Below are 72,089 nucleotides of genomic sequence, written 5' to 3'. Positions count from 1 at the left end.
TTTGAAATGGGAGGGGTACCCAGGTCAGTTGGCCACCAATTAGGGGTCCATAATAATTGGGCCTCCCCGAAAAGTATGACCTCCGTCTTTCCCACGTTGCACTGAAGGAGATTACTCCTCATCCATTGAGAGATAGTTCTCATTCCTGAAGAGAAGGTTTCCTGCACTGATGGAGTGAAATTTGCACGGAAAAAGCAGCTGAGTATCGTCAGCATAGGAGATGAGAATAAACCCACAACTCCTTAACAGGTTGGCCAAGGGAGTCACGTAGAAATTAAACAGAGTCGGGCTCAAACAAGAGCCCTGGCGTACTCCCTTGGTCAATTCTGTGGGGGCTGAGAGATATAGGCCAAGGTTGACAGCCTGCCAACGAGAGGATAGAAAACTCGCCTGCCACTTAAGAGCCGAGTCTCTAAGTCCAATCTCCTCCAATCTCCTGAGCAGTATCTGATGGGAAACCGTGTCGAACGCGGCTGATAGGTCCAACAGCATCAGAATCGTAGAATGGCCTCTATCTAGTGTCATCCTGATGTTGTCGGTGACCGCTAGTAGGGCTGATTCTGTGCTGTAATTAGGCCGAAAACCTGACTGGGAAGAGTTAAGGCTACATGTCCGTTTGACATAATTGGAGAGATGTGTGTTTATGTACTTCTCCAATAGCTTGCTCAGGAATGGGAGGAGAGAAATAGGATGGAGATTGGAAAACTCGGTCAGCGGAGCCTTGGTGTTCTTGTGGATAGGCATGACCTGTGCTGCTTTCCATTCCAAAGGAACAAGGCCCTCTTTCAGGGAGATATTAAGAAGATGCACAATGGAAGGGGACAGATGACAAGCAAGGGAGGTGGTGATCTTAGCCGGGATGGTGTCCAGAGGGGAGCCTGATTTTACAATACGAATCAGTGACTCTACCTCTACCTGTGTAACTACCTGTGTAACTGAGGGGAAACTCCCCAGTAGTTGAGTAGCTATCTGCGCGGGCACCTCAGGCAGTAAGATGATTGTGGAATGCCTCCCTGACAAAACTATTTTATCATAAATAAGCTCTATTTTCTGTGTAAAAAAGTTTCTGATGTCATCGCACAATTTTTGTGTAGGAGCTTCTGGGTTCTCACAGGCTATAGGGTTAGTAAAGGTCTGGAGAACACGGTAAAGCACTTTGGGGACATTATGAGCCTGATCCAATTGTAGTGCTATATGGGCTTTGGGTGCTGCCCTAATTTTCCCCTGGTAATTGGCCAGGGAGTCATAAAACCTACCTCGGTCTCTCTCATCATGGGTAAGACGCCACCGTTTTTCATGCTTCCTACAAAGTCGTTTCTGTGCTCGCAGTTGGGAAGAATACCAAGCATTCTGGGGGCGCTTGGGAATGATGGGAAGGGATTTCAGTGGTGCCAACTGGTCAATAGCACTAGAAACAGCCACATTGTATTTAGCGAGGGCGTCGTCTATGTTGTCTAATTCTGAGATCCGTGGTTCTACGAAAGAGGCTGGGAAGCCCTCCACGGTGACTCTCTTCCATTGTCTACAAAGATGGTGGGTAGCATGGCTAAGACTACTTGTCTTCCTTGGGGCCTGAATAAAGAATTCAATTGACGCATGATCTGACCATGGCAATGGCTGCGGTCATTCGCAGGAAACATTGGAAGAATTGGAAAAAATAATATCCAATGTGTGGCCAGCTATATGCGTAGGGCCCTCGTTAAGCTTGGCTAACCCTAATATGGCTAAATCTGATAGGAGTGTCCCTGCATCCACATTAGAGGCACACTCACTGTGTATGTTATAATCGCCCAGCAGTAAAAAATTGCTGCTCGCAATCACATGAGGAGCGATTAATTCAGTGAGTTGTAAAGAAAATTCCATTAAAGGGCCAGGGGGTCGCTAGACATGGCCCCCCTTCCCGCTCATTTGAGACGAGAGGTCTATACGAAAGACCATGACTTCCATGGTCAGGTCACTTCGTTGTTCTAGTATGGTGACCTTGATGCTGTCTATGTACTATGGCAATTCCACCCCCCATCTTTAGTTGTCTATCCATTCGAGCAAGCCTATATCCCTCGGGCAAAGAGATGCCGATGGAGGGGACAGAATGGGGCTTCAGCCAAGTTTCGGTCAGGAACCCAAGGTCAGGCTGCACAGAGGAAAAGAGATCCCAAACCTCGGCAGAGTGCTTGGGAAGAAATCTTAGATTACATAGTAAACTTTTCCAGCCTTGCTGAAAATTGGTTGGGCGTTTACCTGTGTTAGTTATGGCGAATCCTGCATTAGAGCATTCAAAGATAGCAGGTTGAGGGCCAGAGGGTTGTATATTGGCAGTAGCATGACGGATTGGTGCCTTCTCACCCAGAGAGCCCTGAAACCGGCAAGTTAGGCATGCGAAAGGGCCCTTCGGAGATGGCCAGGTGTCAGACCGGTCGGCAGGGCAGGGATTAGATCTTATCTCCAGCAACTCTCTAGTAGAGTACACTAATATCAATGGGGGGCCATTTTCTGGCAGCAATTGTCCAGAGTCCCTGGCTCCGGGCGACTCCCGGGCGCAGACGGGTGCAGACGGGCGCAGACGGGCGCAGACGGGCACAGACGGGCGGAGACGGGCTTGCCTTTGGCACGCCTTCGGTATGCCGCTGGCACGTCCGCTGTGCGTCGAGGATACCATCCGGTTTTGTAGAGGGGGTTGTGCCACTAGAGCGCTAACCTCCCTCTTTCCCGGAAGTGAGACCTGCCTCCCTCCACTCAAATGAGCTAGCCTCGCGGTGGACCGGGGAGGGGTGTTGTGATGCAAGAGTGCGAGTAAGTGAACAATTTTACAATTTAAACAATAAGCTTAAAATTTGTGCAGTCACTAAATTAAAAGGACAAACTTGTCAGCATGACATTCACTCCACGCTGTCAGCGCGCGTCCTCTTGCGTCGAGGATACCATCCAGTTTTGTAGAGGGGGTTGTGCCACCAGAGCGCTAACCTCCCTCTTTCCCGGAAGTGAGACCTGCCTCCCTCCACTCAAACGAGCTAGCCTCGCGGTGGACCGGGGAGGGGTGTTGTGATGCAAGAGTGCGAGTAAGTGAACAATTTTACAATTTAAATAATAAGCTTAAAATTTGTGCAGTCACTAAATTAAAAGGACAAACTTGTCAGCATGACATTCACTCCACACTGCCAGCCCGTTTCCTTTATAACCCTATTAAATCTCTCAATCATGCCTTTGGCCTTTGGGATGATACAGGGAACAGGTCTTATGTACAACACCCTTAGAGGAAAGAAAATCTTCCATTTCCTTCTAAATTAATTGCACCCCATTGTTGCTCAACAAGGTTTCAGGAAAACCTTCTTCAGCAAATACATTTTCCAAACATTGAATCACCTTAACCCCTTCAGTGCCCGCCCCTTTCCCCGCCCTGTGCCGGCCGTTGTATTAGCGGGCGGGGTCTATGACGAGCCGGACTCGTCATGGGCACAGCGCCACCGCGGCCCATGACGAGTCCAGCTCGTCATGGGCACTGAAGGGGTTAATTGTGTCAATTGCAGATAAAAAGAAAATTATTGGCCACCTTGAATACATGTCAAGTATAGATGATATATATGATTGTGACCCCTTACTGTGAATAGGACCAACAATATCCAATGCAATTTCCTGCAAAGGTTTATTAGTACGCTTTCTTTACATCATTGGTTGCTCGTGTGTACATTTAGACTTGTCACTCAACATGCACAGAATGCAATCTCTTATGATATGCTGAACCATTTTGTCCATACCAGGCCACCAATACGACATGAGTAATCGCTCTTTACACTTAGAAATTCCAGAATGAGATGTGTGAACCAAATCAATAAGTTCCTTCCTAAGACTGCAGGACGGAATTAGTTTAGTGCCACGAAATAACAATCCCTTGTCCACTGACAACTCATTACGCATTAACCAAAATGGTTTAGTAAGTTCAGAACCATTGTTGCTACTGTTCCACCTCCTTTGAACCAGGGACATTACTTCACATAAAATTGGATCACAGGTTATTTCCTCACTCCACCTTTCCTCAGAGATAACATCATGATCCACCACACAGACCCATTCTTCATCATCATCCTATGTATCCTCATTTGAAGTATCAGAGGAAACAAGACAGGATAACACATCAGCAACACCATTGTCAATAACCGGTATATACTTAAGAACAAAGCTATACTCTTGTAAACCTATAATCCACTTAGAAATCCTACTCGAAATAGAGTCTAAACCCTTTTTACTGAATATCTCCACTAGTGGCTTATGATCATAATGCACCTCAAAGTCAACTCCCCAAAGAAACTTTTTTAATTTTGTAATAGCCCAATTCACTGCAAGCGATTCTCTTTCAACCATTGAGTAATGACTTTCAGGATCTCTCAAACTCCTTGATAGAAACATAACAGTTTGAATACCTAAGGGACCACGTCCCTTAGGACTGCACCCAACCCCTTTTCACTTGCATCAGTTCTTAGAATAGGTTTGATGGAGGGATCAAAACTTCTAAGAGATGGTGCTTCATTGAGTTTTCCTTTAATGTTAACAAATTCCTCTTCACACAGAGCTGACCATACAAAATCTACACCTTTACGCAGCAAACATCTCATATTAACAGTAGGGACAGCAAAATATTTCACAAATTTTGCATAATATTCAATCATGCCCATGAATTTCATCAGCTCAGTCTTATTTGATGGAGGACACATGTTATTTATGGTATTGATTAAATCAGCCTTAGGTTTGACTCCATCACCAGTTATATTGTGTCCCAGATAATTAATGGAATTTGATCTAAATCTACACTTCTCAGCTTTGATAGTAAGGTTACCGAAAAGGTAATTAGAGCCGCCTATCCATATATTATTAGATGCTGTTCTGCTTGGGTTTTGGGATCAGATAGAACCCGCTCAACAGAGCCTCTCTAACCCAGCCAGAACGTTACCCCCTCCCTAGGGCCTATTCACAATAAGTAACCACATATATATATACCACCTAAGGACAGGGAATTCCTACTATATATACCAAGACCTCTTATAATACAAGTGGCGGCCTCGCGATCCCAGACAGACCCAGGACTTCCTACCCAGACGGCAGCCTCAGCCTCGCGGTCCTAGATGGACCCAGGACTTCCTACCCAGACGGCAGCCTCAGCCTCGCGGTCCTAGATGGACCCAGGACTTCCTACCCAGACGGCAGCCTCAGCCTCGCGGTCCTAGATGGACCCAGGACTTCCTACCCAGACGGCAGCCTCAGCCTCGCGGTCCTAGATGGACCCAGGACTTCCTACCCAGACGGCAGCCTCAGCCTCGCGGTCCTAGATGGACCCAGGACTTCCTACCCAGACGGCAGCCTCAGCCTCGCGGTCCTAGATGGACCCAGGACTTCCTACCCAGACGGCAGCCTCAGCCTCGCGGTCCTAAATGGACCCAGGACTTCCTACCCAGACGGCAGCCTCAGCCTCGCGGTCCTAGATGGACCCAGGACTTCCTACCCAGACGGCAGCCTCAGCCTCGCGGTCCTAGATGGACCCAGGACTTCCTACCCAGACGGCAGCCTTAGCACGAGTTCATCCTATGATCACCATAACATACAACAAGGGAATCAGTGTTACCATTTATCAGATCACACAAGAACTGCCAGTTTGAGCACAACCTGTTCTCTGGTTCGAGGGGCTCCTCTCTCCCTTATTCAGTTACCACTTACCTGATCAGGGTTAACATCTGTTCATGTCAAGTCACAGCTGACTAGAAGAATAGGCTACCCTCTTATACAAGAACACGCAGCACATGTTGATTCACTACAAACTGACTTTATTATATATCATATACGCAAGCACATAACATTACTGTGTAACACATAACCTGTAAAGAAAAGTGAAAGATTAGGTTGTACACTCTAATAAGAAAGGGGTCGACATCACCTTAGTCGTGTGTAGCCTGCACTCAATGGTCATCTAGGTTCCCTTCTCGTCTGTGCCTCGGCTCGCCTGGAGATCACACCTCCGTAGCTCCCTTCTCCGAGTCACTGGGACCTCTTCCTCATCGGCTACTCTCTCCTCTCTGGCAATTCTGCTAGAAGAGTATCTGTCTCTTGGTCTTTCTCCGCCCTCAAGTTTGTCATCTGTCTTCCCTGGAATAAGTAATAGCTTTTCTGCTAACGGCTAGGTGCCGCCTATGGATTGAAAGAATAAGTGCCAGTATCTGCCTCAGACTTTCACTAATATAGAGGTGCATTTTCTCATGGAAAATTCCAGCCCGTAACCTGCCGCCCACCAAATTCTTGTACCTCCCCGTGCCAAGGACACTTTCCCAGCCGGCCGGCCTGATGTAGCGTCTTCGGCATGAAGAAAAATACAATCCTTCGATAAGGGCCGGTCTGAACCGGTTCTCTCCAAGCGAATAACACCTCATAACTAAAACATCCCCTTTAACCTAGAAGCATCTCAAGCTGCTGGAGCAGAAAGAAAGATGGAGTCTCCCCCGTTTGAGGCCTACCAGGCCTGAATTCAGCACGGCTCCATGAAATACCCTCACTACAGGGCAGGCTATCCCTAAGACTAACGAATCTATCCCCTAGGATATGTGTGCAAGCCCTAATCTATGGGGAAGGACACAGGATCATGTCGAAGTGCCTAGAAAATAGACTTCATTCACTACTCTAACCCTTAGGCTTGAATGGTAGAGAGACTGAAGTCACCCTAATCACCCATCAACACAATAGGGCCGGGAAAGTCGAGCAGTACATTTCACCCTTGACTTCAGTCTATTACACATTCATTAAACAGAACTAACATCTGTGGAGGAATAATATGAAACAAAGCTAACTGATCTATGTCTAGTACCAAATGTGCAAAATTGAAGTAATGAAGGAATACACTGAATAAAGCAACAAATAGAAATCAAAACAGCGATCGTAATTAGAATACCTCCTAATATTCGACGTAACAGATACAGGTCAGGTAACCAATTAAAGAGCCAGTCAAACCAGCCCTGGTCAATGTGTTTTCTAACTTCCTTCGTCAAATCATGTAACCTGTCAATGTGGGCGCGAATAGATTGTGTATGATCAGACAAGTTAAAACAACAAAGACCCTCAAAATCAGAGCAGTCATGTCCATGTTTAAGCAAAAGATAATCAATGGCCGCTCGATTTTGCAAGATGGCTCTTCGTTCACCCTGGGCGTCTAACAGCATGTCAGATAGGACTGTAGAAGTATGATTAATGGATTTTACCATCCAGCAGGCCATTTTCTCAATAGATTTAGCATTATAAACCGCCAAAGCAGGAACACCAATAATTGAAATAGCCAGGCTAAGGTATTCAGACTTGGAATATAAATGCAAAGATGAGTCACAATCCTCCTGTAACATCACTGCATCTCGAATCACACGAGAATTGGCATTCGGATGTGACGAGAACATCAGTAAGCTGAGTCTCGTAATGGCACAGGGGCCACCAGAAATATTTGCGGGGACATATGGCCAAGAAGTATTACCACATGAGAAAAGCCATCCGGCAGGTAGCAACATCGTGCGATAATGACTAGGGGTAACTACCAAACTCTTGCAAGTCATATTGTTCATGACCGAAGCACATGTTTTCGGTGTCCTTTGAAAGCACAAAGTTCGCTCATGAAAGGTGAAGGAAGTAGCACCTTTCAATTTCAGATGTAGACATTCAGAAATTGCAATAGGATTACATGTAAGAAAAAAGCATATATCACCTTGTGTGATATTATAGGTAACTATTTGGGACTGGACGGGGGGTATCCTGTCCGGTAGTTCAGTACATAAGGGGCAATATGTATGGGTGGCAAAATCGCCCAGGAGAACATTGGGGCGAGCCTTTGAAATGTTGAAAATATTAGTTAGCGTTTCCAGTGAAGCAGGGACAGCAACCAGACAGGTCGCTAAAATGTCGTGTACAGATCTCATCGGCGTCAAACAAAAGTGAGGGGCATCGGTCACCCTCTTCGCCAGTAGGGTTCAAAAGTTCGATGACGAATCCCACGCAGCGAAGGAACGCGACACTCGGGCGCGTAGCTCATCCGGGGTTGACGGGAGTCCTCCTCTCTCGTCGAACCAACCCGAAAATAGTCCTGCGACGACACATCCTGCAGCGACAGTCCAAAGAATGATCTGAAAGAGAATCAAATACAGGCATTAATCATTCTCGTAAGTAACATTTGTCAGCCGGGACCGCTTCCCAGCTATCTTTCCCTGGTCTCATAACTAAAATGGTATTATTATGACCGGTGGCGATGACCTCTGCCTGTTCAGGGGGAGTCTTAGGCGACTGCACCCAAACCCTGGCCCCAGGGTTATCTGTGGAGCCAAAACCTTTCTGGCCTCGTACAGTTAGCAAAGTTGGGGCAGTGCCTTTTACCATCCCACCACTGAAGACAGGCATTATCAGTAATTGAGCCACTCGGTCAGTTCGATGGATCAGCAAATCAGCCTCACTGCTATTTAGCAGGAGCACCTTAATCTCTCCCTGATAATCGCTGTCGATGACCCCTCCAAGTACCTGAATGCCTTTTACAGCCAGCCCCGATCTAGGGGCGATTAATCCAAAATTCCCGGGTGGTATATGAACACCAACACCGGTCGCGATGATGACCCGATCTCTACCTTTTAGAACGGTGTCATCCATGGCATGCAAGTCTAAACCTGCCGACCCTGGGGTCGCTCTACATGGAGCCAAAGCTCCGGGAGTAATCTCCCAGTACGTCACAGTCTCACTGATTTCATTTGGCTGAGCATTAACATTCGGAGGGAACAAACGCATAAGTGGAGATTCAGCATTCAGAAAAGGACGATTATTCAAAATTAATAGTGCTTGGGACAAAAAGTCTCGCCAATTCTTATATTTGTCATCAGTTAATTTACGCAGCTGCCCCTTCAGCAGACCATTCAATCTCTCCACAAGACCTGAGGCTTGTGGATAGTACGGGACATGAAACACCCAGTCAATATTGTTTTCCACACAGAATTCCTGTACCAATCTTCCACGAAAATGGGATGCATTATCAGATTGAATTTGGAATGGCACACCATAATACATGATAATCAATTCCAATGTTTTAATGGTATTCAATTGGGTAGCTTGCTTACAGGGAAGGGCTACCAACAAGCCACTGTATGTATCAACAATAGTGCAAACATATTGACAATTCCTACTCATGGGAAGTGGACCAATGTAATCAATTTGCCAAATTTGAGCGGGCAATTTCCCGCGATGTAAATGACCTTTAACAATTTGGGGCACTTTGCGCTGTCTGATATGCTGACAAATGGGACAATGTAAAATAACATTCTTGATCAAATCTAAGGGAATATAAATTCCTCGATCAGCAGCCCACCTGCTAGTGGCTTTCTCTCCAAAATGTCCTGCCTTCTGGTGGGCCCATTTCGCCAATCCCGCCATATCAGAATCTTGCCTGTCCACCACTGCCTCAGCAATTTTAGATTTCTCATCTGCAATGTTATGAAAACATTTGTCAAGAGAATCTATAGGGGTGTGAGCATCCACATGGAAGATTGTAACAGTACTCTGTGGGAGCATCTCCCAAATCTCTTGCCATAACTCTTTTCCCCACAACTGTTTTGAATGCAATTCCCAATTATGGGAATGCCAAGTCGGTAACCAAACTGCCAGTCCATTGGCAGTAGACCAAGAGTCGGTGAAAATATGACATGTGCCGGGTAATTCTTGTTTCAGGACTTGATAAACAGCATACAATTCAGCAAATTGGCTGCTCTTACCTTCACCAGTTGTGCTCAGCAGTTTCTGCGTGATCGGATTATAGGACACCGCTTTCCAGTGCCGTTTCGGCCCTATGAACCTTGCTGAACCATCCGTAAACCAGACATGGTTCCTGTCCTCTGCGGACAAATCATCAAAGGGTCTACCCCACTTGACAGGAGACTCCTGTACTAAAGGTACGGAACATACACTCTCAGTCTCAGTCGATGGCGCTCGCGCCACCTGCTCATGTAAAGATGCAACTCCTTTCTGTCCCACACGTGCCCTGTCTTGTATATACCATTTCCATTTAATCACACTCGCCTCTTGAGTGTGTCCAATGCGGTGAGTTTTTGGCGAACTCATAACCCACTGCATAATAGGAATCTCAGGTCGCAAAACTATATCATGTCCCAAAGTCAATTGCTCGGTATCCACCAGAGCCCAATAACATGCAAGTAACTGTTTCTCAAAGGGTGTATAACGCTCACTAGCATCAGGTAACCTTTTGGTCCAGAAACCCAACGGCACTCTACTCCTGCCTTGCTTCTGCCACAAACTCCAATTCGCATAAAGGCCCTGTATAGACACATTTAAATCTACCTCCCCATCACGTACGGGCCATAAATCCAAAGCATGTTGAATTGCCTCTTTTGCTAGGTCGAACGCATCTTGCTGTGGTGTAGCCCAATCAAATGCATTCTTTTTACGGGTGACACGGTACAAGGGGGCCAATATTTGACTCAAATGAGGAATATGCTGACGCCAAAAACCAAATAAACCAATGAAGCTTTGGGCTTCTTTCCTATTCCTTGGAACTGCAAAATCAAGAATTTTCTGTTTAACATGAGGGATCACTTCACGGTGCCCTTCATGCCAATTAATACCCAAAAATTTCACAGCCTGGGACGGGCCTTGTAGTTTATCCGGATTGATTTCCCAACCTTTCTCACGCAGACACCCAATGACTCTGTCCAATTGGGTCTGAACTTCCTCTTGTGTTTCGCCTTGGATCAAAACATCATCAATATAATGACACATCTGAACCTGCGGATGAACCGGTACCTCAGCCAAATGCTCTGCCACCAGCCGGTGACATATAGTAGGGCTATGCACATAGCCCTGAGGAAGACTCCTAAACGTCATTTGACGCCCATTCCACGTAAAACTGAACTGTTCCTGACACTCAGGGGCAATCGGAATCGAAAAGAAAGCATTAGCAATATCAATTGACGCATACCATGTACCCGGATGTTTTTGGATTCTTTCAATTAGGGTAATAACATCCGGTACTGCAACGGTCAAAGAGGGTGTGTGTTTGTTCAATTCTCGATAATCAACAGTCATACGCCAAGAATTATCACTTTTACGTACAGGCCAAACAGGATTATTCCAGGCAGAAGTAACTGGGGCTATAACACCTGCATCCACCAACTCCTGAATAGTGGTACTAATCTCCTCATGACCACCCGGAATACGATACTGCTTCTGACAAACCACTTTTGTCGCTTGAGGAACTGTTATGGGAGGCATTCGTAAATGACCAACCCGTATAGGCCTGGACGATATATAATGCGTAGTTCCAAATTGGTAACATCCATCATCTAAATGCAAAGTCATTCCTTTCAAAATATCTATTCCAATTATGAATTCCAAGAGAGGCACCACTAGTACAGAGTATTCTTTTCTAGGAATTCTACCTATTCTCATTTCAAGTAATGTTTGAATTGCGGGAGTTTCCTTTCCACCTAATCCGGTAATTGTAAAAGGCTGACCTTTAAACTTCTTTGATTTACCATGAATAAGAGTGGCCTCCGCTCCTGTATCTACCAATGCTCGGGCCCTTTGGATATTACGATGTCTCCAATAAATTTCAATATCTACATAGGGTCTATTATCTCTGTGAGCCCATCTGTGTACTGGAGCTTGACCTATTTCCTAGTCATGTTTACTGCATTCTGTGTACCAGGATAAATCAGGATAAAGACTCTCACGCTTCTTAGGTATCGGTACCTCCTGTTCATATCCATTCCCAGTACGAAATGGATTCGTGTCTTCTGCAGTACAGTGCTGGTTTCGATCGGCCAGATTATGACGATCCTCTCTCCTCCTCAACTCAGGGGATTGATCCCTATCATCTCTACATCTGCTGTAAATATAATCATTTTTTCCCCTCTCTCTTTCCTCTTCTCTCTCTCTGTCTCTCTCTCGACGGGGGGACATATCACGCACATAACGTCGGTCATCACGACGAACAGAGTGCCCACGGCGGTCGTCATCACCGCTACCGTCAGAACCACCGCGATCACACTCAGACATCCGAACACGCCGGGCACCCTCCTTCCGATCCAAGCCACGTTTGCGAAACAACTCCCACAACCGAGCAGTTGTCTCACCGTCAATGTCCTCCCTCCGCACACCATCGGCCAGAAGACCAGAAAAAATATCACGTCTAGTAAGTTTATTGTCACCAGGAGTACGAGTGTCAGGCCGGGACTGACGTTCAGGTTTAAACCACTCGCCTAACTCACCGAGTTGGCGTACCGATTCCAGTACTGTAGATAACACGTTACCAGTTTGATTAATCAATAAAGTCATCATGACCTGCTTATAAGCAACAGGGGAAGAACGAATAATACGATTCCGCACAGAAGATGTCAACGAACCATCAAGCAACCTGTCAGCAGTACCTAGAAAAATCGCCGTTTTCATCACCTCTTCTTTGAGACGTTGTGCAGCGTCGCGCAAAGTATACCACTGTTTGTCATTCACAGGCCAATCAGACTCAGTAGGGTACTTTATATTACAACCCTCAGTCGCCAATTGAAGTAAAGAAATTTGACCACCACCATTATAGTTACGAAAATGATCCTGTACAGTAGAATCCGAGCTCAAGGAACAAAACTTCAAACAATCACCATTATCCAACATAATACCAGCAGCGCCCAGTTCATAAAGGCGCACCATCCATGTGAGTAATGTCTCACCAGCTCGCTGCCGAAATCGCTGCAAAATATCACTAATTTCCTGTTGAGTAAAGTCCTCTAAAGAGTCTAAAGAAACACCCTGCGGAGCAGCAGGAGACTGCTGCAATTTCCGACGAAAAACTGGATGCACCGAGACCGCGGGGTGAGCATCACAAGGAGCTCGACCAGTACACGTAGAGGAATAACCAGTGGAAGAAGCATCAACCCCACTCGAAGGACGAGCGCAATCACGGGGTGCACCATCAGGGGTGCGAGAAGCAGGCTTACAATCATGGCGGGAGCGGGAGGACTCGCACTTAACAGATTCCTCACCCGAGGAACAAGAATCACTCGAATTCCAGATATTACCATCCCATTCATCAGGATTCCAATCCAGTCCGGCTTTCGCCACGACCAGACGCACCTTTCGCGTCGAAACCCGGCCGCGCCGATTTTTGTATTTATAACGGGCAATTCGCACAGCCGCCCTCTCGGCAATAGTCTGGTAAGTCTCAAGTTTGTCAGCAAGCAACTTATTTTGACACCGCAACAAAGTATGAGAATTCTGAATCTCAACAAAGTGCGCTTCAACATCCTTAAGAGAGATCTGTAGCTTCAACAACCTCTCATGCAGAATCCTGTACGCAGACAGAACAATCCAACCTCTGCGCCCCAAAATGGGAATCTCCTCACCCTTCGAGATGGGTGCCTTCTGTAAACAAGTAATCACATTAGCCGGCTCCGCCAGCTCCAAAGAAGAATTCCAATTCTCACTCAAACCAGTAGAATCAGCCCACTCACGGGCTAAGGCTTCATAAGGCGTTGAATCCCATCCGGGAATATCAACGGGCAACTTAAAAGTAGATTTTGACTTTCTAGAAAACATTGTGAAAAAGAAAGAAGAAAAGAAAGAAAAAGAAAAGAAAGAAGAAGAAAAACTATACACACAATTATACCACAAATAATATACAAACAAAACCACGCACACGCCGAAAGCGAACACGAGACAACACGACGCACACAGGTTTCGAAAACGGTTCGTGACGCCAAATGTTCTGCTTGGGTTTTGGGATCAGATAGAACCCGCTCAACAGAGCCTCTCTAACCCAGCCAGAACGTTACCCCCTCCCTAGGGCCTATTCACAATTAGTAACCACATATATATATACCACCTAAGGACAGGGAATTCCTACTATATGTACCAAGACCTCTTATAATACAAGTGGCGGCCTCGCGATCCCAGACGGACCCAGGACTTCCTACCCAGACAGCAGCCTCAGCCTCGCGGTCCTAGATGGACCCAGGACTTCCTACCCAGACGGCAGCCTCAGCCTCGCGGTCCTAGATGGACCCAGGACTTCCTACCCAGACGGCAGCCTCAGCCTCGCGGTCCTAGATGGACCCAGGACTTCCTACCCAGACGGCAGCCTCAGCCTCGCGGTCCTAGATGGACCCAGGACTTCCTACCCAGACGGCAGCCTCAGCCTCGCGGTCCTAGATGGACCCAGGACTTCCTACCCAGACGGCAGCCTCAGCCTCGCGGTCCTAAATGGACCCAGGACTTCCTACCCAGACGGCAGCCTCAGCCTCGCGGTCCTAGATGGACCCAGGACTTCCTACCCAGACGGCAGCCTCAGCCTCGCGGTCCTAGATGGACCCAGGACTTCCTACCCAGACGGCAGCCTCAGCCTCGCGGTCCTAAATGGACCCAGGACTTCCTACCCAGACGGCAGCCTCAGCCTCGCGGTCCTAGATGGACCCAGGACTTCCTACCCAGACGGCAGCCTCAGCCTCGCGGTCCTAGATGGACCCAGGACTTCCTACCCAGACGGCAGCCTCAGCCTCGCGGTCCTAGATGGATCCAGGACTTCCTACCCAGACGGCAGCCTTAGCACGAGTTCATCCTATGATCACCATAACATACAACAAGGGAATCAGTGTTACCATTTATCAGATCACACAAGAACTGCCAGTTTGAGCACAACCTGTTCTCTGGTTCGAGGGGCTCCTCTCTCCCTTATTCAGTTACCACTTACCTGATCAGGGTTAACATCTGTTCATGTCAAGTCACAGCTGACTAGAAGAATAGGCTACCCTCTTATACAAGAACACGCAGCACATGTTGATTCACTACAAACTGACTTTATTATATATCATATACGCAAGCACATAACATTACTGTGTAACACATAACCTGTAAAGAAAAGTGAAAGATTAGGTTGTACACTCTAATAAGAAAGGGGTCGACATCACCTTAGTCGTGTGTAGCCTGCACTCAATGGTCATCTAGGTTCCCTTCTCGTCTGTGCCTCGGCTCGCCTGGAGATCACACCTCCGTAGCTCCCTTCTCCGAGTCACTGGGACCTCTTCCTCATCGGCTACTCTCTCCTCTCTGGCAATTCTGCTAGAAGAGTATCTGTCTCTTGGTCTTTCTCCGCCCTCAAGTTTGTCATCTGTCTTCTCTGGAATAAGTAATAGCTTTTCTGCTAACGGCTAGGTGCCGCCTATGGATTGAAAGAATAAGTGCCAGTATCTGCCTCAGACTTTCACTAATATAGAGGTGCATTTTCTCATGGAAAATTCCAGCCCGTAACCTGCCGCCCACCAAATTCTTGTACCTCCCCGTGCCAAGGACACTTTCCCAGCCGGCCGGCCTGATGTAGCGTCTTCGGCATGAAGAAAAATACAATCCTTCGATAAGGGCCGGTCTGAACCGGTTCTCTCCAAGCGAATAACACCTCATAACTAAAACATCCCCTTTAACCTAGAAGCATCTCAAGCTGCTGGAGCAGAAAGAAAGATGGAGTCTCCCCCGTTTGAGGCCTACCAGGCCTGAATTCAGCACGGCTCCATGAAATACCCTCACTACAGGGCAGGCTATCCCTAAGACTAACGAATTTATCCCCTAGGATATGTGTGCAAGCCCTAATCTATGGGGAAGGACACAGGATCATGTCGAAGTGCCTAGAAAAAAGACTTCATTCACTACTCTAACCCTTAGGCTTGAATGGTAGAGAGACTGAAGTCACCCTAATCACCCATCAACACAATAGGGCCGGGAAAGTCGAGCAGTACAGATGCCTAGACCTAGAAGCCACAGAGGAGGAAGTTCTAAGTAACTTTGCGGTAATTCTTGAAAAAACAAGTGAATTACTGATAGCAAAGTCTAAAAGAGATCAACTTAGGAAGGTAGGGTGGTTTAACCATGACTGTACGGCAGCAAATAACAAATGAAAAGCAGCACTGAATAAATCTAATAGAGATCGACAGGAAATCAGCATGCTCAGAAAGGAGTATACTATTGTACGGAAGAAGAGAAAGGGCGAACTAAAACAAGCCCTTTGGGACCAACTCCATAAAAGCTCCCTAGAGAAAAACAGCGAGGCCTTTTGGAGAGTGGTAAAATCCCCATTTCTAGTTGATGATACAAACCTCCCAAAAATAGAAGTAGCAATTGAGGAATCAGCTTGGGTGGCCCATTTCTCAAAATTATTTCAGAAAGGTCCAGCACAAATAGGGACTGAGGTATCTCATATTAGTAGTCCTTCTCCGGTCTCATATCCTATCCCGTTGGAATTTGACATTCCGGAAGTGCGTCGTGCATTAAAAGTGAGTAAGAACGGGAAGGCTCCGGGACCCGATGGGGTACCTGTGGACCTATTTAAGTATAATACAGATCTCTGGGCCCCAATATTGACCAGGGTGTTTATGGCTGTAACAGAGAAGGGCCTGCTGGATTCCTGGACCAGATCCATCATGGTGCCTATATTTAAACAAGCATTTGCAATGCAATAGGTCTCGCATTTATAAGAGTTTGAGCTATTGGCATTGTAAAATTACAATGCCTTTTATTTATGTTTTGGTTTTAAAACAAATAAAAGGCATTGTCATTTACAATGTCAGTAGCATAAACTCGCAGAAAAGCAGTGTGTGGAGTGCAGCAGTGTGCGGCGTGCAGCAGTGTGCGGCGTGCAGCAGTGTGCGGCGTGCAGCAGTGTTTCATGTAGCAGTGTGAGGCATGCAGCACTGTGACGTGCAGCGGCGTGCAGCAGTGTGCGGCATGCAGCAGTGTGCTGCGTGCAGCAGTGTGTGGCGTGCAGCAGTGTTTTGTGTAGCAGTGTGAGGCATGCAGCACTGTGGCGTGCAGCGGCATGCAGCAGTGTGCAGCGTGCAGCAGTGTGCTGCATGCAGCAGTGTCGTGCAGCATGCAGCTGAGGAAATATGAATTTTATGATCAGTTATGTCCCCTATCGTAGACCCCAACGGCTCCATGTGCATGCTACAAGTACATGTATGTTCCCTCCAGTTCCAGTTATGAAGACGCAAATACATGTGCGTCCACCGTCAACATGTCCTCTTTCAGATCCGCCATGAATGAGTCAGATATTCCATTCCTAAGTATGAAAGGCCACCGACTTTATGTGGTTCACTTTCCACATTTTACAGATTCAGGCGAGTAGGCCCTGAATTCTGCCATCAAGCCTTTTCCTGCCTTCTGCCTCTGAAAGCTCCAGTCCGAGCCCGCATCTGTATCCATGAACTTTGTCCTACTCCCTGCGCGGCTAACGGTGCCTGATCCAGCCTGTTGCCTGCCAAAAACTGTATTTCACCTTCAAGATTATCTGCTCCGCTCCTCATCCGATGCATTCCTGTCTAGTAGTTTAGGTAAACATTCTTCCAGCTACCGAGCAAAGGGCCAGGCCTCACTGTCCTCACTCAAGTAATTCATAGCCCCTGTTACCATGGAAGATTCCTGCCCCCTCGCATCTCATGTAGACACTTAGACGCTTGTACACGCACTAACAGTCAGTATAGAATAGATTCCATCCTAGAGACCTTTCCTTTTGGATAATACAGTTCTTTAAACATAAGATATTAGATATGATTTGGGATTAGGTTGACATGACCCCTCAGACTTCTGTCTCCACATGTAGAGCTAAATGTCAAGTCCCCTTCACCCTCTAGTTGCACGTCAACCACACGTCATGCGGCTGCGCGCGCATCTCTGCCAAATATTTCTGCTGACATTGCAGGATTCTCTTATGGATCCGCCCACTTGTGACATCATGTTTAATGACGTTTCTAGTTACGCCTATATGTACGCCTTTTTTCTATTACGTATGTGTATCATTATCTGTATTATCAGCTGTTACGCCTCTTGCATCTGTCTTAATGTAATACTTTTCATATAAATATCATTACTTGTCAATAATGTATTGCCTTCCCTTCCTGAACCTTCGTGGTGATGGAATTTGAAGCCTACAGTTCGAACTGTAATTCCTTTGTAGAGGAATAAAAGCCTTTCAGAACCTCTAATACCACGGATTCTGCCTCTTATTTTTACTGAGTTATTCTTACTAGACTTTACCGCATAAAAAATAGTACCGGTAATGAAATATTTACCACATAAATTGGCGCCCGAAAAGGGACACTTTCTCATCTCACGCGCCGGAGGTGCGTTGCAGGCCCGGTCTCCTGCCACAGCTGAACGGACAAAAACGCGTACCTGCAGGATTTCCTGTATCTCCCTCCGGCCGAGCGGGGGTGACTGAGGCTGCGATCAACACCCAGACGAGGCAGTGAGAAGTGCGAAGTATCCCGACCAGAGCCTAGCTGAGAGAGCAAGATCCGAGGTATACAGAGGCCCACCAGGTTCCGAAGTTCCGAGTCCAGTCGAGTCGAGTCCAGTCCGGTCCAGTCCAGTTCAGTTCCGAGGCCTTCCGTTCCGCGCTACCCGGTGAGTACCGTTGCCGGGGAGGCATTTAAACGTGCACATAGGTTGTGCCGGTCAAGACGGGTTTGGGTACACAAATCCGGTCTGCACTGTTTCAGCAGTGTATCTGTACTGTTTAGCAGTATATCTAGTATGTCTTGCATATAATTCAGTATTATCTAGTGTTAGTATTATGTCAGTAACTAGTTTTCTATTAGTTATCATCGTTCGTTAAACTGTTAAATGTTAAATGTTTTAATACGTTCTACATATTGTGGTGTGAATGATTGTTCATTATTGTGTTTATCGTATTAAGTGTGTTCAAGTAATAAGGTCTAAAAATGCCGCTCTTTTCAAAATTAAGACAGATCAAAACCAGAAAAGGGGTACTCGAAGAAGCTGTTCCCATTCCACCTAGGGACACTCCAGGGTACTTTATGTATCATAAGCATGGCCTAGATGCCGTATTATTTCTTGATTTATGGGTGGACTATACCAAAGATTTACCAGAAAGTCAGAGATGGCCCGCAGCTGGGACCTGGGATGCAGATTGCATCATGAGAGTAGAAGAAGAATTATGGAAAAAGAAAGCCAGACAGTCACAGAAAGATGCCATTGAATTATGGCGTAAAGAATCATATAGACGTACAGAAAAAGCGCTCAGACAGGAAGAGAAAGGTAGGGAGAATTCGAATAAAACCCGAGAAAATTTATTAATTGAGGAAGGTACCCGAGTAAAAACAAAAGCAAGATGAAGACACTAGTGATTTCTATTCCCGATTTGAAAAATGTTTTGGTATTAATAGTGGCATAAAAGCAAGTAGCGAGTCATACCCACATCTGTTTGTGACAAAATTAGTTGAAAATTCCCTGCCGCAAGTTAAGAATAGAGTATTGAAATTCGAGAGTACCTGGCAAGGTAACACCCCGTCACAGATGTTACAGATGTTACAATATCACCACAATAGAATTAACTACGAAAAAAGAAGACTGGGGTGCAATCTCAGCCTGTAAACAAAAGACGTCCACCTAGACAGGATCAGAACCAATCACAAATCCCTCAGCACGCACAATCTAGGCCAGCTCCGCAACAGACAGCTCCACAACAGACTGTAGCACCACCACAAGCGCAGCCTATTGCTGCAACACAAGCAACGACACAACAGATGTACCAGTATGCACAAACTGATTATCCCGATTATCAGCGATACACATGAAATAGCCTAGAGAGGGAAGTTGGCTTACCCCTTATCGAGGTTCCTGTAGATCAAGAGGGACCTTATGTACATAGTGAACTATTAGGGGAAGACAGAAAGTTTTTACTTGATACAGGGGCAAGCAGAACAACTATACGACGCAGTGAAGTTCCAGGGGCACCCCTCTCAGGCTCACAGAATATTTCCCTTGGATTCTCAGGGAAGCCTATCATTAATGAAGTAACGCAACCCCTTCCACTTACGGTTGGTCCATTGACACGAACTACAGATTTATTGCTTACTAAATCATGTCCAGAAAACTTGTTAGGTATAAAAACATTGAAAGCTCTAGGAGCTATAATATGTTGTTCTCCGGAAGGAGTACGATTATTTTTACGTGACTTCAAAGGTCACTACGTGTCCAGAGACATGGATCACCGGCTGCAGAATTTACCTACACATTTATGGGCACAAGGCCCTACTGATGTTGGTTGCATGAACATTACACCATATCGAGTCACACTAAAAGCAGGAGTGGTACTACCACGAATGCGACAATACAAGTTACCACCAGATGCTGTTGTGGCTTTACTGCAAATCATTGACGAGCTCATTGCACAAGGAGTGGTTGTGGAAACCGACTCCAATGTATGTAATTCCCCGATAATCCCGATTCTTAAAAGAACGGATCCAAAAGCACCACCAGTATATCGATTAGTTATTGATCTGCGCGAATTAAATAAATGTATTGTACCACAATACCCTGTGGTCCCAGATATCTCTTCATTATTAACAGCTATTGATTCAGAAGCAACGTTCTTCACTGTAATTGATCTCAAGAATGCTTTCTTTAGCGTCCCAATAGATCCGGAAAGTCAATATTTGTTCGGATTCAGTTTAAATGGACGAAGTTTTAAATTCACACGCGCACCTCAAGGATTTACAGAAAGCCCCAGCATCTATAGCCAAGCACTGAAACGAGAACTTGACAGTATCCACATGCCAGTTAACACTGCCTTGCTTCAATATGTCGATGATCTGCTGATCACCGCCCGAAGCGAACCTGAATGTGAAAAAGCGTCACTGACGGTTTTAAGATTTCTGGCCGACAAGGGGCACAAGGTATCCCCTTCTAAGCTGCAATTCTGTGTCCAGCAAGTTGTTTACCTTGGGCACTCGCTGTCCAAGGAGGGAAGACAGCTTACACCTGATCGCATCCAGTTAATTGCTAACATGCTACCACCCAAGACACAAAAGGAGGTGCGGGCTTTTATAGGCCTCACTTCATACTGTAGGCAGTGGATCCCTCAATATGCATTTCTAGCAAAACCACTCATTCAGTTGACAACACAGGAGGCAGCTACATCGACTGTCCTCCCTTGGACTCAAGAACATACACATGCCTTTGAAAGCTTAAAGAAAGCTTTATGCCAAGCACCTGTTTTAGCAACACCATGTTATAGTAAGCCTTTTACACTCTTTGTTACAGAACGCGAAGGTACTGCCTTGTCAGTACTCACTCAGGAACAAGCAGGATCACACAAACCATGTGCTTATTTCTCTAGTACATTAGATCCAGTAGCTCAGGCTCTTCCTGCGTGCCTGAAATCAGTGGCAGCAACAGCTTTAGCAATCAGACAAAGCGATGCCATAGTGTTAGGACATCAATTGTCAGTACAAGTACCACACGCAGTAGAGGTTCTCTTGAACCGCACACACACACAACACTTGACTATAGCAAGACTCACCGGTTATGAATTAACATTGTTTCAGCCACACATAGAAATCAGACGTTGTAATACATTAAATCCTGCCACACTTTTGCCAGTAAACGGAACAGATCCATTAGCACATGATTGTATTGAAGTCATTACTATCACGACGAAACCCAGACAAGACTTGACAGATATCCCTTTATCAGATCCGGACCTGACATTGTATGTAGATGGTTCATGTATGAGAACAAGTACAGGAGAGTTAGTGGCCGCGTACGCAGTCACAACAGACACTGAAGTCATTGAAACAAATTGTATTAACACTTTGTCAGCTCAAGCAGCAGAGCTCATCGCTCTGACACAAGCCTGTATTCAAGCTAAAAATAAGAAAGTCAACATATACACAGATTCACGTTATGCATTCGGAATCGTCCATGACTTCGGCGTACTGTGGCGAGAGAGAGGTTATTTAACTTCTCACGGTGCCCACATCCAACACGGACCCCTCATTCAAGCCCTATTAGACGCGATCCATCTACCTACTGCAATATCGATTATGAAATGCAAAGCCCATACAAAAGTTACCGATATCATTTCTCAGGGTAATGACCTAGCTGACAGAACAGCTAAACAGACTGCTCAGAATCAGACTCATACAACTGACACGACAAAGACAATAGTTCCGACACCAACACATTGCATGACAGTTAAGGATCCCGCCCTTGATGTAATTGACATACAGACACATGCTACACCAGAAGAAATAAAGAAATGGACTGAATTAGGAGGGATCCAAACGGATCAAGGATGGATGACGAAGGAAAAATCTATATGGTTTCTTCCCGACTCCATGGTTCAAGTCATCATTAACACAATACATAGTCCAGCGCACCTAGGAGAAAAAGCTATGCTAGACAGCATTCAACACATTTGGTTCAACAAACACTTGCGAGCAGCAGCCAAACAGAAAGTACGTACCTGTATGATATGTTGTCAGTTTAATCCAGGTAAAAGCATCCCCGTAGAGCAGGGTGGATTTCAACCTCCCGATCACGCTTTTGAAGTCCTCCAGATGGATTATATCCAGATGGAACGATGTCGAGGATTCAAATATGTTCTCGTAGTTGTCTGTGCTCTTTCCCGTTGGACAGAAGCCTACCCGGTTTCAGATTACACTGCCCCGACTACTGCCAAACAGTTAGTTCGAGAATTTTTCCCACGATTCGGTTTACCACGTGTTGTATACTCAGATAACGGCCAGCCATTCTCATCCGAACTAATGAAACACGTTTCACTTCTGTTAGGTTACCAATGGAAATTCCACTGTGTCCGACATCCCGAGGCAGCAGGTCTCGTGGAACGCCATAATCAAACTCTGAAAATTAGATTGTCCAAAATATGTAGAGAAAAAGGTGTCGATTGGATAGTAGCCTTACCAGTTGCGCTCTTTTACATGAGAATGGTAGCACATTCTCGAACAGGGCTATCCCCGTACGAGGTGATCTTTGGTAGACCACCAAATATGTGGGGGACGCCTATACCTCGCAAAATCACTGATGTTGACTGTAATATGCTGACAGATTACCTGGCTTCCTTGATGTCTGCACTACAATCTTGTCGTTCACAGGTAGCTGCAGCTTTTCCCGATAACACTGAGGTGAAACCCCATGACGTGGTTCCAGGGGATCTGGTTCTTGTGAGGAATTTCGACCGGAAGACCCAGCTGGAGCCCAGGTGGAAGTCGCCCAAACTCGTCTTGCTGACAACAAGGACAGCCGTGAAGATTGAGGGACGTAAAGGGTGGTTGCACTCGAGTAATATCAAGAAATTTTATGGACTACCGTCCGATGTGAACACTCAGCCCTGCATTCCCTCACAGACAGATTCAAAGCTCCCCTTGGTTGAACAGACAAAACACGAACTTTATAAACTGAAACTAAGGTCTAGCAAGTCAGACAATTTGATTGTTTAAGTCCTCTCCAAGGTGAATCGGTTGAATTTGTCTCTGACATGTATCCTCTAGACCGAAATAGAGAGAAAAATAGACAGATACAGCTTAGAAAACATGCGTACTGTAAATCACTTCGTAGTCATTGCATAGTGACATTATTAATTTAGTTTTTTCTAAGTCTTTTGATCATCATTTCTAGTGTATTGCTACATATGTATTACCCTATTTCTAAGCGTGCTTACAATGCTACTGCTGAACATTCTTTTAGCGAATTACCTCCGCATGAGTTGTCTTATAGATTTGCGCTGTGCAACAACACTTTTATTAGTATGTTACATCACTCCCATCAGACCAGCAATGCTACAAATTGTTGGATATGTGGCCGACTCCCTCCCTATCAGAACTATAAGGGAGTTTTGCCACTCTTTCCGTATCCGTTCACACACAATGGCTCCTGTGGAGCATGGTTTAGTTTGATTAATTCCCTAGATTCAAATTCAGTAGTTTATCAAGACAACTGGGTATGGGGAAACCTGAACCTAGTTTTGCTTAAAGTCTGCTACCCTAACAAGGAGGGACTTCCCAAAAGAACAGGAACTGATCTAGAAAATGAAGTATATGGATTAGGTAATTTTACACTTAACCTCATGATTCTGAATGTTGAATCCGAAGCTACGCCAATCTTGCCCGCTATGTCAGTATTTCCAGTTAAAGGGGAATTATGTGTAAGAAAGAATGGTTCCATACACATGGGCCATAGTAAATGCACCACTGTAATCAAATTCAGTGATCAAGGCAAGTCTACATTTAGAGCTTCCCGTCATTCCTACTTTATATGTGGCCAGACTGCATATATACGTTTACCTCTAGATTGGGATGGTACCTGTTACATAGCATTCCTTCTGCCACCTGTTTTCCTAGCCCCTCCTGACTATCACAGAAATACCCATTTAGTACACAATAGACAGCAGAGAGATCTCCCGATTGTCGATTACACTGAAACGGCATGGGAGCAATACACAGATTTCAATAAAGGTTTCTTTCCCTATATAGGTACAGTCACTAATAGTAAGCTGATACGTAGATTAACTAGAACCCTTGAAGCAGTAGTGAACGAGACTACTTCCGCCTTAGGCAATTTAACAGAAGAGCAGTCTGCTATGCGGATTGTTGTGCTTCAAAATCGTCTTGTCCTTGACGTCATCCTGGCCGATAGGGGCGGAGCTTGTAGGGTCATCGGATCAAGTTGCTGTGTTTTCATACCAGAAAACTCGCCGTCAGTATATAAAGCCAGATACACCAGAGTCCAGGCACCTGGACTTGGTCCGGTTGGTTCTGGAGCGTGTTGTCAGCCTGGGGATGGAGGATCCTATCCTTCCTAGGTATTGGCTTTCTCATACTATTCAGTTGCTGCTTATGTCTACAATGTGGGCCAGCGATTTGTGGCCTGTGTGCCACATCGTGTATCCCGCATCCAAGTTTTCGTTCAAGATCCCGGAAGAAGAAAGAAGAACAAATGATGCTATATGAACAGATCGATGGATTGATGAAGATCGATATCTCCTGAGGGTCCGTAGGGGACAAGGAGGGAATGAGGAAATATGAATTTTATGATCAGTTATGTCCCCTATCGTAGACCCCAACGGCTCCATGTGCATGCTACAAGTACATGTATGTTCCCTCCAGTTCCAGTTATGAAGACGCAAATACATGTGCGTCCACCGTCAACATGTCCTCTTTCAGATCCGCCATGAATGGGTCAGATATTCCATTCCTAAGTATGAAAGGCCACCGACTTTATGTGGTTCACTTTCCACATTTTACAGATTCAGGCGAGTAGGCCCTGAATTCTGCCATCAAGCCTTTTCCTGCCTTCTGCCTCTGAAAGCTCCAGTCCGAGCCCGCATCTGTATCCATGAACTTTGTCCTACTCCCTGCGCGGCTAACGGTGCCTGATCCAGCCTGTTGCCTGCCAAAAACTGTATTTCACCTTCAAGATTATCTGCTCCGCTCCTCATCCGATGCATTCCTGTCTAGTAGTTTAGGTAAACATTCTTCCAGCTACCGAGCAAAGGGCCAGGCCTCACTGTCCTCACTCAAGTAATTCATAGCCCCTGTTACCATGGAAGATTCCTGCCCCCTCGCATCTCATGTAGACACTTAGACGCTTGTACACGCACTAACAGTCAGTATAGAATAGATTCCATCCTAGAGACCTTTCCTTTTGGATAATACAGTTCTTTAAACATAAGATATTAGATATGATTTGGGATTAGGTTGACATGACCCCTCAGACTTCTGTCTTCACATGTAGAGCTAAATGTCAAGTCCCCTTCACCCTCTAGTTGCACGTCAACCACACGTCATGCGGCTGCGCGCGCATCTCTGCCAAATATTTCTGCTGACATTGCAGGATTCTCTTATGGATCCGCCCACTTGTGACATCATGTTTAATGACGTTTCTAGTTACGCCTATATGTACGCCTTTTTTCTATTACGTATGTGTATCATTATCTGTATTATCAGCTGTTACGCCTCTTGCATCTGTCTTAATGTAATACTTTTCATATAAATATCATTACTTGTCAATAATGTATTGCCTTCCCTTCCTGAACCTTCGTGGTGATGGAATTTGAAGCCTACAGTTCGAACTGTAATTCATGTAGAGGAATAAAAGCCTTTCAGAACCTCTAATACCACGGATTCTGCCTCTTATTTTTACTGAGTTATTCTTACTAGACTTTACCGCATAAAAAATAGTACCGGTAATGAAATATTTACCACACAGCAGTGAGTAATGCAGCAGTGTGCAGCAATGTGTGGCATGCAGCAGTGTGCCGGTTGCATCAGTGTGTGCCGTGCAGCAGTGTGTGGCGTGCAGCAATGTTTCGTGTAGCAGTGTGTGGCATGCAGCAGTGTGTGGCGTGCAGCAGTGTGCGGCGTGCAGCAGTGTGCGGCATGCAGCAGTGTGTGGCGTGCTGCAGTGTGCGGCATGCAGCAGTGTGTGGCAGTGTGTGGTGTGCAGCAGTGTGAGGTGTGCAGCATTGTGTGGTGTGCAGCGGCATGCAGCAGTGTGAGGCATGCAGCAGTGTGAGGCGTGCAGCAGTGTGAGGCGTGCAGCAGTGTGAGGCGTGCAGCAGTGTGTGGCGTGCAGCAGTGTGAGGCGTGCAGCAGAGACACGTGGAGGGTGAGGAGAGACACGTGGAGGGTGAGGAGAGACACGTGTAGGGTGAGGAGAGACACGTGTGGAGGGTGAGGAGAGACACATGTGGAGGGAGAGGAGAGACACATGTGGAGCGTGAGGAGGAGACACCTGTGGAGGGTGAGGAGGAGACACATGTGGAGGGTTAGGCGGAGGGTGAGGAGACACGTGTGGAGGGTGAGGAGAGACACGTGTGAAGGGTGAGGAGAGACACGTGTAGAGGGTGAGGAGAGATGTGGAGGGTGAGGAGAGACACGTGTGGAGGATGAGGAGAGACACGTGTGGAGGGTGAGGAGAGACGTGTGGAGGGTGAGGAGAGACACGTGGAGGATGAGGAGAGACACATGGAGGGTGAGGAGAGACATGGAGGGTGAGAAGAGACATGGAGGGTGAGGAGAGACACGTGGAGGGTGAGGAGAGACACGTGGAGGGTGAGGAGAGACACGGAGGGTGAGGAGAGACACGTGTGGAGGGTGAGGTGGAGGGTGAGGAGAGAGACGTGTGGAGGGTGAGGAGAGATGTGTGGAGGGTGAGGAGAGACATGTGGAGGGTGAGGAGAGACGTGTGGAGGGTGAGGAGAGACACGTGGAGGGTGAGCAGAGACACATGTGGAGGGTGAGCAGAGACACGTGTGGAGGGTGAGCAGAGACACGTGTGGAGGGTGAGGAGAGGCGTGTGGAGGGTGAGGAGAGACACATGTGGAGGGTGAGGAGAGACACGTGTGGAGGGTGAGGAGAGACACGTGGAGGGTGAGGAGAGATGTGGAGGGTGAGGATAGACACGTGGAGGGTGAGGAGGGTGAGGTGGAGGGTGAGGAGAGACACGTGGAGGGTGAGGTGGAGGGTGAGGAGAAAGAGAGTTGGAGGGTGAGGAGAGTCGGAGGTGGAGGGTGAGGAGAGACGGAGGTGGAGGGTGAGGAGAGACCGAGGTGGAGGGTGAGGAGAGACGGAGGTGGAGAGTGAGGAGAGACGGAGGGTGAGGAGAGACCGAGGTGGAGGGTAAGGAGAGACCGAGGTGGAGGGTAAGGAGAGACCGAGGTGGAGGGTAAGGAGAGATCGAGTTGGAAGGGAATCAGAAGTGGAGGAGAGAGAGAGGTGGAGGGTGAGGAGAGACAGTGGTGGAGTGGGGGGAGGGGAGGATATCACTTTTGCTTCCTCTCCTAGTGTAAGGTAACGCCCCCACCCCACAGGCCCTGCCGGGGCCGAGAGCAGATCACTGTTCGCATCAGCCGTCACCCGAGACCGCTCCGTACTTGTTGATAAATAGAGGTTCACTATCTGTTGATAATGGGATTCACTTGGGGGGCTGACTTACCTCCTCCACCCCCAGGGCCAACACTGAGAAGGCATCAGAGACCTGGTGCTGCCTATGCTGCAGTACTGCGAGAGAGAGGGATGGGGGGGCGGGCAGAGGAAGAGGAGTGGGGTTAGAGAAGGGACAGGCGGGGAGAGAAAGAGGAGAGAAGGGACAGAGACAGAAAAGGAGCAAAAAAAGAATTAGAGAGAGTAAAGAGGAGAGTTGGGGAAAATGAAAACATTACGAGAGAACATGTAGCAAAGAGGTGGAGAGAGAAGATGGGAGAGAGTAAGGACGCAGCCAAGAGATAGGGCAGAGACAAAAAGAATCGAAACAATACAAAAGTATACTCGTAAATAACCACGGGCCAAACAACTGATCTGCAATGAAGCATCCGAATCCGGTATATCATGACGTTAACCATGCAATACATTTTTTTTTTTTAAATAAAAAAACACCCAAAAACACGTATACACCATGTTGACCCTTTTCCATGCAACGTATTCTAAAACGCCATTCTCATTCATACATGCACAGCAAACCTGTTCACAAGAGTGACAGAAAATGTGGTATTAGTGTTACATTTTTGTTTACATCCATACCCGCTCACTTATGCAATTAAAGGATTCATGACCACACGGTTAAACAAAACGTACTGATTGGCCTTGCCGTGAAGGAGAAACACGTGTTGACACACACTCCCGATCTGTGAAACGTTCACCCCACTTTCTCGAAATTGAAACCAGTGCATGTGTCCGACGAACTTCCTGCCGCTTATCTGAATGCACCTGTGGCAGAAGATAGTCACTATCTTGCAACAACACAATTAAAGGGAGGCATGTCTGTCTCTCCCCACCGCCACATGTCTCTGAGTATTACTGTCTCATGCGAGATCTCCCTCTAGTAGACAGCTGACACCGACTCTTCCCCTGAGACAGTACGGGAGATGCGTGTGTGTGCATAGCGTGTGTGTCTATATGTATATATCTGTGTGTGTATGCATGTGTGTGTGTTTGTATGTGTATATGTTTGTGTATGCATGTGTGTGTTGGTGTGCAAGTATGGGTGTGTCATTGTGTTCATTTGTCTTCATGGATGTGTACACATATGTTTGTGTGTATACCTATGTCTGTGTATGCATGTTTGTGTGTATGTGTATGTGTTTGAGTATGTTGGTGTGCGTGCTTGTTTATATGTGTATGTGGGGTTGGTGTGTTGGTGTGCATGTATATGCATATGTTTATGCATGTCTGTGTGTGTTTGTATATGTTCATATGTGTGTGTAAATGCATGTGTGTGTTTGTATGTGTGCATAGTTGTGTATGCATGTGATCAGAGGGAAGAGTGCACTTGAGGGCAAAGAGGAAAACATACAGGGAAGAGTATGTGAGGGCAGAGAGAAAAATACAGAGGGAAAAGCACGTGAGGGCAGAGAGAAAAATAGAGAGGGAAGAGTCCATGTGAGGGAGGAGAGAAAAATAGAGAGGGAAGAGCTCATGTGAGAGCAAAGCGAAAAATACAGAGGGTAGGGCGCATGTTAGACCGGAGATAAAAACATAGAGGGAAGAGAGTATGTGAGAGCAGAGAGAAAAATATAGAGAGAAGAACACATGCGAGGGCAACCAGTGCATGTGTCCGACGAACTTCCTGCCGCTTATCTGAATGCACCAGTGGCAGAAGATAGTCACCATCTTGCAACAACACAATTAAAGGGAGGCATGTCTGTCTCTCCCCACCGCCACATGTCTCTGAGTCTTACTGTCTCATGCGAGATCTCCCTCTAGGAGACAGCTGACGCCGACTCTTCCCCTGAGACAGTACGGGAGATGCGTGTGTCTGCATAGTGTGTGTGTCTATATGTATATATCTGTGTGTGTATGCATGTGTGTGTGTTTGTATGTGTATATGTTTGTGTATGCATGTGTGCGTTGGTGTGCAAGTATGGGTGTGTCATTGTGTTCATTTGTCTTCATGGATGTGTACACATATGTTTGTGTGTATACCTATGTCTGTGTATGCATGTTTGTGTGTATGTATATGTGTTTGAGTATGTTGGTGTGCGTGCTTGTTTATATGTGTATGTGGGGTTGGTGTGTTGGTGTGCATGTATATGCATATGTTTATGCATGTCTGTGTGTGTTTGTATATGTTCATATGTGTGTGTAAATGCATGTGTGTGTTTGTATGTGTGCATAGTTGTGTATGCATGTGATCAGAGGGAAGAGTGCACTTGAGGGCAAAAAGGAAAACATACAGGGAAGAGTATGTGAGGGCAGAGAGTAAAATACAGAGGGAAAAGCACGTGAGGGCCGAGAGAAAAATACAGAGGGAAGAGTCCATGTGAGGGAGGAGAGAAAAATAGAGAGGGAAGAGCTCATGTGAGAGCAAAGCGAAAAATACAGAGGGTAGGGCGCATGTTAGAGGGAAGAGCGACAAATACAGAGGGAATAGCATGTGTGAGGAAAGAGAGAAAAATGTAGAGGGAAAAGCACATGTGAGGGCAGAGTGAAAATACAGAGGGAATAGCACACGTGAGACCAGAGAGAAAAACATAGGGGAAAGAGCATATGTGAGGACAAAGAGAACAAGTACAGGCTATGCCAAGCGAAAGTGATCGCGTTTGCGATCAAACATCAAAGCGGCGAAAGTGAAAGTAATTGAGCAGAGCATCAAAGGGCTGGGTGAGAAGGGAGGGGGCAATGCAAGGGTCAAAGCGGCTAAAGTGAAAGTAATCGAGCAGAGCATCAAAGGGCTGGATGAGAAGGGAGGGCGGAATGCAAGGAGCAGAGGAGCAGCTGTGCACGTGCACGCCATCTTGCACTCAAGCCCTAGGCCCTCAAAACCATCTGGGTAGCACTTTTGAAAGCCCACTTACAAAATGTCTCAAAGAGACAGCTTTCGCTGTCTCAGCGAGACCTAAAAAGGAGACCGGCAAGAGGTATCCTGCTATCGTCCAATCTCACTGTTGGATTCGCTGGGCAAGGTCGTGGGTAGAATGGTGCTCGAGCGTCTACAGCTGTGGGTGGAGGATGGTGGGGCCCTCTCCGATCTCCAATTTGGATTCCAGGAGGGCTTAGGCACAACAGAACAGGCCCTGAATCTATCATTGATGGTGAGCAAATATGTACACGCAAAACGGGGCAAGCTATATATGGTCTATGTAGACCTGTCCGCTGCCTTTGATTGTGTTTCCCATTCTAAACTTTGGTCAGTTCTGTCACAATCAGGAGTTGATGCCCCTCTTGTAGATTTTTGAAGGGAGTTATATTCCAAGGCATCCGCGAGGGTACGTTTCGGTGTAAAAGGCGAATTGTCTGCATCGTTTGGAGTACAGCGTGGGGTTCGACAAGGTTGTGTCCTGGCCCCCTTTCTCTTCTCACTGTATACAAATGGTCTGGAGGTGGAGTTGTTGAGGGGGGGCCAGGACCTTCCGCAGGTAAAAAAACACCCAATCCCCGCTCTGCTCTACGCGGATGACACCATGATACTGGCGCGTACCCCACGCGAATTGCAGAAGGCTTTGGACAGGTATGCGGACTTTATGGGAAGCCTTGACTTACATATCAACATAAAAAATACATATGTAATGGCAGCAGGTATAGGGAAAAAACGGGTCAAAGATATATTTCTTAGTAAACAAATGAAGTTACGACCCATTATCCCTACTTAGGCATCATGATAGACAATAAGTTGGATTGGAAAGCCGCAGTTGAGGCACGAAAACATTCTTTCATGAGAGCTATCGCTGCACTTATAAGTTTCTCCCAAAGGCTGGGTAAAAGGTCCCCGGTAGAATTGTTAAAAATGTATAGTGCTAAATGCCAGGCAATAGCCCTGTATGGGGCGGGAGTATGGGGGCACGCTGACACAAGTGCCTGGCAGGTGGCAGAAAATACATTTTTAAGGTTCCTTTTAGCGGCACCCAAATGTATTTCCACATTAGCATGCCACATGGAACTGGGGATCCCGTATTTAGGGGATTTGGCAAAAATTCAACCACTCCTTCTTTGGCGACGAACATGGATCTCTGAAAAGAACATATTAACTAAACAAATCATGACAGATTGTATGTTATTAGATCACTCAGTGCAAATTAGTTTGCTCCTCTATGTGCGAAATTTCTTAACTGACCTAGGGTTAGAGTCTTACTATACATCACCTGAGACAATCAGTGAGATTTCAAGGAAAGGTCTGAAAGCAAGGGCACTGAGCCATTTAGAAAATGTAAGACTCATGAATGAAGCAACAAAAGCTTCTGCCCAACATGCAATTGCAGTTCAGACCACCCTGTTAATCCAGCCCTACCTGACATTTGACCTCAACATTTTTGAGAGACTTGTTCTGACGAGATTCAGGTTAAATCTCTTCCACCGATTAGTCGCTTTTCCTTTAAGAAATAGTTGGGACCCAATTCTTTCGCCATGCCCCTGCGATGAAATATCAGAACAGACGACTACACACACTGTCCTGTTCTGTAAGTTCTATCAGGGCCATCGCAAACTCTGGTTATTACCTCTGTTGAAATTCTGGGGCCTTAGGCGTTGTCGCCCGGCTATGTTACGACTCCAGTTTCTAGATTCCGAATGTATCTGCCATCATGTTGTTAATTTTTTAAAATGCATTTTTAAAAATAGAACAAATTTGTGAATAGTCTTTTATCTGTGAATTGGATGATTTTTATGTACAGATAGTGACGACAAATTACAGTAATTCTGTAACATTACGAGAAAATGTTTTTAACTGATGTGTTGCTTTTATGGTTTTCTTATTTTTTAAAACCGAATAAAGAAAGATAGAAAGAAAGATAGTAAGGTTATGATCACTCAAATTCGTTAAGACTTATTTAAGTCTTGCATCATGCTCACAAACATCCTTTGCAAATATTTAAATATCATCCTGATATACACAAACACCAGGAAGACCTTTAAGAAACCTTTCCATAACCCGCTGAAATACTGAAGAAGCAGATACTAGCCCAAAAGGCGTACGTAGCCCCACCAAGAAGAACCAAAAGTTCTGTAATATTTGGTAAGGTATACCTATCAACCACAACATTTTTGTTAAGTTGTCTCAAATAAATTCAGAGACGAAGATCTCCATTGGCTTTGCGTGCTGCCACAACCGGAGCCAACCATTCCGTTCCTTCAACTTCCTCAATCATCCCTCCTTCTTTCAATTTTAAGATCTCTTTTTTCATATCTTCCCTGACAGATATAGGTACATTTCTTACTTTACAACATATAGGAGTGGCATTTTCCTTTAATTTAATCTTATGACAGTCTCCTTTCAAACACCCCAAGTCCTCTTTAAAAACATTAGGAAGTTCTGTTTTCATTGTACGTACAAATTCATCATCACCACACTTTGAGACAGAACAAACTTCTTCTCTAAGTTGAATGGATGGATCAGCATTAGGATCAAAATAAACTCCTAAGTCACCTTGATGTAACCAACTAATTATATTGTCTGCTCTCTTGGATACGTACATTTTCCCAGAAACTACCCTATTTTTATTTTCTATGAGACCTACAAAATAACTATGTAATTTGATAGGCTCACCACCATACGCCAGAGGACTTATATCAGGCTTTAACAGTATAATTTTTCCTTTCAACTTCTTAACATAAAATTAATTTGAGACTAATGTAATTTTTGCGCCGGAGTCAAAAAGAACTCTTGTAGTTACACCTTCAAGATTTCATTGAAGGGACTCGCTTTGCAATTTTGCTTACTTTCAACTTGCACCACTATCTGCCCACATTCAAAATCTTCGGAGCTAGATTCAACATCATTCTCATCATAAATTTCCTCTTTTTTAACTTTGGTTTTTAGTTTGCTTTTGCACAACGATGTGAGATGTCCCTTTTTCTTACACTTAGTGCAAGTTTGATTAAGTGCAGGACACTTCCTATCATTGGCAAGATGATCTGACTTGCCACACCTATAACATTTTCTTTCAGTCCCCGATTTTATAACTTCCATCTTATTTTTAGGAATTGACCTATCATTTTTCTCCTTAAAAACATGTACTTTTGAGATGAGGTAGATGATCAAAAATGTCCTGACCCTCCGACCCTAAGCAGTGAAGAAGTAATGACGATTTTCTTTCTGCCCAGAGTGAAGGACCTTACACACTTTCGTGTATCTTTCAAAAATAACTTTCCACTTTTTCCATTTTATAGGAGGAGAACCTGGACTGGATAAGAAAAATGGAGCTGCAGTAACATTCTGCATTATGCCAATGTAATAAACAATATCAAATACAACTTACATTTCTATTGTATATTAATATTACAGAACAGATGGTCGCTGAATGCAAGAGTGAGTCACACAGTGTGCGTGTCACTGCAAGACTCAGAACACTGAAATAGAAAAGATTGTATCCAAATGTGAGAACCACACTGTATCCAAATGTGCGTGTCACTGTTGTGCAGAAACACGCAATCAGATAGCACATCAAAGTGTGTGAATACTTTATGGACAAAAGTGTATAATACTGAATGCTGGATACCTATTCTTAGTTTGTATGTGTCACTGTTGAGGCCAATAAAAAAAAATGCAATGCTCTTCGCAACGTTGACTTTCAAAATCAAGTGTGCATGCAATGTTTATCTCAATGCAGGATTCCAAATTTAAGTGTGCGTGTCACTGCTGAACTGGAGACACACTAAGCTTAGCAAACATATTGAGGAATTTCCAAATTCAAGTGTGCGTGTCACTGTAATGTAAAGACACGCAATGTTTTTCACAACGTTGACCTTCATATTCAAGTGTGCGTATCACTGCTGCACAAGAGGAACACAAACCCGAATTTAGATATAAGTGTGCATGTCACTGTTGAGCAGGGCACACGCAATATTTGTCTTAAAGCTGGATTTCAAATTTAAGTGTGCGTGTCACTGCTGACCAATACACGCAAGTCTTGGGTGAGCGCATCACCGAACATTAAACTTAATGCTGAAGCGTCCACGTTTATGGCGGAGGCGTTGCTAGGCGACGAACAGTAAAATGGCTGTTAACAGATCATGCTGCTGACGTGATACAAAGGACGTAGAATCATTGCTGGTACGCGTCGAGAAGGAATAGAGAATCAACGCTGGTACAAGTCGTGAAGGAATGGCAGCAACGCCCCACAATCTAAATGAGGTAAACCTTTGTTTGAACAAGGCACACGTAGAGATTACATTTGAAATGTCTGCACGCTGTGAACCGAAAGTTTACTTTTGAACGATGCAGAGGCTATAATGCAGTTTACATTAGAATAAAGCCGGCCAATACTTCTAGAATTCAAGTATAACCAAAGATATCTCCAGAATTCAAGTTTATTAACATGTTGCCCAACTTGAGTAAGAATAGCACTGATGCATAACTCCAAACGACAAACTGTCAGGAAAGCAGAGGCAACTATTTAACATGAACCAAGACTGAAGATTTTCAACTTGTATTGAACAGCATGTTTTGTTGAAAATTTAGCACAAGAGCTCAATATCATATTTAAAGTGACTGGTCACTCAAATTATGAAAGTTAAATATGATGGCTGAGAATTTCGTAATTTCTGCCAGTTTAAATCTCAAAGTCATGGAATAAATAATCATTTGATCATAAAACGGAGTGAAGTATACAACTTACAGTTCCAATACACTGAGGGAGTGTAAGGGCATGTCAGTTGATGAAGACAGATAAAGATTTTTTTTTTTCCTTTTGTGAGATCCAAAACATTTAAAAGGTTGTCTATCACCAATCCTTTGAGTTAGGATCTTCTCCATCCTGCCAACTACGACAGTGAAGCATTCCTGGTGGATAAATTGAGGACACAGGAAGGCTGGTTCACTGAAGTTTATTCCAGGAGAAAGATCCCATCCATCACAAGCCAGCATTAATTCCAACTGACCCACTTTACATTCTCAAGCAGAGAACCCTATGACATACACAACAATCTAAGCACCATAACAAGGACATGTTAAGAAGGACATGTCATGAAGTATGAAATACCACACTGTCCCAAAAAATCAATGCAACCTGAGGAAAAATCTTAGTAAATCTGGTCTAAACTTACTAGAATACTGTTCTTCGACTTCTGCTTGATACTGTAACTTGCAAGCATCTTGTGTATCAATTGCCTACCTAGCTTCCCTTTCCCTTGTGAGTACTCTAAAACCGTGATGCACCTGTATCTTGCAAGTGTTTTGTATGTGAGTTCATAACTGGACAATAGACCATACTCAGGAAGGTGCAGAGACAGAATATCAACGTGGAAATATCGAATTGCACTATTATCGACTGTTAGACTTGGCATCTTTTGACGTGTTTTCCCCAGAGTTTTTGCTTTCTGACCTCCTGGTTTTGACTCTGTTTTTGCTGCCTTAGTGTCTCTGCGCACTTTCTCACTGCTGTTCAGTTTTAACGTGCAAGTGCTCCTGTTGTAAATTGTGTTATGGATTGGTGTATCCATGATTGGCATATTTGATTTACTTGTCAGTCCCTAGTAAAGTGCACTGAGTGTGCCAGGGCATGTAAATCAAATGCTGCTAGTGAGCTGCAGCATTGGATTGTGCCACGCACACAAGCAGGCTGTAAATGTAACTCTGGCCTGCCATTGCAGACCCTGTGTGCAGTCTGGGACTGCCATGTCCACTTGGTGAGTGTACCCACTTGCCAGGCCCTAACCTTCCCTTTTCTTGCATGTCAGTCACCCCTAAGGTAGGCCCAAGGTACCCCTGTGGGCAGTGTGCAGTGTATGTGAAAGGTAGGACATGCCCTGGTGTGTGTGGTATGTCCTGATAGTAAATTACTGCCAATTTCGTTTTCACTTTCGCAAGGCTACCTGTTGCCATGGGGAGTTTGTTTATAACATCTTATAAACATAATTGGCCCTGGAAACTAGGTAGAAAAATAAAGTTTAGAATTCCTGAACTCAGAATCTAAGTAGAAAGTAGGTATTTTCTTGCTCAGCCATCCAGTAGGCCTCTGCTAGGTTTGTGGATTGACTGTCTAGGTTTTGGATGACAGGGGCTGGGGATGAGCCGTGGCTCCAGATAGTCTAGGTGGGTCAGGAAAGGGCTGAATAGACCTGGGATGCATTGAGAGTAGGGGGAGGAGATTTCCTTTCACCTGAATGGGCCTGGTCTGCTTCTGACAATGCAGTATCCACCTCTTGCCAGGAAGCCACACCAGAGAGGGCAGAACTGGTTCTGGCTGGGCACAGACGCCTCCTGCCTGAGAGGACAAAGGATTTGGGGATATAAAAAGTGCGGCCCAAACCCCTGAACATTACAACCTTTTGAGACCAAGAAGACGGCCAAGAAGAAGAGCTGGAGAAGCTGTGAGGAGGAACTACCACTTTGCTGAGTGCTTTGCTGTGTTGGCCTGCAGTGGCTGCTTCTGTCTTGGGCAGTGAAAGGACTGGACTGAACTTTCTACAACTTCTTTCTTTGAGTATCTCTAAGGGCTTGAGGTAGAGTTTGCCCCGCATTCAGAAAGTCTCAGGAACAGCAAAGACTTCAAGTTCTTCTGTCCTCAGCACTGGGGACTGTGTGTTTTTTGCTGCAACAGAAGAAAAAGCAACCCAACGCCGTCTATGACGCCGCTGCTGACTCCATGTCCTGAAGGCACCACAGAGGGCACCGTCGCAATGCCACACCATGACCCTGATCTCACCGACTGTGCCTGCTGATGCCGCCACCAAGTCACTGATCGAACCACGACCTGTGGGCACTGCACTCCGCACTGCCTCACTTCACGACGCAACCTTGGCATACCCGATGCTGTCGCTCCATGCCGATTTCGACACCGCTGCTTGCACCATGGCTCAAGGGCACCGCTCGTAAGGTTACACGATGCACTGCCCTCATCCCGCACTGCAGCCTTGGCCTACCGACGGTGGCGCCATCGACTCCAGTTCGTCAGTCAAAGACAGCGCCTCAGCAACGACAACGCCGCTGCTTGCACCGTGACCTGCCAGCACCGCAACTAGCACCACATCACTTTGCGCTGCGACCCTGGTCTCACCGATGATGCCATCTGCCGCCGCCATTGAGCCACTGCTCGCACCGTGGCCTGTGGGCATCGCGTGGCGCACCGCTGCACTTCTCCCCGCAGCACCTGATGCCTGCCGACGCCAGCGCTCCTGAATTCAACAACGAGGAGTTCAATCTGCAACGCATGTGACTTCAAGGGCCCGACGACTCCTGCACCGACCTCTGGAACCGACGCCTGCAGACGCCGTGCTTTCGCAAGCTCAACGAGAGGTCTCCGACGCCCTGCATTTATAAAGGTACTTTTTTGCGTGTCTCCCCGACACCGTAGCTGGCCCGAGACTCCGCAGTCAGCCAGAACTGTTTGGATTTGCTTGTTCACGACGCCGTGATAGCCCCAGAGGGAGCTATCGAATTCAAGGAAATGTTTTTCAAGGTTATTTTGATAACTGAAGATTCCTAACTACTGTGTTCTGGATTTTTATCGTTTTTGGTCTTGTCTTAGTATTTAAAAATATGGGATATTTTTCTAAATTGGTGTGTTGTCCTTTTGTAGTGCTTACTCTGTATTGCTGTTGGTTATGTGCAAATGCTTTACACGCTGCCTCTAAGATAAGCCTGACTGCTTGTGCCAAGCTACCAAGTGGATAAACAGGGGTTAGTTTAGGAGTGTATCCTGACTAGGAAGAAGGGTCCCAATTTGGACAAAGGTACCTACCTCTGCCAACTAGAGACCCCCATTTCTAATATTGGTTATCAGCGGTGAAGATAGGACCTGTGTTTCCACTTGACTTACAGTGATTGGTGTGCACTACTACCATATCGCAGACCATAACGTGCCACATACAGTTTTTGGGCTCTATTTTTGTGATCCTATCATTTTGGAACTTTAACTTCCTACTGCATCATGCCTGACACAGTAGCATCATCACATGCATCCATGGAGGTGGCCTTTGAGGCGGACACGTTGGAAGCCTACAGCATCAAGGAGTTGAAGGCTATTTGTAAAAACCTAAAGGTCCAAGTCAGAGGTCTCATCAGAAAGGAGGAGCTACAAATGGCACTGAGGGCCTGGGTAGCAGCCAGACATGACAGTGAGCAGTCTGGAGATCTTAGTGGGGGTGGTCGAGGTGTCCACTCCTAGGGAAGATGTGCTGTTGGGAGGGGGGCTCCAGGCCAGGTAGCAGTGGTTTTCCCCAGAGGAGCTGGAGGACAGAAGGGAATCTAGGAGACATGAGATAGAGCTTGAGAGACTCAAGATGGAGTCACAAAGGATGGTATTAAACCATGAGCGTGAGCTCAAGGAGCTGGAATTGAGGAGCAAATCCAGCATGGATGGTGTCAGCATCTCTTCAGTGCAGGCAGATAGGATTATGCACATCCCCAAGAATGGAGGTAAAGAGTACAAGAAGGGGTATGACATACAGAGGTGGTTTCAAGGGTACGAGTCATCCATTCACATGAATGAGGTCCCTGAAAGGCATTGTGGGGCAGGGTTATAGCCTCTCTTTCCAGAGGAAGCAACGGATACCCTGATATCTTTGGGTAAGGGGCAGAACCTCACCTATGCTGACATGAAGGACGGTCTCCTCACTAGGTATGGACTCACTCCTGAAAAGTACAGGGCTCAGTTTAGGTCCAGTACAAAGTCTGATGCCAACACTTGGTTGGAATGTGTAGATTCGTTCTGCAGGTCATTGGATGGCTGAGTGACTGGCAGTAATGTAACAGATTTTCAGGGGCTCTACAATTTGATTACATGGGAGCACTTGTCTAGTCTATGTTGTGCAGATCTGCGCCAGCACTTGGCTGATAGTAAGCTAACTGACCCTAGGAAGCTTGCTATGGAGGAGGACCACTGGGTGAGTACCCGGGTTCACAAGAAAGCATTTGGGGGAGACTCAGCCAAAGGTTGGCAGGGTCCCCAGCAGAAAAGTGGGGGGGACAAGGGTAAAGCACAGGAGTTATCTAAAGGGCCCCAAACTAATACCCAGGGTAAAGGTTCCCATCTCCCAGGAGATAAGAAAGTAGTGGTCTCTGCAGGAAATCCTGCTGAGACTGGTCCCTGCAAGTGTTTTGCATGTGATCAGGTGGGTCACTTGAAAGGGGACCCCAAGTGTCCCAAGAGGGCACAGCCACCCACCGGTGGGTCATCCAAGGTCTTGGCTAGTGTAGCGCTTTGGGGAGGAGGGGTGCCCACAGGAGGATGGGGAGCTAGCAGAAATGACCCTCATCTCACTAGTGGACAGAGATGGTGCCAGGAAACCAGGTGCCCCCTAACACAAAGAAATACATCACCTGGGTGACCATCAATGGAAAAAGGGTAGAGGCTCTCAGAGATACTGGAGCCAGCGTTACCTCAGTCCGGTGTCACCTGGTCTCTAAGACCTCTCTGTCTTAGATGACGATTTAACTCAGTTGGAGCTCAAGAATGCCATTCTTCAACATCCCAAAGACAAAGCTCCCGGTCCCGATGGTTTTTCTGTTCAATTTTACTCACATTTTGCATATCTCCTACTTCTAAAAGTACTTCTTTTGATTTCCTATTTTATCACTCAAAAATGCACAGAAGGAATGTTTCCACAGGCTATGTTTTGCTTGCTTCCTAAGAAGGATAAAAACTTGTGTAAGTGTGGGAATTATAGGCCCATTTCTCTAATTAACAAGGATTGCAAAATGTTTGCAGAGGCCCTAGCGTTACGTATTAAACAGGTTATTCCGGAATTAATAGACATCCATCATTGAGGATTTGTGAAAGGTTGTCTTATTTCAGATCATTTGCGAACCTTCCTCAATATAATCCATATGGCCTCTAGGTACGAAATACCTTATGCAAACATAACTTTGGATGCTGAGTAGGCCTTTGATCGTGTTAATTGGGATTTTATGTTTGGTGCGTTAATATGGCATGGTTTCAGTCCACATGTTCTTAGATATATTCATCTACTATATTCTCAGCTTTTCACTTCAATCTATGCTAATGGCATACAATCCTCATATTTTCCTCTTTTTTGAGGCACGAGACAGGGCTGCCCACTTTCCCCTCTCCTTTTTATTCTTTCTCTGGAACCTTTCCTAGAGAAAATACATAGATCATCGGCTTTCTCTGGATTTAAATATCAGCATCTAGAAGTTAGATTCACCGCTTATGCAGATGATGAATTATTATATGTCTTTAACCTACTAAATACGCTTCCCGCTTTTTTTCAACTATTAAACGAATATTCCATGGTATCCGGATATAAACTCAATATAGATAAGTCAAAGGTGCTACCATTAAATTAATATTGTCTCCCTGATATGTTTAAGTACACTGACTTTATCTGGACATCTGAACACATCAAATTGTTGAGTATTCCATATTTTAATAACATTAAAGAAACCTTTCAAATAAAAAGTAAACTAAAAAAATTCCAATATGTCACTAGCATGGTCCCCTCTTTTTTTATCTTTGGTGGGGGAGACTAGCTCTGATTAAAATGATGATGTTACCGATAATTAATTTCTATTTGTCCATGCTTTCAGTCAAACTCCCTCTTACTTTTTTCAAGTCTGTTAATCATTTAGGGCCCGATTCATAGAACTAACTTAAGACAAAATCCTAAACTTACTACCAGTTTGGTATTCACAGAAGGCACTCACTCATTTTGGTATTCACAGAAGGCACTTACTCATTTTGGTATTCACAGAAGTTAGGAGTCCTAACTTTAGGACCCCTAAATGCCTTCTGTGAATGCCGAAAGTCTGAAAATTAGGATTTTTCTCAGTTTAGGAGTAGTAAAGTTAGGACTTCTGTGAATACCGAAATGAGTAAGTGCCTTCTGTGAGTACCAAAATGAGTAAGTGCCTTCTGTGAATACCAAAATGGTCGTAAGTTTAGGATTTTGTCTTAAGTTAGTTCTGTGATTCGGGCCCTTAATTTATGGAAAAAACGCAAATTGAGAATATCTCTTTCTCAGCTTCAACAGGCAAGGAACAATGGAGGGGTAAATTTTTCTGTTATTAGTAGATACCATTACAGTTTTTCTCTAAAGCAGATTTGGACCGCTCTTTCTGTTCCTTTGCTGGAAGATAAAACAGTTTGGAGCCAACTGGAGCAAACTCGTATTGCTCCTTTTTCACTTACAGAAACCGCCTACGTATTTCAAGCTCCTAGGAATTTCCTTTCACCCCTACTTACACGCTCTCTCTCTTGGTTGTCACACCTCTTCTCCTTAAGTCTAATTCTCTACTAAAGTTATTTTTACAAACCCTGATATGGTACAACAAGCACATTAAATTAAACAATTGAGCTCTTTATTGGAAGGAATGGATAGATAAATGAATATTAGTATTTGGTCAAATAATTTTCAATGATTCTGTGTTAGAATTTATGGACATCCAACTTAAATACTATATTTCATCCTTTTATGAAGTTCAGTTCAACATTATTAGACCCACCATTCTGCAGATTTATTCTCAATCTTCCTCTTCATCAAATCTCCCATTGTCTCCCTTTCCCTCCATTGATTATTCCTCAAAGGTGAAAGCTTTGTATACATACAAACTTTTATGCCTCCCACCTAAGAGTAGACCCAACTCTAAAATTGAATTATGCTGGGAATTGGACTTCAATCAAGAATTCTCTCAACACACCTGGGAAAATATTTGGGCCAAGATACATTCTACTTCTCCCTCTGCTGCCATCACCCAGACTCTATTCTAATTCTACAATAGACTATATTACACTCCCACTAATTTATATAAGTTTCATCTGACCAATGACACCAAATGTTGGTCATGTACCCAAGAAAACTGTGAACTTTTGCATATGATTTTTGAATGTTCCCAAGTTCGGAGTTTTGGTTGTTAATTTTGGATAAGATTAATAACATTTTGTCTACAAATTATACATTTAATATCGTACATCTGTTTTTGGGTAGTGTTTCCCGTCTATGGCAATCTTGCAAGGTAATTAGGAAGTTTATTGACTTGACTATAGCCTTGGCTTTACAAATTATAACATCCAATTGGAAAGACACTTCAAAAATCACCTTCATAGCCTGGAAGAATTTACTATGCCATCATCACAGGTTAGACAGAGCACCCGCTACCTCAATATCACTAATGATTAAACAAGATCTGTTCTGGCTTCCTATAACGTCACATTTATCCAGAACCATTACCCCTGCTAGACATGTGAGCACCTTTTTGGACTCCCATAGGTAATCACTATCTTGCTTTAGGTTATTTTAGTTACAACAGATGATTGCTACTTATGTTATTTGAACCTTGCTCTAGATTTTTCTTCTTTTTCTTCCTTCTCATTTCTTCTTCCTTTTTCCCTTCTCTCTCTTTTCTTCTTTCATCTTTTTTCTTCTTCTTAACATTTTTAGAAAATGCTACAGTTTGCATTAATATTGTTCTTTTGACTCTAGGCATTATATTTTCTCTTGTTATTTTTTCTTAAATGTTAATCCCTAGCTATGATATTTTCACTGCTTTATATATTATTTTTACATAATGCTAGACCACATGTATATCAATTTACTATGTATTGTTCTACAATTTCATTCAATAAAGCATCTTTACCAAAAAAAAGTTTCTATTAGAGACAAAAACAGACTTTCAGAGGAAAAATAAGTTAAAGAGAAATGCTTCTGTGAATAGTGGTATGGTTACATAGAAGAAACAACTTTGTAAGGCGCCAGTATGAAAATAAGTGTGCATTACTGTAATGAATTAAGAACATTTGGAGAAAGGCTTCTAAAGAGCCGCTAAAAAACCCTCAGCTGCTAAGGTTTACATTTGTGAACTGTGTGGTTTGATGTGTTGTGTGAAGGTGCTGTTAGTGAGTAAACTGGTGTGTGGTGATTCTAAAAATAACTAGAGGTAATCTAAAAAACTAATTTTTATTGTGTGGATCACTCTGTTATGATAAAACCAGGTGGTGGCCAAAGGTGGATATAATGACTAACTTTGACTCTAAAATCAAGTGTAGGTCAACATGTTTCTTGCCATTAGTGTGTCAGAAGTGACTGCAGCAATTCTTCAGGACCTTGAAAATGTAAAAGCTACACTACTCAAGGGTAGGCTGGTCAGAAGTACAGGTGTTCTCTAAAGCTGTACTTTATCGAGCTGTAAATTATATATAGTAACCTTTAGACAATCAGTATATGAACCGACCTGGAGGGAACAGAAGAGGAAACACAAAAGATAACATCAAATGGAAGCCTTTAGTCAATTGATATTGGTTCGCATGCAGTGCACAAATCGATCTGCATGCTGAGGATAATGCCTCGTGAAGGTACATGTAATCAATCTGCATGCTGAGATAATGCCTCGTGAAGATACATGTAATTTAGTAGGTGCGTCAAACGGCAAGCCAAACAGGCGAAGTCTCATGTCAATTCCCAAGATTAACCCAAAGCTGAAACAAGTGTAAAAAAAGTTATAAAATACTAATGCGAAGTGTGGGGACAGATTATAGGCTGGTGCCACCAAATTTGAGAAACACTAGGGGTCTTACCACCTACATGGTGGGATGAGACCCCACAGTCAGTAGCTGAGTTGCTCTATTTAGTGTCAAACCACCTAAAAACACATAAACAGACATATATGTGGATAAACTGAGTTCAGAAGATTGGAATCAGTTGTCGAATTGTCCAAGGTAAGAAAATAGGCTAAGATATGGTGTGTACACACGGTGGTTGTCAACGGGCACAGTGTGCGACCTACCCCGATCTCTGCTACCACTAGAGTGATGCATGAGCGGAGCAAACATGGTAAAGAGTGTAGCTGTCGCATGCGCTGGAACTGACAGGCCTGCGATTCTGGACTGCTACTTGACTTGTGGCGAGGCAGAAGTCCGGTGCCATATTGGAGGGAGCTGACTTCTGTATCAAAGTAATGACTAGAGCTGTGAAATCCCAAGCGGAGGGTTATTGATTAGGGCAGTACGTAGACTAAATTGCTTCTGATGCAATGACCTATGACATACGGTCTAAGGGACACTAGGACAACTTTAAAAAGGGTGTCATATGTATGGGGGTGCCTGTGTGAGGGCGTTACACTGGCAGGTTACAGTGAATAATGGGGTGGTCGGATTGTTAGTCCCCAAACTGCTCAAGGGAAACTACGGGTTGGTCACTGGTCTGTGGTGGGTCCGCTGACATGTGGTGAGTGGCAGGTGTATGAAAGTACTGCAGTATCTAGGTGTTAATCGGGTGAAGGACATGTCCCCCCATGTACTAGTACTGGGCCATTGTCAGTATTGACTCATCATAGATGGAAAGGGGTCTACGAGAGTGTCAGCCCACAGAGCGGCTATGTCAGGAGAGGTTATTTGTGGTGTGGGCACTGAAAAGGGGGGAGTATGATGTAGTGAATCCTGGTGGAATCCCAGGCACGTATCTCACCCCATTGTTTCTCATCATTGAGATCTGTCAGATGTGTGGACAAACGAAAGATCCAGCTCTGTTCTCTTCAGAACAGATTGGTCTTGGTTACATTAGGGTGTGCCTCCAGCACAGTCCAATGTAGGTCATCAGGGGAATGGCACACATCTACGTAGTGTTCTGATTATTGTGGTGGGTTTTTTGCAACGTATACCACTGCAAAGTACGATGATTCTAGTTTTTGCTACTCAAGTGTTCCTTCGTATGTAGTGTTTGCTACAAGGGCAGGTGATCCTATGTATGCAGTTCTTAGAATTGCAATTTTTGCGCGACTTTTATGTCCATACCTGGGTATCGTCCAGTGGATCGTTTTTGAAGGTTTAGTAAGGGCACAGACACCACATGAGCCACAGGGAAAATATACTGTCATGGGGGGGACCCCGTAAAGATTGTTGTGTGGGTTTGTCATGGCCCTGGGTCTGGTGTGAACAATAGTGTCTTTGATGTCATAGATTTGTTTAAAATCAAACCTTTGGCTCGGGTATTCATGGCACCCTGTTTGTAAAATGTCCCAATGTTTCCTGATGATTTTCTTTACTTTGTTCGATTGTGGTGTGAATGAGGTCACACATGTCAAAGTCTCATTTGGGACTAGTTATTGTGGTTTCAGTAGTGAGGCCCTGTTGTAATTTCGATCCCTGTTACAGGTTGTTTTGACTAGGGGTGGGCAGAATTTGCGTAGTCACGCTACGCAAAGCTCCGCGAAACAGTAAAAAATCTCTGTGAGCACGCAGAAATTCCGCAAACTCGAAGAATTGCTTGCGTTGCTTTTTTCCTGTTTGCAAACGTTGTTTGCGAGCTCGGGGCAAACACGCATTTTGAAAAGCGCAAACAAGCAAAATATTCTGCGAAGGTGCGGATTGCGAAATTTTTGGCAATTACGCATTCTCCGCAGGAACGCAAAATTACCCAAATTCCACGAGCGGAACGGAATTTACCACCCAGGCCTAGTTTTGACATCATGGGGCGGATAGTGGTGTGCCTCCAGATTAGTTGTTAGATCAACCGCTTCAGATTTGTAACCTCTGGGGGAGCTGCAGTTATGATGTAGTCACAGGAATTGTCCGAACGGCAGGTTATCCCCGAGGTGTTTTGGGTGATGGCTGTCATAACGTAAGAGGCTGTTATTGTTTGTTGGCTTTTTGTATGTAGTGGTCTGAAGGTGACCATCTTCAAGAGTGATCAGTAGATCCAGAAGACTGAAGTTCTCAGAGGACATGTTCTTTGAGAATCACAAGAAAGGGTTCAGGGTGTTGATCCATTCACAGAAGGTGTTACGGGTATATTGTTTCCCCACCAGAGGACAAGTATGTCGTCGATGTAGCAGCACCATATTGTGATGCTGGTAGGGTAGGGGTTACTGTCACCCTGGATAAACTCCTTCTCAAAGTTAGACATGTAGAGACAGGCTAGACTTGGGGCAAAGGTATTGCCCATAAAAAAATACAGCTATAGTGAGCAAATAGTATATATTAGCATTTTCATAGGTTTACTGTTTTTTTTGTGGTTTTTTTTGTGTCCTCATAAACCATGAAGAGCATTCTTGATGGGAGACAAGACATCTCCCCTCTCAGACGGCCAACCTGTTCCAGTCCCCGACTCCGAGGCCCATAGAGAGAGGGAGAGATGGAGATCCCACAAGCTGATACTGTTTTCCTAGTCCTCTCCAGTTCGCACTACCAGCGGGACCCAGTGCTACTATGGAGACTAAGAACCAACAGTGCCCTGGCAAAATCATAGGACCACCATTACCTATTTCGCCATGCTACTAGGGCCGCCCAGATCGTATTGTCGCTTGAACTGTCACAGGCTATATCTGATTCACTCGTAAAAATTATATGTTTCAGGCATTCCGTAAAAGTTGGAGCATTTACGTCTTTCCAGGCCCTGCATATCTCACGCCTTGCCAGGATAACGACATAAAAAATAAATTTAGAGGCTAAATCTTTAAGGTTGTAATCCATCGTAAGGCCAAGGAAGATAGTCCCTGGAGTAATCTCCACTTGTTGATGTAACACGTCCTCCAAAAATTCCTGTACCTCAATCCAATAATTAGAAATCTTCGGGCAATCCACGAACATATGGAGGTCGTCCGCAGCTGGGTGCATACACCTAGGGCAATGATATTCTAGACCTGTTAATTTAACTCATTTTCCAGGTGTTAAATTTACCCTATGTATAGTATATAGATGATTTCTCTTAAGTGCTGCAGGTTTAACAACTGCCTGCAACATAGTGAAGGAGTCCCCCCAGATGCCCTTGATTTCATTAGAATTACAACTAATGACATTGCCCCAGAGTTTTTGGAGTTCGGATTAAGTCACTCCTCCGGTTTCTAAAAGGGCCCAATACCAAAAAGAGACCTCCCGTTTCCATTCACCCCTCCTTGAGACTGAATCAAATTTGGAGTTTGATGCTTCAAAGTCCCAGGATTTCGTTGCCCACCATCCTGACAACTGGTAATACTTAAATCTGGTGAGTGTCCCTCCTGTCAAGCCCGAGAGGGACTCCCAGCTCAAGAGCTGCAAATCCTTCTGCAGATCACCCCAACATGTTATGCCTGCCATTTTTAAGGGCCGGGAGAGTTGATCTTTAAGACAGTCAGGGGTACCAGGGGAATCCCAAATTGGGGCCTGAGATGTATAGTAGGGGATTTTAAAACTTTTCCTAATGTATAACCAGTTCTTCAAGGCAGCACCCAGAATCTTAAGCCTGACTTTTTAATAAAACTTCGGGTCTCCAAATTGAAAAAGAAAAAACTCTTGCCCCTGGGGGATGTCATACAATAGAGCCTGAAACAATAACCCCAGTGAGGATGCATCCGTCTTATTGGCCAATATTCTAAAGTTTTTAAAGTGAAATGAGTGACAGTACGTGAGTAGGTCTGGTAGAGCTAGCCCACCCATGTTTAGATTTCTCCTAAGCTTTTTCCAGGAGATTCTAGAGGACTTAGTGTTCCAAATAAAAGAGCCAATGTTTTCCCTGCAGTTTCGCAATATCTGGTGTCATAAATGATAGCGGATTTGCGCTAAATCAAGTTAACCCTTCCAAAAATATTTAGAAGGAGGCTTGACCACCGCTGAAGCAAACCACAAACAACCTTAGAGACTCTGGTCAAATTGACTTTGGATATATCTCCAATTTTCTGGGCCAGATGGATCCCCAGATACCTCATTCGGGGCTTAGCCCCTTGTGTCCCGACATCTTGGTTCCATTCCATAATCTCGGTCTTATCTTTGTTTATTTTATATCCAGAGATTTCCCCAAACGATTCAGCCTGATCTATTAATCAGGAGATAGCTCCAGCTGGATTAGATGTAAACATAAGCAGATCATCTGCGCATAAAGCAAATTTCAACACCAGTTCTGCAATTTTAAAGGGTTTGATCAATGGATCGGACCTAAGCTGACAAACAAAAGGTTCAATATAAAGATTGAACAATAGGGGTGCCCCGAGCAATTGTAACCCAATCTGTTAGCGCACCAGTGACTAGAATTCTTGCCCGAGGGCAGAAATAGAGAGACCTAACGGCTGAAACAAAATTATTGGGAAAACCAAACCCAGATAGATCTTCCCATAAGTATGACCAGTTCACCAAGTCAAAAGCCTTAGCGGCATCAATGGCTACTAAAGTCAATGGGAGCTTCTTATCTGTTGCCACATCTATTGCCGTGATAGCTTGAAAAGTTAATTCATTCAACTGTCTATCGGGAATAAAACCCCTCTGATCCGAATGTACTATTGTTTTAATAATTCTTGCTGTTCTCGCTGCCAAGAACCCGCAAAAAATTTATAAGTCGTGTTTAACAAGGAAATGGGTCTATAAGACTCAATTTTTAACGGGTCTTTATTGGACTTCAGGATCAGTGTGACTGTGGCTTCAGACCATGATTTCGGTACGGTCTCACCTGATAAATAGATTCTATTAAACAAATTTGTTAGGACAGGGACAACCTTTTCGAGGAATACCAAGTATAGCTCTATTGGGAGCCCATCTGGGCCTGCTGCCTTCCCTCTGGCCATTTTCTTAATCTGAGTTTTAACTTCGCCCTCTTGTATGCTCGAGCACAGAAAGGCTCTGTCCGACATAGATAACTGAGGCGGCCCTAGCTGATTCAACCAATCTTTAGCTCTTTGAGGTACAGAGCAGGTGTCTTCTTTATAGAGATCTTGCATAAATATTCTTGCCTCCTCCCAAATTTGGTCGTCATCATATATGATGGCTCCTGTACTGCTCTGGGATAGGCTTTTAATTTGATTCCTTATCCTATCTACCCTGGTTTTCCAGGCTAGAAAGGAACCACATCTTTCGCCATAGGAGAAATTTTGGAGCTTACTGGCATCCCACCTATCTTTTAAAATGTTATCCAAACTAGCTTGGAATTCTGCCCTTAATCCGTCCAGCTCACTTTGTAGGTGTAGTACTATATTCTGGTGTTCTGCCGATGCCATCTGAAGCTCTTGTTCTTTTTGCTTGATCTTAGAAAGGCGCTCTTCCTCCAGCCTCCTCCTGAACAAATTTCTGCTAATCATCAGTGTGCTTAGTGATCCTCTAAGGAAGGCCTTAAATGCCTCCCAGACCACCTGGTCAGTTGCGGTGCTGCAGTTATACTTAAAGTATTCCTCTGCCTGATTTACCAGGTCCAACTTGACCTCTTCCTTTAGTAATAAGGATCCATCCAGGGTCCACCTTCTCTGACATACTTTTTGCTTATAGTTAACTACCAGCTCTACTACAGAATGGTCAGAGAGTAATGCTGGAATATAAAGGATGGAGTCTACTGCTGAGAAAAGGGATTGATCTAATAAAAAAAAATCATTTCTGGAGTGATGTCTGTACTTCCGGCTGTAAAAGGAAAAGTCCTTTTTCGATCCGTTTTTTACTCTCCAAATATCTATCAGATTGAACTCTTTAATAATATTCCTCAATTCCAAATGTGATTTACGGGGAGGGGCATATTTGACCCTTGAGGTACGATCTAGAAATTCATCCAAGATCAAGTTGAAATCTCCCCCTAAGATAATAGGTGTTGCCATATCAGAGAGGCTAGCTTTTAATTTCAAGAGAGCAGCTGGAACATCTTGATTAGGCCCATAGTAAACTGCACACACCAATGGGGATCTCCCTATTAACACTGAAGCTACCAGCCACCTCCCGGATTGATCTGTCTCGAACTTCTCTACTTTAATCCCAACATTATTTGCGATTACTATTGCCACTCCCCTAGTACTACCATTTTGTTCGGAGCAGAGAAGATCTTGGACCCATCTGAGCTTGCCAAACCCTAGCTTACACTCCTCTGCCTCTAGGTGCGTTTCTTCAAGCAAGCAAATATGAGCCTTAGAATTGCCCAAATATTCACACACTCTAGACATCTTTCTCGTATCTCTCAACCCATTGACATTCCAGCTGATTATCTTGATTTTATTGGGAATGCTGTTCATCTTGGGGCTTCCTTAGATAGACTAAATTTTGCTCCCGCCCGGCCATTATAGTTCTCTTTTCTTCACCGTTGTATGAGGACTAATTTTTTCCCATTTTTACCCCAACCACCCGTGCCCCACAACCACCCTCCACCCCCCCTGAGGAACCCTCCCTCTTCTTCTTTGGCGATCTTAGTCGCCTATCGGGACCTCACTTGATCCGATACCAGGATCGACCATCTGATAAAAGTTTAAAATCCCTCATGTGCTCTGACCCTCTTTTTCTTCCTTTTACCCCCCCTTTCGTTTTCTTTTTTTTTCCCCTCCCTTTCTCCTCCCTTCTTTTACACACATATGAATATCCTATTTATTTTTAAATTTCAATCTGGTTTTTTTTCCCTCTTCTTCTCTCCTAGTTCCCTTCACCTCTCCTCCCAATACCTATACTTTCCCCTTCAATTTAGTACGCTTCCCATACACTTAGATGCAGGCATCACCTTCCCAAAAAAATGATAATTCTAATGTGAGTTTTCTTTCATCAAAATCAGCAATGAGTCTACTTCTTGGGGGGAGGTGAGGTTATAGGACTTATTTCTCCACATCACCTTCAGTGAGGCGGGAAATTTCATCTGAACGTGTGCGCCAAAGCTCCTCAGATCGGACATCCTGGACCCCAAATCCCATTGCCTTTGTGCTGTAACTCTACCCACATCAGAACGAATAAGATATTTTTTAGAATCGAACTGAAGAGATGTATCAATGGGTTTTTTTCACCGGTAAATAGGGTTTTTATCACCAGAAAAGGGTTTTTTTTCACCAGAAAATTTTCCTAAGTGAGCCAGGAGGAACATGGCGGCAGGCTGACGCTGGCCGCGGGAGCTCCAATCTGATCCGGAGTATCGACCCGCTTTTCTTTGATGAACTGATCCCATTTTTTTATGGTGAGAGTGCAGGGGAGACCTTGCGCCCGTTTCTTTTGAGGATGTTGTTCTGACCTTTTTCTTTCGCTTTTTCCCGCTTCTCTCGCTTCTCCCGCGTCCCGCCCGAGGTTGGCTCTGCGAGGGGCGGCGTTAGGACCGAGGAGCCGAGCGAGCTGTATGGGAGCCGAGGCAGCAGCAGAGGCGGGGTTTGCAGTCTCTGAGACCGGCGGAGGTTTCAGGGTGCATCGGGCAAGGCTATGGAAGAGAATCAGAGTGGCGGTTGCTAGGATCAACTTTCGAGCCCCTGAGGGGCGAGGAGCTGCGGTGACACGGTCAGTGGGGTCAGAGGGGGCAGGGAAAGGTCGCATTCAGCAAATCTTTCAGAATTCTATCGGTGGAGGAGCACGGAGTAAACTGGGGGCCCCTCAAGAACTGCTAATGGAAGGAGACTTTTCCCTATTAAGTTCTGAACGCTTTAATACCATCTTAAAACAGGGCCCGGGTCTATGTTCTAAAATCAGAGAAAAGACTTCGGCTATAGAAGACGTGAGAGGGGAGAGAGCGTTACCTGTTAAAAACAGATACCAGCTTCGCTCTCAGCTGGAACTCCAAAGAAAAGATCTATTGGCCTCACAGGGGGGAGGTATAGGGGGGTTTGATGCAGTAGTCCCATTAACCCCTCTGAAAAAGAAAGAAAGAAAGGAAAAAAACATAAAGAAAGGGGAGTTCAAAAATAGTAAGTCTCTGAAAAAATGTGCCCCCCCAGTAAAACCCACCCCCTCGTTAAAATCTTATTTTGAGATAATGGAGCAAGTGGCCGCTTCCAAGGGGGGGGAGGTTTCCCCCACCATCTTCCCACGTTCGGATTATTTCTCAAATCTCTATTGAAAACCGGTACTCTCCCTTAACTTGCGATCCGGATCTCGAGATTGAAGAGACGGCCCCCTCTGGGCTAGAGTTTTTTGACTCCCCAGCCCTGCCTGAATCTGCTATCTCGACCCTAACTCAGCAACCAGCTAAAGGTCTAGATTCTATGGTTACTGATAACATTAAGATCTCTACAGCAGCTCCTCTCCCATCAGCCTTAGGCTCATCACCCTCTATTGATGCTGAAGTGGGGGCAAGGCATGACCAGGGTGCTCTGGGGCCAGACATGGGGATCCGAGTGGCGGACATCTATAGCTACAGTCACTTCTACAGTCCCTCAGAGGAGACTTACTTTCTAAATGTGAGATTTCCGAGGCAAACCAAAAGGGGATACACGAGAAGTGTGCAAATTTAGAAACTAAATTGGACAATATCTGTAAACGAACTGGGGCCTTGGAAGCGGAAGTTGCTACACTCTCGGAAGTGGGTCGAGTACACACAAAAGATATTGCGGGATTGAAGGCCCAGAACAAGTCACTTCAAATGGACATCGAGAGGCTAGAGATTCAAGCTAGACGAAATAACTTGACATTTTTAAAGATTCCAGAGGGAGCTGAGAACGGGGATGTTAAATCATTGATCTGTAAACTTCTTAGAGAAGGAGTACTAAAAGACAGATCAGATATTGACCTCGAAAAAGAAATTCAAAGGGCGCATAGAGATCCTTTTAGGCAACACCCAGATAGAATAGCTCCCACAAAAATTTTAGTTAACTTCCATACCTTTGCAGTCAAGGATTTGATATTGGGTAGAGCACTCATTGGTTTACTGGTTTTGGTGGTGGATTTTGCTGTGTTGTTCCTTAGGCAGAGGAGGTATCAAGCTGAGACTCCCTGGACCCCACTGCAAACCCACCAGATTGAGACAGACGGCAAGCAACAGATAGAGGGATAAATAGGAGCACTAGGGTGATAAGAAAGCCTAATAGAAGATCAACCACAAGGGAACCAATATGGGAAAAAGCAACAAATGTGAGGAATGTAGGAACGTGCAAATTGGTACAAAGGTGGAGTCACACCAGACCATGACATGCTGCCACGCAAAGGCGGTGTGTCATTAATCATCCTAAATAAGGCTTTGCCTTCAATGAGAAGTGTTCCAAAACCAGGAAGTAAGTATATTGAACGGTCTGTAAATTAGAAGTTTAGTGGTCCCAAATTATTGAGTTTCCACTGGCCCATTCTCAACTGTTTCCAAACCAATCCAACCTATGCCTGATTGTGCCTTTTGAGCAGCCAAAATACTGATAGAGGGTTGCCTTGGAACCATGTGGACCAGTTCTGAGTGAAGAGCCCTGGAAATCAGTATCTCAGATCCCTGCAAGAGACAATGGTACCTGTGGCCATGTGACCTGAGAAGCAGAAGCAGGTGACTTACCTTGAATTAAGGTCCACAGGGTACTACTCCTGTGAGACCTGAGGCCAGGCTACCAGGAGATGAAGAGGCAACATAGCATGTCACTTAGCTCTGTCTCATAGAAGATAGAGCAATTTAAATTAAGTTCTAAAAAACAATTAAATTGTAGAGAACAGGAGGCACGAAACCAACTATCCTATTGGCTGGAAGCCGCCACTAGGAGCACAGCAGTGAAAACCACATTAAAAAACGTCCAACCCTTTTCCAGGTGGGGCCAAGAAAATGTGCACTGAACCAGTAATACAACAGGAGGGCCTTGGGGAACCAGTCATCTTTGAGCGCAATACACTTGGCTAGTGGATCTGGTTGAGGCAAATCACTGACAGAATATCGAAGGTCAGAATATCGATCTACAGAAATATCGACGCAAGAATACCGAAGTCAAAAATATCGACATCCTATCTACATTATGGTAAGTACAAAAATATTGAGAAAAAAATATCGATGTCAAAAATATTGTTGTTAAAAATAAAGGGGTCTATTAGGATGGCGGGCGGTGGCCTGCTGTGGCGGAAAAGGCCTTTTTCCGTACGCCAGCAGCGGACCTCATGCCCGCCATATTAGTATGGCGAAACACAGCCAATTTCCCGTCTGCTGCGGTGTGACGCGCACCGCCATCAAAGTGCGCCCGCCACCGAAGCAGTGGGAGCCAATGGAGACTCACCGCCGTGCGGAATGACGTCCCGTCCGCTGTACAAATCAGGATGCCTCAAAAAGCCATTCGCACTGCAGCGGAGAAACCGCCCAACTAGAGACGGAGGAAGCTCGACAGCGGAGCGCGAAACCTGATTCCCGGTCCCGACCGCAATGGATCCAGCTCTTCACGTCTTTCCGGTGCTGTACCTGATACATCACCAGCAACTCATGGACCGTCGTGGACGCCCCCGCAGGTACGCAACAACACAATCCCGCACACAACCACAACACACAACTCATGGGTTGATACAGGGTCCCTGGCCACACCAGACGACCTGGTGGGGAAAGGAACACATCCACAAGTGTACCCAAACAGTTCCTACCTGCCACCAAGTCACCCCTCTGCAGCCAGGTCACACATCACCACGATCTCCAAGTAATGTCCCGGTCATGTCACCACAGCGGTCAAGACAAGGGAAAACATGCGCACAATGCAGAAGGCAGGGCCAGCGACAGGCATGGGCAGGGCATAAAGTACACAGGGCCACACCTCCACACTCCACACACTGCCCCCCCAACATGAAGGGACATGCCATGTGCACCCCCTGTGCACCCCCATGGCCAACACCAAGCTAGGTGAATCCACACCCTGCACCACACAACAAACAACTAGGGAGACAGCCACAGCAGGAGTGGCTGCAAAGGAACACACAGCACAGAACCACAGGCCCAGGGCAACCCACACACCACAACAACACCACATTCATGGCAAGAAAGCTGAGTACAAGCACAAAATGAACACGCACACATACAATGAACAAACATCCTCCTGGACACACAGCCTGCCAAGTCACACAGACATACCCCACACTGACTCACAGCCACATACACAGACCACATGCCACCAGCAATGGAGCACAACATATAGGAAAGCCAAAGTGAGGTGCACACAAATGGGAGGCCAAGGAGACAACCAACAAGCATGTGTACATCACATGCAAGACAAGGAACAGAGAAAAATACCTTCACCCCATCAAAGCACACATGGCAGGCACAGTGAGTGAACTCAAACCACATTCACCTCAGTGCAACAACTCAGGGAGACAGCAAGGCAAACCATGTATAGGCACAGCGATGAAAGGAATGCCCTGAAGTCAAACTGTGAACAGCCACACATATGTACACAACAACTACACTGGGGTATGACAGCAGCACAACACACAGGGCACATTGACCCACTCCATGAATGTCAAACACAAGTAGGATTCTCCACACATACCCATGTCACACCTGCAGCACACCACCCCAGTGTCAGACACACAGAAGGGTGTCAATAATGTCCAGTCAATACACAGACAAACAATCACACTCCCTGGGGGTTTCCACAAACATCACACACATACAGGGATGCCAGAACCAATGTCTGCTCCAAAACAACAGCCAAACACATAACTCAACAGAAACACACACAGAACCACAACAAGACCACACATGACCTGTGCAGCCAAACTGTGGGAAGGCAATGGGAGCACAGACACAACAGGAGTGCACAACCTCATCAGGCAGGAACAATGCACAGACAACATACCACAACACAGACAAGAAGTGCACCATCACAGAACAACACAGCCACATCCAACACACAACAGATGTACATGACAATAAATCACATAGCAAACACAGCAAGACATCAGGGCATGAACACCAGGCCAGGACAAGGCAATATACACCTGTAGCACTGCATGCACAACAAGCAGTGTGTGCACTCAAAACATAACAGTCCCACACAGCCATGTGTGACACACCATGAACACCCACAACAACAATCAAAAGAGCACACTGACAACATCACACCGAGGAAGTTAAGCAGTACCCCGGCATACACACATACACCTAACACAACACCCACAGATGCACAAGTCTGGGACACAAAAGTGGAAACAACTTGAGCAGAGGACTGGCCAGCACAGACAGTTGAACTGCACATGAGCAACCATGACTGCTGAACAGTAAAAAAACAACACAGATAACTAATTGGGGAAATGTCATGAGTGGCACAGTGCTCCTGGCCAAAGATCTGCACCACAAAGCATGGTGTCACAAACGAAGTGATGGGGAGGCACACACACAGGCAACACAAGGGGAGAGCTGACATCAAAGTGAAGTGATGTGTGTATTTCAGTAGTGGACCTGGCAGGAGTGCACCATACACAAAAAGAGGGAGTACTGACTCACAATGTCACGGCATCTGAAGCACAGATAGGGGATGGTATAACACCGCACCCCACATGCCACACTGGAGGCAATAAAGCACCATGTCAGTGTGGTTGAGCAGGTATGCACAGTGAGTACAAACATTATCAAGACGCACGGCTGTTCAACAAAACAAAACCCTAACTTGCCAGTCATACACTCTGCATACTCACAATTGCCTAAAGCAACAAGTAGGAGTCAGCTAGAACTGCAAGGACACACCAACACACTGCACAGTGCACAACATACAACTCACACATGTGCACACAATCACAATCACAGGCCTGAACAATCCAAACAACAGGCAACCCACTACTGGGTGACACATGTGTGTAGTTGACATTGCATGGGCACACACACATCAACACCCATGACAAACTCACCCCTTCACACTGCTCACTTCTTCACCAGCCAAGTGCCCACATTGAAAGTAACCCATGTGACTAGGATGACTGCCCATCACAACATGACCATACACCTACACTGCTGGACACACAGAAAGTAAGAACACACATACATGACGACCCTGGCCAGCCTGCCTGTAATCCTGTGGAAAGAATTCCACACTGTGCTGGCAGTGCCCCCAAACCTGACATGTGTACAAGATATCCAACGTGAACAAAGAATGAAAATGACAATGGCGTACCATCTAAAAACAACATCATTGCACCCACAAGTAACACAGTCAGGAAGAACTGAAGTTCCTGTCACCCCAGTAAAAAATTTAACAAGTCAGACAAGCCATTGGGAATGTTGAAGTGGCACACAGGGCATGTGGCACAGTAAATCATATACACACAGGAAAACCTTTATTCAGTAAGTACACTGACAAAACAGACAACAGGAACAACTGTCTTTATTCACAAATTGCACAGATAGGCACCAATATTAGACAAGAGCAAGGAACAAAATGCAGAGCCTGTACATGAGAAGCTGCACAGGCAGGGGGCACACAGCAGTGAACGACAAGGCCAGTGGGCAGGATAAAGTGCAGAGTGAGTCCATGAGAAGCTGCACAGGGAATAGTTCAACACAGCGAGGAGCAACATAGCCAGTGGTCAAAATGAAGTGCAGAGCTTGTCCATGAGAAGCTGCACAGGCAGGGGGCAAACAGCAAGGCCAGTGGCCAGTCCAAGGTGCAGATGAGGTACATGAGAAGCTGCACCTGGAAGAGTCCAACACAGCTGTGAACGACAAGGCCAGTGGGCAGAACAATGAGCAGAGTGAGTCCATGAGAAGCTGCAAAGGCAGGGGGCACACAGCATTGAACGACAAGGCCAGTGGGCATGTTAAAGTACAGAGTGAGTCCATGAGAAGCTGCACAGGCAGGGGGCACACAGCAGTAAACGACAAGGCCAGTGGGCAGGACAAAGTGCAGAGTGAGTCCATAAGAAGTGGCACAGGTAGGGGGCACACAGCAGTGAATGACAAGGCCAGTGGGCAGCACAAAGTGCAGAGTGAGTCCATGAGAAGCTGCACAGGGAATGTGTGTGACTGTACCCTGCCATGGTCAGCAACATAGTCTAGGGTGTCGCGATGGGCAGCACAGGCCCTGCTGTGGGAGAGACAGGCGTTTGAGGTTGACCAACATTCAGACTTGGCTGTCAGTCGGACTGGGAGCTGGCTGTGTGTCAGGCACAGCTGAAGCATTTGACTGGGGAGAGAGAGGCCCAGCTGAGGTAGAGCTATCAGTGGCTTGGGAAGCCAGGGGGCTGCTTGGACCAGGTGGTGTAGTGGCAAGTGGAGGTAGAGTCATGCGGACGTGAGACACAGTATGGGAGGGGGATTGTGGAGGGGTGCCTTTCCACTTCTTGGGGATTCTAAATGGCTTGCCTGACGTTGGATCAATGGGAAGTGGTGTGGACACAAAAGGCACACGCAACACAAAGGCTGCATCAGGTGCAGACTCAGGCCCTCCCTCTCGGGATGTGCTGGAACCAGCGGGACGCTTCGCCTGTCCTTGCCTCTGACCCTCCATCCCCTGTTTACCAGGTGTTCCCCCTACAGTACCGTCCTTTCCCTGCTTCACTGGCTTGGAATGGGAGTCGAGGTAGTGGGTGAATCTGCCTTGGAGCCCTTCTTATTTGTAGCCTTGGCAGGCACCACCTTCTCAGTGGGCACAGAAACTGTCAGCTTGTCTTTGCGAGACACTTTTGGGACAGGAGAGTCCTTGGCTGGGGATGGCTCTGAGGCATGTGACCCTGAGGTCTGCTTCTTCAGTTTTTGGGCCTTGGTGTCACCTGATGGGTTTTTCTCTTTGTGCTCTGGGGTGGCTTTGGTTTTCTGTGGGGATAGTGTCTGTGGTCTGGACCGCTTGGGCTGCTTCTGCTGCTGCTGTGTGCTACGTAAGCTGTATCGTGACCATGAGGTCTGTGGAGTGTGGTCACTATCGTCAGATGTGGCCACTGGCATGGGGGTGGACAAAGGGACTGGAGCTGGACTACGAGATTGTGCCAGTTGAAGGTCTGCTGTCACTGCGTAGAACATTGACTGGACAGTCCGGTGCAGCCGACCCACATCTGAATGTATGCCCTCCATGAAAGCAACCACATGTGCCAATTTTTTTTCATGGTCTATGAATGCATTGAGGAGAGCTGTCTGGCCTACAGCTGGTGCAAAAGGTCCACAGACTCAGCACTGATGGCAGCAGGGGGGACAGGGGCAGCGGTGCCTGGGGTGAAGGACACTCTTCCCCTCTCACTGGTGCAAACAAGGGCAGCACCAGAGGAAGTGGCTGGGAGGGTGGGAACTGTTCGCTGTGTGGTGGAAGATGATGCAGAGTCCCCGTTCCCTGTGCCCACCAACATGGATGCGTCACCGCTGGCATCAGATGATGTAGAACTTTGCATCTCGGGCTGTGATTCCTCCAGCAGACTCCTGTCCCCCTCCGAGGTGCTGATCACATCTGTGTGACTAGGCTCCTGTGCAGCTGTTGTGCTTGTTTCCCCACCACTGGTGTCCGTCTCCTGTCCCTCCGTGACCACAGGAGATGCTGCATGAGAGAGAGAGATGTAGGGTCAGATCAGTGGCAGCAACAGAACAAACATATGCAAGCAAAGCAACACTGAGGATGACTAAATCCACATGTTGCACGCCAACCTGTGCAATAACATTGTGCAAACACACTTTTGTTACTCAAACAGTGCGTGTAAACAAGAGAACCAGGCATAAGTGAGCCATGTGATGACCACACGGCACAACATCCTGCATGTGGCTCAGTTCAAACAGTAACACAAATAGCTCAGACACGAAGCCCACCGCCCAGAATGCTATTGAAATGCCCAGTACTCGAATTCTCCTAGGTAGTACAGGTAGGACAAATGCATGACAGCTGCACCCAGCACAGAGGCCACTCACAAGCCACTGCATGACCCGACCAACATAACATACCCCAGCGCTGGCACAGGCATGGTACACATGCAGCCACACAAAGCCAAAGTCACACTTCCCAGAATACTTACCCCTAATTTGCAGCTGATGCTCCTTCAATCGTGTATCCAGCTCAGGGTCTGTCACGACCAAGATGCAGCGCATCAGTGGTGTCATGCTGCGCTATGCCAACCTGCCACTGCGAAGGAGCCGCCCCAGTGTCATCTCCACAATGTTCTCTGCCAGCCGTGAAATGTCGTCCCACCTCTTGTGGCAGTGAGTGCGCCGGCAGTTTGACACACCCAGGGCCCACACCTTGGTCGCAATGGCCCTCCACATGGCCTTACGCTGGTGTACTTTGAGCTGCAGGCATGGGAGACAAGAGTGTGAAAACATCAGGGACACAGGGTTATGTAACAAAATCTCTCAGTACAGTAGCATGATACTGACTCCTCCCAACTCCACAGATATGTCTTGCAGAGACAGGAATGCATCTCACAGGGTATATCTGCATGTGAGAAGCACACGTAAATGTATGCAGGTGTAAGGGGGGACACAGTACCTGCACATTTCACATACAAGCAGGATGCTAGCACAGAAAGCCATGTGTAGTCTGCCCACATCTACTGTCCATTTCCAGGTAGAGCAAGACATACGTCACATGACAACATGTGTTTGGGGGGAGACTCACTGTGTCCAAGACTGCGCAGGCCTTAACGACCTTGCCCTGTGAATAAGGTCACTGTGTCATAGATGTCACATTGAGGGACATGATCTCACAAACCCACACCCTTCTCACAGGGCCAGTTGTGTGCAATCTACAGGGCTGATATGGCTCATTGATGGAGAGTCCTGCAAAAACACACACATGCAACACTCTTTACATTCAGTGATGTGTCCTTGTCAGATTGGGCGGTGACTGTGCAGGCCAGGTGGGCTCAAACTGAGATGGACAACAGGGACCCACACAGCCATTCACACAAGCAATCACTGTCCTGACTCCTGCATTACCAACTTGCTGCATCACTGCATGGCTGACAAGACAAGACATGCCCCTCCAATCTTGATGTGCAGGCAGGGAAACGTGTGAAATAGGCTACACACCCCTTACCCCTGGAGACAGCATGTTAGGCAGTGCATGACCCAACCCCACACTCTCAGGCACATACTGCATCAGACCGACTACATGTGTGCCCCCCTGCACTCTCACCCCCACTGTTGAAGACTTACCACAACATTTGGGGCACCATATAGCATTGGGTACTGTGTGAGCACCTTGTCCACCAGGACCTTCCGCTCCTCGCTTGTGAAGGGACTGGCACAGATCTTCTCAGTCCTTGCCATCACTGTGGACATGAGACAGCATCGGCAGCAGTGGGCGGTGAGGGGTCTCAGGCAGCAGTCCCTGAAGGCAGCAGCAGGTGAGGGGTCTCAGGCAGCAGAGCCTGGAGGCAGCAGCAGGTGAGGGGTCTCAGGCAGCAGAGCCTGGAGGCAGCAGCAGGTGAGGGGTTTCAGGCAGCAGTCCCTGGAGGCAGCAGCAGGTGAAGGGTCTCAGGCAGCAGTCCCTGGAGGCAGCAGCAGGTGAGGGGTCTCCAATGACCAGCTCCGTGGTGGCGGAGCACGCCTACCACGATTTTCAAAATTGCATCATGCTACCGTGATAGCGGATCCCATTGGCTTTAAGGGCATGGTCCATGGCGGTGACACTGTGGTAAATTTAAATTACCTAGACTTAATTTATGCGGTAAAATATAATACGAATAACTCAGTAAAAATAAGAGGCAAAATCCGTGGTATTCGAGGGTATAATAGGGAATTTATTCCTTACAAAGGAATGATGGTTCGAACCAGGCAATCGAGTTCCGTCACCACGAAGGTTCAGGAAGGGATCAGCAATACATTATTGACAGGTTATGGCATATATAGTAATGCATTACAGTAAAGACAGATGCAGGAGGCGTAACAGCTGATAAGAATACACATACGTAATAGAAAAGGCGTTACAATAGGCGTGCATAGAGGCGTATACTAAAAACGTCATTATGATGATGACACAAGTGGGTGGATCCATAAGAGAATCCTGCAAAGTCAGCAGAAATACATGGCAGAGATGCGCGCGCAGCCGCATGACGTGTGATTGACGTGTAACTAGAGGGTGAAGGGAACTTGATATTTAGCCCTACATGAGGAGACAGAAGTCTGGGGTGTCAGGGCAACCTAGTCCTGAATCATATCTAATATCTTGTGTTTAAGGAACTATATTATCTGGAAGGAAAGGTCTTCTCGGACAGATCCTATTCTATACTGACTGCTAGTGCGTGTACAAGCGTCTAAGTGTCTACATGAGATGCGAGGGGGCATGGGCCTACCATGGTAACGAGAGTCATGAATTACTTGCACGGAGACAGTAAGGCCGGGCCCTTTGCTCTGCAGCTAGAGGGATGTTTACCTAAGCTACTTAGACAGGAATGCATTTCTTGAGGAGCGGAACAGATAACTTGAAGGCTGAATACAGTTTTTGGCAGGCAACAGGCCGGGCTAGGCACCGTTAGCCGCGCAGGAAGTAAGACAAAGTTCACGGATACAGATGCAGGTCCAGGCTGGAGCATTCAGAGGCAGAAGCAAGAAAAAGCTCGATGGCAGAATTCAGGGCCTACCTTGCCAGAGCTGGAAAACGTGAAAAGTATACCATATAAAGACGGTGGCAAGGCATACTTAGGAACGGAATATCTGGCCCATTCATGGCAGATATGAAAGAGTACATATTAACGTTGGACACAATTGTATTTGCGTCTTCATAGCTTGAAGTGGAGGGAACATACATGTACTTGTAGCATGTACATGGAGCCGTTGGGGTCTAGATAGGGGACACAATTGACCATAAAAATTCATATTTCCTCATTCCCTCCTTGTCCCCTACGGACCCTCATGAAATATCGATCTTCAGGAATCCATCAATCTGTTCATGTAACATCATTTGCTCTTCTTTCTTCTTCCGGGATCTTGAATGAAAACTTGAACGTGGAATACACGATGTGGCACACAGGCCGCAAATCGCTGGTCCACATTGTAGACATAGGCAGCAACTGAATACTATGAGAAGGCCAATACCTAGGAAGGATAGGACCTTCCATCCCCAGGCTGACAACACGCTCCAGAACCAACCGGACCATGTCCAGGTGCCTGCATTCTGATGTATCTGGTTTGCAATCTTGTGAAGACGAGTTATGGCTTTATATACGGATGGCGCGTTTTCTGGAATGAAAACACAGCAACTTGATCCGATGACCCTACAAGCTCCGCCCCTATCTGCTAGGATGACGTCAAGGACAAGACGATTTTGAAGAACAACAATCCGCATCGCAGACTGTTCCTCTGTTAAGTTGCCTAGGGCAGAGGTAGTTTCATTCACTACTGCTTCAAGGGTTCTGGTTAATCTACGTATCAGTTTACTGTTTGAGACAACACCTATGTAAGGAAAGAGACCTTTATTGAAGTCTGTATATTGTTCCCATGCTGTTTCGGTGTAGTCAACAATCGGGATATCTCTCTGGGGTCTATGGTGTACTAGATTGGTATTTCTATGATAATCAGGAGGGGCTAGGAAAACAGGTGGCAGAAGGAATGCAATGTAACAGGTACCATCCCAATCTAGGGGTAGGCGTATATATGCGGTGTGACCACAGATGAAGTAGGAATGACGGGAAGCTCTAAATGTAGACTTGCCCTTATCACTGAATTCGATCACAGTAGTACATTTACTATGACCCAGGTGTACTGAACCATTCTTTCTTACACATAATTCACCTTTGACTGGTAATACGGACATAGCAGGCAAGACTAGTGTAGCTTCAGATTCAACATTTAGAATCATGAGGTTAAGTGTAAAATTACCTAATCCATATACTTCATTTTCTAGGTCAGTTCCTGTTCTTTTGGGAAGTCCCTCCTTGTTAGGATAACAGGCTTTCAGCAAAACTAAGTTCAGGTTTCCCCATACCCAGTTGCTCTGGTAAACTACAGTGTTTGAATCTAAAGAGTTAATCAAACTAAACCATGCTCCACAGGAACCATTGTGTGTAAACGGGTACGGAAAGAGAGGCAGAACTCCTTTGTATTTCTGATAGGGAGGGAGTCGGCCACATATCCAACAATTTGTAGCATTGCTGGTCTGATGGGAATGATGTAACATACTAATGAATGTGTTGTTGCGCAGCGCAAATCTATAGGACAACTCATGTGGAGGTAGTTCACTAAAAGAATGTTCGGCTGTAACATTGTAAGCACGCTTGAAAATAGGATAGTACATGTGTAACAGTATACTTGCAGCAATAATAAAAAGACTTAGAAAAAACATAATCAACAATGTCACTATACAGTGACTATGGAGTGATTTACAGTATGCATGTTTCTTGAGCTGTTTCTGTCTATTGCTCTCTCTCATTCGGTCTAGAGGATACATGTCAAGACTTAATTCAACCGATTCACCTTGGAGAGGACCTAAACAATCGAATTGTCTGACTTGCTAGACCTTAGTTTCAGTTTATAGTTTTGAGATTCGGTCGGTTCAACCAGGGGGAGTTTTGAATCAGTCTCTGGAAGGGGGCAGGGCTGAGAGTTCAGATCGGCTGGTAGTCCATGAAATTTCTTGATATGACTCGAGTGTAACCAACCCTTGCGACCCTCGACCTTCACTGCTGTCCTCGTCGTTAGAAGAACCAGCTTTGGTTGTAGCCAGCGAGGCTCCAACGGGCTCCTCCTGTCGAAGTTTCTGACGAAAACGAGATCCCCAGGAACCACTTCATGGGGCTTTACCTCGGTGTTGTCGGGAAAGGCTGCAGCTACCTGTGAACGGCAAGATTGTAGTGCAGACATCAAGGAAGCAAGGTAATCTGTCAGCATATTACAATCAACATCAGTTATTTTACGAGGTATAGGCGTCCCCCACATATTTGGTGGCCTACCGAAGACCACCTCGTACGGGGATAGCCCTGTACGAGAATGTGCTACCATTCTCATGTAAAATAGTGCAACCGGTAAGGCTACTATCCAGTCGACACCTTTCTCTCTACAGATTTTAGAAAGTCGTATTTTCAGGGTCTGATTATGACGTTCCACGAGACCTGCTGCCTCGGGATGTCGGACACAGTGGAATTTCCATTGATAGCCTAACAAGAGTGAAATGTGTTTCATTAGCTCGGATGAGAACGGCTGGCCATTATCTGAGTACACGATACGGGGCAAACCATACCGTGGGAAGAATTCACAAACTAATTGTTTGGCAGTAGTCGGGGCAGTGTAATCTGAGACGGGATACGCCTCTGTCCAACGGGAAAGAGCGCATACAACTACGAAGACATATTTGAATCCTCGACATCGTTCCATCTGGATATAATCCATCTGGAGGACTTCAAAAGGGTGATCGGGAGGTTGAAATCCACCCTGCTCTACAGGTACGCCTTTACCTGGATTGAACTGACAACAAATCATACAAGTTCGGACTTTCTGTTTGGCTGCAGCTCGTAAGTGTTTGTTGAACCAAATGTGTTGAATACTGTCTAACATGGCTTTTTCTCCTAGATGTGCCGGACTATGTATTGTGTTAATGATAACTTGAACCATTGAGTCGGGGAGAAACCAAATAGATTTTCCCTTCGTCATCCATCCCTGATCTGTTTGGATCCCTCCTAATTCAGTCCATTTCTTTATTTCCTCTGTTGTAGCATGCGTCTGTATGTCAATTACATCAAGGGCGGGATCCTTAACTGTCATGCAGTGTGTCGGTGTCGGAACTATTGTCTTTGTCAAGTCAGTTGCATGAGTCTGATTCTGTGCTGTTTGCTTAGCTGTTCGGTCTGCTAGGTCGTTACCCTGGGAAATAATATCGGTGACTTTCGTATGGGCTTTGCACTTCATGATAGATATTGAAGTAGGTAGATGTATTGCATCTAACAGAGCTTGAATGAGGGGACCGTGTTGAATGTTGGCACCGTGAGAAGTCAAATAACCTCTCTCTCGCCAAAGGACTCCAAAGTCGTGTACGACTCCGAAAGCATAACGTGAATCTGTGTATATGTTAACTTTTTTATTCTTGGCTTGAATACAGGCTTGTGTCAGAGCAATAAGCTCTGCTGCTTGAGCTGATAATGTGTCGATACAATTTGTTTCAATGACTTCGGTGTCTGTCGTGATTGCATAAGCGGCCACTAACTCTTCTATACTTGTTCTCATACATGAACCATCTACATAAAGTGTCAGGTCTGGGTCTGGTAGTGGGACATCTGTCAAGTCTTGTCTGGGTTTCGTCGTAATAGTAATGACTTCAATACAATCATGTGCCAGTGGGTCTGTTCCACTTAATGGCAAAAGTGTGGCAGGATTTAATGTACTACAACGTCTGATTTCTATGTGTGGCTGAAACAATGTGAGTTCGTAACCTGTCAGTCGTGCTATAGTCAAGTGTTGTGTCTGTGTCCGGTTCAAGAGAACCTCTACTGCGTGTGGTACTTGTACTGTCAATTGATGTCCTAATACTATGGAATCGCTTTGTCTGATCGCTAGAGCTGTTGCTGCAACTGATTTCAGACACGCAGGAAGAGCTTGAGCTACGGGATCTAACGTGCTAGAAAAGTAAGCACATGGCTTGTGTGATCCTGCTTGTTCCTGCGTGAGTACTGACAAAGCAGTACCTTCACGTTCTGTAACAAAGAGTGTAAAAGGCTTACTGTAACATGGTGTCGCTAAAACAGGTGCTTGGCATAAAGCTTTCTTTAAGTCTTCAAAAGCTTGTGTATGTTCTGGAGTCCAAGGGAGGACAGTCGATGTCGCTGCCTCCTGGGTTGTCAACTGAATGAGTGGTTTAGCTAAAAATGCATATTGGGGAATCCACTGCCTGCAGTACGAAGTGAGGCCTATGAAGGCCCGTACCTCCTTTTGTGTCTTGGGTGGTGGCATGTTTACAATTAACTGGATGCGGTCAGGTGTGAGCTGTCTCCCCCATTTGGACAGCAAGTGCCCTAGGTACACAACTTGCTGGGCACAGAATTGCAGCTTTGAAGGGGACACCTTGTGCCCCTTGTCGGCTAGGAAATGTAAAACCGTCAGTGATGCTTTTTCACATTCGGGTTCGCTTCGGGCGGTGATCAACAGATCATCGACATACTGGAGCAGTGCAGTGTTAACTGGCATGTGGATACTGTCAAGTTGTCTTTTCAGTGCTTGGCTGTAGATGCTAGGACTTTCTGTAAATCCTTGAGGTGCGCGTGCGAATTTAAAACTTCGTCCATTTAAACTGAATCCGAACAAATATTGGCTTTCCGGATCGATTGGGACGCTGAAGAAGGCGTTCTTGAGGTCAATTACAGTAAAGAACGTTGCCTCTGAATCAATAGCTGTCAGTAATGAAGAGATATCTGGGACCACGGGATATTGTGGTACAATGCATTTGTTCAATTCGCGCAGATCAATAACTAATCGATATACTGGGGGTGCTTTTGGATCAGTTCGTTTAAGAATCGGAATAATCGGAGAATTACATACATTGGAGTCGGTTTCTACAACCACTCCTTGTGCAATGAGCTCGTCAATGATTTGCAGTAAAGACACTACAGCATCTGGCGGTAACTTGTATTGTCGCATACGTGGTAGTACCACTCCTGCTTTGAGTGTAACTCGATATGGTGTAATGTGCATACAACCTACATCAGTGGGGCCTTGTGCCCATAAATGTGCAGGTAGATTCTGTAACCTGTGATCCATGTCTCTAGACACGTAGTGACCTTTAAAGTCACGCAAAAATAGTCGTACTCCGTCCGGAGAACAACATATTATAGCTCCTAGAGCTTTCAATGTTTTTATACCTAACAAGTTTTCTGGGCAGGATTTCGTAAGCAATAGATCTGTAGTCCGTGTCAATGGACCGACTGTAAATGCAAGTGGTTGCGATACTTCATTAATAGTAGGCTTTCCTGAAAAACCAAGGGAAATATTTTGTGAGCCTGAGAGGGGTGCCCCTGGGACTTCATCGTGGCTTATAGTTGTTCTGCTTGCCCCTGTATCAAGTAGAAACTTTCTGTCTTTCCCTAATACTTGACTCTGTACATAAGGACCCTCTTGATCTACAGGAACCTCAATAAGGGGTAAGCCAACTTCCCTCTCTAGGCTATTTCATGTGTAACGCTGATACTCTGGATAGTCATTTTGTGCATACTGGTACATCTGTTGGGTCGTGTTTTGTGTTGCAGCAATAGGCTGTGGCTGTGGTTGTGGTACGGTCTGTTGTGCAGCTTGCATAGGCTGTATATTCTGAGGTACTTGTTGTTGGATCTGATCCTGTCTAGGCGGACGTGGTCTCTCCTTGGTTTTACCCGTGGAGATATTATGTTTTAGAACTGCACAATCGTTTATATAATGACCTGGCTGTTTACAATAGTTGCATGCCCCTTTAACGGGAACCGCTGAATTACTGGACTGTGTCGCACCCTTTTTATGACCGTCAGCTGGAACTGACTGAGCGACAAGCATTTTCATTTTCGTGTCTTTCATACGTCTTTGTTCGTGTTCTTGTTCTTCTCTAATTCTATTCTGGTGATACTGTAACATTTGTAACATTTGTGAAGGAGTGTTAGCTTGCCAAGTGCTCTCAACTTTCAATACTCTGTTTTTAACTTGTGGCAGGGAATTCTCGACTAGTTTTGTTACAAAAAGATGTGGATATGATTCGCTATTTGCTTTCAGGCCGCTATTAATACCAAAACATTTTTCAAATCGGGAATAAAAATCACTAGTGTCTTCATCGGGTTTCTGTTTACAAGCTGAGATTGCTCCCCAATCTTCCTTTTTCGTAGTTAATAAACGTGGCAATACTTGTACTAATAGTCCTGGCAATGCTTTTGTTTTGTCCCCAAGCCCTACGCCTGCAGTTCTGCTATTTTCTTCAGTTTCTAATGCAGTCCAATCAATCTTTTGGTCTCCCACCTCCCATTCTTTTTCCTTGAGTTTCTCATAAATACCGGCAGGCAATAATACTTTCAATATTTTCATAATGTCAGGATAGGTATAATCACCCATGAGTAACATGTCCTTTAGTTCACGGTGAAAACCTGCTGGATCTTTGTCATGGCTGGGCACTAATTTTTTCATTTCCAATAGTTCTATTTTGGTTATGGGCGTGTACACAAACACGCGTCTAAACGTATTGTCATCATTTCTTACTGGGTGTACTTCGCGTAAGGGATTCTGTCTGTCTATGTAATACGTTTTTCTCTCCATGGAAGGAGCTGGATCATGTTCTGGACACAAAAAGGCACTATATCTATGTCTGTATTCTAGAATTACTTTAATTAGATCGGTACCTAAACCTCTCCATTTATTCATGAGCAGTTCTATCAATATATCAGGTAGGGGACCAGGATCGGAGTGTTGGCCTTTATATAATATAAGGAGATGTTGTATCATGTATATACTAGCTAAACGCTGTTCGTCTGGGGCGAGATTCAGAAACGTGTGTGCTAGCGCATCATCACTGTATTTTTCAGGGCCATCAGCCCATTGTATTGCTGACCTAGCTAATTCTTGTTCATCCATAGAATCGAGCATATGGTACCCCCTTCGTTCTCGAAGTAATTTATCAGTGGCCTGGAATAAGTGTTCAGGGGTCCTTGGATTTGAGATAACTGTTTGAAAAATTCTGTTACATTCTGGACGTATCGGACGTATTGTTTTATTAAAAGATCTTCCTTTTCCTACATAAGCTATCATTTGTTTAGCTGGTAATTCAATTTGTCCTATGTTCATTTCTGACTGTTCCTCCTCCTCTTCCTCTGATTCAGTTTTATCTGCATCTACTCTGCTTTCATGTATTCGTTCTACTTCTTTTCTGATCCTTCGGCACATGGCTTCTATACACTTCTGTTTATCATGTCTTCCGTCTGTTATATTCTGACCCCATTTGGTAAGTGCTTGCATTTCCTCCGAATCTACCTCAGGCCTATCTCTATTTCTGATCAAGCAGTTTATGAAAAAGCGTAACAATAATTTTTGTATGTCTACTTTCTGGTATTCCATGGCTTCGGCAATACTTTCAGGACCTTGCCCTGTTTGGATAAAGCGATATATTTTGTCTAGATGTTCAACCATTCCTGGTAACGTCATTAAATATTGTGTAGCTCGTCGCAAACGTACTGAAGACAGCAACATTCTGTCGTCTTTTCCTGGCACTGGATCATATCTACAATCGGAAAGAGGCTCATTTAATATATTGTCATTAGCTCTTTGGGGTGTACGTTGGTATGCTAAATCCCTATAAGTCAATCTAGTTGTTGGCGGTGGCGTGGAAAAACCTCCCGTCGCACCCCCTGAGGTGCCAAGTCCAAAAGGATTTGTTGGGTGTAGGGTAGAGAGTGTGGGTGCAGGAAGGACTGTAGAAACAGATGGAATGGTTAGAACTTGAGTAGGAGTTTGTTGCTGCGGAGGTGGGTGCAGCTGATTTTGGGGTTGAGCGTCGTTAACGGGTGGTGTGCGTGGCTGCGCACCATTAGCATATTCGGGGGCTGCATCGTCTAAATAGGAAGAAAGGAAAATGTCTTTTGCGGTCTTGGGATGTACTTTAATCGGGAGTAACGGAGGTGGCAGATCTTTTGGTACCTCCAAGGTGGCCTTAGGCAAAACCCTCGGCCAGAAGAGGATACATACCATTCATAAGAGTGTTTCGTTGTCTGTCTACTTGTTCTGATTTTACTCGGGTACCTTCGTCAATTAAAATGTTTTCTCTGGCTTTTTCGGAATCTTCCCTACTTTTCTCTTCCTTTCTGAGCGCTTTCTCTGTGCGCCTATGCGATTCTTTACACCATAGTTCAATAGCATCTTTCTGTGACTGTCTGGCTTTCTTTTTCCATAACGCTTCTTCTATTCTCATGATGCAATCTGCATCCCATGTTCCAGCAGCGGGCCATCTCTGACTCTCTGCTAAGTCCTTGGTGTAGTCCACCCATAGATCAAGATATAATACGGCATCTAGGCCATGTTTATGGTACATAAAGTACCCTGGAGTGTCCCTAGGTGGGATGGGAACAGCTTCCTCGAGTATCCCTTTTCTAGTTTTTATCTGTCTTAATTTTGAAAATAACAGCATCTTGAACCTTGTTACTTAATTCTTACTCGGTCTTGAACACAATAATTATAATAAACACAATAATGAAGATCGAACAATCACTCATACCACGACATTTAAAACATATCAAAACATTTTAGAACGAACAATAATAATTAGAATAAAACTAGTTAACTGCATAATACTAAATATACTGTATGTACTGCTAAACAGCACAGATACACTGCTAAAACAGTGCAGACCAGGTCTGTGTACCCAGACCCGTCTTGACCGGCACAAACTAATGTGCACGTCTAGATGCGTCCCCAGCAACGGTACTCACCGGGAAGCACGGAACGGAAGGCCTCGGAAGTCTGGACTGGACTAGACCAAACTGGACTGGACTCGACTCGTGACTTAGATACTTCGGAACTTCGGAATCTGGTGGGCCTCTGTATACCTCGGATCTTGCTCTCTCAGCTAGGCTCTGGTCGGGATTCTCCGCACTCCTCACCGCCTCGTCTGGGTGTTGATCGCAGCCTCAGTCGCCCCCGTTGGCCTGAGGGAGATACAGGAAATCCTGCGGGTACGCGTAATTGTCCGTCCGGCTGTGGCAGGAGACCGGGTGTGCAACGCACCTCCGGCGCGTGGGGTGTGAGAGGTGTCCCTGTTCGGGCGCCAATTATGTGGTAAATTTAAATTACCTAGACTTAATTTATGCGGTAAAATACAATACGAATAACTCAGTAAAAATAAGAGGCAAAATCCGTGGTATTCGAGGGTATAATAGGGAATTTATTCCTTACAAAGGAATGATGGTTCGAACCAGGCAATCGAGTTCCGTCACCACGAAGGTTCAG

Source organism: Triturus cristatus, chromosome 10, assembly GCF_964204655.1.
Source record: "Triturus cristatus chromosome 10, aTriCri1.1, whole genome shotgun sequence".
NCBI lineage: Eukaryota > Metazoa > Chordata > Amphibia > Caudata > Salamandridae > Triturus > Triturus cristatus.
This window is presented reverse-complemented; position numbering follows the sequence as displayed.